This window comes from Callospermophilus lateralis, chromosome 2 (assembly GCF_048772815.1).
Source record: "Callospermophilus lateralis isolate mCalLat2 chromosome 2, mCalLat2.hap1, whole genome shotgun sequence".
NCBI lineage: Eukaryota > Metazoa > Chordata > Mammalia > Rodentia > Sciuridae > Callospermophilus > Callospermophilus lateralis.
This window is the reverse complement of record NC_135306.1, coordinates 156022777-156094865: the sequence shown is the minus strand read 5'-3', so window position 1 is coordinate 156094865 and position 72089 is coordinate 156022777. Positions and strand designations below refer to the sequence as shown.

At 37.4% G+C, this 72089-nt stretch overlaps 4 protein-coding genes and 1 non-coding gene across 5 annotated transcripts; 3 read left to right on the top strand and 2 right to left on the bottom strand.

Annotated features, from left to right (window-relative positions):
• The first annotated feature begins 18751 nt into the window (after nucleotides 1-18751).
• LOC143391463 (olfactory receptor 2D3-like) lies at nucleotides 18752-19675 on the top strand. The gene has a single exon (XM_076844164.2). The coding sequence runs from the start codon at nucleotides 18752-18754 to the stop codon at nucleotides 19673-19675; it is 924 nt and encodes a 307-aa protein (XP_076700279.2).
• A 10876-nt stretch (nucleotides 19676-30551) lies between these two features.
• LOC143391462 (olfactory receptor 2AG1-like) lies at nucleotides 30552-31502 on the bottom strand. Its single transcript, XM_076844162.2, has one exon. The coding sequence runs from the start codon at nucleotides 31500-31502 to the stop codon at nucleotides 30552-30554; it is 951 nt and encodes a 316-aa protein (XP_076700277.2).
• Nucleotides 31503-40532: 9030 nt separating this feature from the next.
• Nucleotides 40533-41486, top strand: LOC143389278 (olfactory receptor 2AG2-like). The gene has a single exon (XM_076842441.2). The coding sequence runs from the start codon at nucleotides 40533-40535 to the stop codon at nucleotides 41484-41486; it is 954 nt and encodes a 317-aa protein (XP_076698556.2).
• Nucleotides 41487-47064: 5578 nt separating this feature from the next.
• Nucleotides 47065-47988, bottom strand: LOC143391461 (olfactory receptor 2D3-like). Its single transcript, XM_076844161.2, has one exon. It carries the CDS (start codon nucleotides 47986-47988, stop codon nucleotides 47065-47067), a length of 924 nt encoding a protein of 307 aa, XP_076700276.2.
• Nucleotides 47989-48032: 44 nt separating this feature from the next.
• LOC143393327 (U6 spliceosomal RNA) lies at nucleotides 48033-48139 on the top strand. Its single transcript, XR_013090613.1, has one exon. It is a non-coding gene; the product is annotated as a U6 spliceosomal RNA (small nuclear RNA).
• Nucleotides 48140-72089: the final 23950 nt, after the last annotated feature.

Below are 72089 nucleotides of genomic sequence, written 5' to 3'. Positions count from 1 at the left end.
AATGGCTCTTAAATCTTGCAATAATCTCCATTTACCAGATTTCTTTTTAATGACAAAAATGGGAGTATTATGGGGAGATATGGAAGGTTGTATATGTCCTTCCACTAATTGTTGTTTGACCAGATCATGGGCTACTTGTATCTTTTCTTTAGTCAGGGGTCACTGAGGAACCCACACTGGTCTTTCTGATTTCCAAGTAATTTTGATTGTCTCAGTGGCCCTTTCTGAAAATCCAACCCATGTCTGTCTGTTCCTTGATCTATTTGAATTGGTGCTGCTATACCTTGTCCTTGTTTTCCTAATCTTTTTTCTTTCCTAAAACCTTGTCTAGCCCTAGTAGTGGGCGCATTAGGATTGATGTTATTTGTTAACGTCAAACCTAATTGATCTAGGACATCTCGTCCCCATAAATTTATAGGAAGATGATCCAATACATATGGCTGTATAGTTCCCTCACAACCTTCAGGATCCTTCCAATCTAATATCATTGCACTTCTATGGGGATTAGTCGCCACTCCTAGGCCTCGAAGCGTTTGAGTGGCTTGTTGTAATGGCCAATGTTTTGGCCATTCCTTACTAGATATGATGCTAAGGTCTGCACCTGTGTCCAGCAGCCCATTAAAGTCATGTCCTTGAATATTTAGTTTTAACATTGGGCGAGAATCTAAATTTAAAGACAGCATAGCCCAATCTACACCTGTGGAGCCTAATCCCCTGGAACCTCTTTTTACACTATGACTAGGAAATTTATTATGTAGGCTGGGTATTATTAACAACTGTGCTATTCAATCTCCAGGTGAAATTACTGATATACCTCTTGGAGAACTAGCTATAATTTTTATTTCACCTACATAATCGGGATCAATTACCCCGGGACTTATCATAAGTCCTTTTAATGTAGATGAACTACGTCCCAATAATAAGCCTACTGTCCCTTGGGGAAGAGGTCCTTTTATTCCTGTGGGAATAATTTGAACTCCCATCTCTGGAGTTAGTACTGCTCTGGCAGAGGCGCAGATGTCCAACCCTGCGCTCCCTCGGGTTTGTCTGATGAGGGATTTAATGGACAATGTGTCCTGGGCACTACTCTGATGGTGTTGCTGGGTTCCTCCACTGCCCCGTATATTTGTGGTTGTGGGCCCCGGAGCATTGGGCGCGGCTGTCCGTTTTTTGGCAATGGAGCCTGATGCCTTTCTCCACGATATCGTGGGTAAATACCTGGTCCTTGTCCGTTTTTTGATAAGGGAGTACCCTCTATGGTGGTTTGAGAACGGCATTCATTAGCCCAATGTCTCCCTCTACGGCATCGTGGGCAAATACCCGGTATTCTATTTCTTTGATACCTAGTTTTGTTAAATCCTCCTCCTATGGGGCAACTCCTTTTAAAATGTCCTGTTTGTTCACAATCATAGCATGTTTTTTGCCTGGCATCTAAAGCCTGTTGTACTGCAGCTGCCAAGACTTGCCCTTGTTCATTAATATCTCTACATAATTTAATATATGTGTTTAAATCTTCATGTCACCATGGTCTAATAACCTCTCTGCAGCAATGATTAGCTTGGTCATAAGCCAGTTGTTTTATTAATGGCATTGCTTGTTCCGTATCCCCAAAAATTTTGGCAGCCGTTTGAATTAGCCTATCTACAAAGTCAGCGTAAGGTTCATTAGCTCTCTGTATTACCTTAGATAGCTGACCTTGTAAATCTCCATGTCCTTGTAAAGTCTTCCATGCCCTAACTGCGTCTGCAGCAATTTGTGCATATATAGCAGGATCATATTCAATTTGTTGCCGTTGACCCTCATAAGGTCCTTTCCCTAGCAGCATTTCTAGATTTCTTTGAGGGTAACCGGCTGCTGCATTTCGCCTAGCTGTCTCTGCACAAAATTCCTCATTGGCAACCTTCCATAACAAATATTGTCCTCCATTTAGCACAGATTTACACATGCTAGCCCAATCTGCTGGCGTCATGTCCAAGTTAGTAATGGACTCGACCATGCTCACCGTGAAGGGAGCTTGGGGACCATAGGTTGTTACAGCCTCCTTTAACTGCTTCACTGTTTTAAAATCTAAAGCACGGTGAATTCGCTGCCCTCCTACCTGTTCAAGTACAGGGCATGCTAATCTTTGAGGTCCTGTCTCAGGATTCCATTTATCAACTACGGGGTTTGAGGGCCACTCAGCTGTCTCTATCGGTGGGGCTGTTGGTTGAATTAAACCCTCTTGTGATAAAACGGAGTTAGTAACAGCCTCCTGTTGTGGCCTTTTTCCTAACAACCCCTTTTCCTTTAAATTTTCTTCCTCTGTCTGACTAGCTCGAGAGACCTTCTCTTTTGCTTGATCTAAAATGTCTTTCACCATGTTCTGAACCTCTAACAATTTACTTAACATCTTTTCAGTTTGTTTTAATCTACTATAAAGATAACGCAACCCAATAAGATAACACAAAACAAAACCGAAACTGAATGAAGCAAAAACAGAATAAAAAATCGTTGTATCAATTTTCTCTTCCTCAGGGCCGACAAACTTCAAACCTTTAGTCAACCATTTTTTTCCAGTTTGCCTGAGAAATTTCTAGGGATAGGCAGCTTGAAAGAAAAACAAAATAAATCAAAAGAAGAACACATTGTTTTTTGAAATGGTCACCCATTCTCTCGCCTTCCCTCAGGGGCGAGCAATTTTACTTACCTTGTCTTCAGATGTTCCCCGTATGGGCCACCAGATGCCGCAGTCTCTGGCTGGGCACAAATCACGAGTCTCCACACAGCTTGTAGATTCAAACAGCAATTCTTTATTCCCGAACTCACACCGGCCGTCTACAAACACGCTCTGGGGGAATCCACGTTTTCTGCCCAAAATCCACTCTCTCCCAAATTCCCTCCGCATGGGCTTCTGTCTCCCAAAATATACTGTCTGACCCTAAGCACTCAAGAGGAACTCAGCAGCAGGATACGCCCTATTCTAAAGGGGGAACACCCTAATCTCCTATTATGCTAAACTGGCCTATTCTAAAGGGGGAACACCCTAATCTCCTATTATGCTAAACCACCCTATTCTAAAGGGGGAACACCCTAAACACGGATCCTGCCCTGGTCCTTGAGCAAGGTCACCTTTCAGAAGTCCTTCCACTAGACAGCATGGGAGTAAGCTGGCAAGGAATTTGTCATACCTACTTGGCTGATGGCTCCCAGCACATATCGTTCAATTTTAACTCAAACGAGCATTTTGTTTTTAATTCTCGTTCCTGCCTTTTTCTGCACTTTCCTGTTAACAGGCCTAAATCCAGTCAGTAATCACCTTTTGGCTATTCTATCAGAGACATTTTCCAATTAATTTTTCCCCCTTTGTGGCAGACAGTGTACTGATGAAATAAGCAGTTGAGAATCCTCCCATATTCTATTATCTTCAAGTTTCACAAGGGATGATTGACTATTATTTCTGACCCATAAAGTCTCAGAAACAGGACTTGTATCATTTCCAGTCAGAAATGAATGGGAGCAACCTCAATGTCTCTGCATTCTCCAATCCCTTTGGTGGCAACTGTGGAGCTGCAGGCTGAGAGCAGAGAATCAGAGTGACATTAGGAAAAGTTCTTTTTTAAATTGTTCTTATTAGTACATTATAGTTATACATAGCAGTGGGGTTCATTTTGACATACTCATACATGCATGGAGCATAATTTGCTGCATTCCAGTCCCCTGTTCTTCCTCTTTTCCTCTCCTCCTCCCTCCCCTGTTCTTCTTCTGGTCTTCCTACAAAGTAGAAGTTTTTGAATCTCCCAATCACTATGTGGAAAATGCTCCCCTGAATAGTCACCTGAGAATTCAACTTTGTTGAATTAAATTAGTAAAAAATGTAGGCAATTTGTTATGCAGAATAGTTTAATTTAATTAAATTTAATTCCAACACAATCTCATTATCCTAATAGGCATCAAAATGATTTTTTAAAAAAATATGTTTCATCCCACCATTTTCATATTTAATTTTTAATGCCTTGTTACTATTTAAGTGATGGAGTAAAAATAATCTTTATACATTACATGTTCTTAATGTAGCCTATCTTTATGTTTTATGTAATTCTTTCAAGAAAACATCTATTCTAGCTATACTAAAGGACAGGGCCCTCATTCATTCTGCATGTGTGGCTCCACCTGTCAGAGATATACTTTTCTCCCCATCTCCTGTCTAACCATGGTGTTTATTATTCAATAAGACTCCTCTTTAATGTTGGTATCATCAACTTCTCACAATTGACAGTTCAATCAGAGCGCCCAATTCTTTCTTTGTTTTGCCACAATTGCTAGTTCAATTGTGAAAACATTATTCACACTTCCTTGTGATTGGAATTTTTCAGTACCTACTATGCTGTCAGACACATACCTTATAATCTCTTAGTTTAAGTATTTAAATATTCAGAACAAAGAGAATTATAACTTATTATAATGCTTAAATAGGGGTAATTGCAATACTAAGAATAACAATAACAAGCCTCCAAGTACCGTCATTTGCCACATAATGGCATTCCAGTCTATGATGAACTGTAATACATGATGAAGGTCATATCAGTATGTACTGCATAATGATGTCATAGTCACTATAGTTTGCCTCCTATGCTGTATGTTGCTTCTACAGTGAGAAAATCACTTATAACCCATTGCTCGAATGAACCCCTGTCATTATGCTGTTCCTGATGATTTGAATACAGGTAGTTCAGGAAATGTTTGCTAATTGAGAAAATAAGAAAGGGGACTAGAATGTTAGAAAGATACTGAAATGATAAGATTCCTCTTCAGCAAAAATGAAAGTATTAGGTTAAAATTCTCTTAATATAGTGAACATCTCAGACTGGTTGGCATTTATCATAATATCAAGCACACAAATTCTTTGAAGAATTTTTGATTCTGTGAACATAAAAAATGACAATTTTCCATTCAATTATACGCTTTCTAAAACGAAGCTCCTAATGTAAAATTCTGATCAACATCTCTCAAGTCTGCCTGTAGGGTGAATTGGTTACTCTGGAGCATCAGGACCTCTGTAGAATATGATAAAACTCATTAGTCTTGTGAGAAGTCCTTGTGTCTTTGTTCATTTATGCTGCTACAACCAAGTATTATAGACTTATTAATTTGTAAGGAGAAAAAATTCATTTCTTCTAGTTTCAGGGCTTAGAAGTTAAGATCAAGGAGCCAGCAGGATCAGAGTTTAGTAAAGGCTGTTCCAAGCTGGCAACTTGTGGCTGCATCCTGCAGAGGGAATGACCACTGTCCTCACATTGCAGAGGGTGGAAGGAAAAGTGAGCTGTACACTGTGGATCCAGCTTATAAGGGCCTCAATGCTGTTAGTGTGGGGAGAACCTCATTATTAGTTCTTCATGAGATGCACCTTTTAATATTATTATCTTGTCATTAAATTTCAACCTGGATTTTGGAGGGGACATAGTCAAAGCATAGCATTCTACCCCTGCTCCCCCCAATCCATGTCCTCACATGAAAATACATTCATTGCATGTCTGAAATTTAGAGTCATTTATAAGACTTAAGACTGAGACACATTGCTCTCCAGCCATTAACCTGTGAGATCAAACAAGTTATGTACTTTAAAACTTCAGTGATGGAATAGCCGGATCAAGTGGTAGTTCCATTGAAAGTTTTCTGAGGAATCTCCATACTGCTTTCCATAATGGTTATACCAATTTGCAGTCCCACCAGCAATGTATAAGTGTATCTTTCCCTCCACATCCTCACCAACACTTATTGTTGCTTGCATTCTTGATAATTGCCATTCTGACTGGAGTGAGATGAATCTCAGTGTAGTTTTAATTTGCATTTTTCTAATTGCTAGAGATGTTGTACATTCTTTTTATATAGTTGTTGATCTATTGTATTTCTTCTTCTATGAAGTATCTGTTTAGTTCCTTAGCCTATTTATTGATTGGGTAATTTTTTTTGGTGATAAGTTTTTTGAGTTATTTATATACCCTAGAGATTAATGCTGTATCACATGTGTATATGGTAAAGATTTTCTCCCTTTCTGTAGGGCCTCTCTTCATGTTAGTGATTCTTTCTATTGTGAGAAGAAGCTTTTTATTTGAATCCACTTCCCCACTCCTCGGTTTATTACCCAAAGGACTTAAAATCAACATATTACAGTGATGCAATCACATCAATGTTTAAAGCAGCTTAATTCATAATAGCCTAATTATGGAACCAACCTAGATGCCTTTCAATAGATGAATGGATTAAGAAAATTGGTATGTATGTGTGTGTGTGTATATCACACACACACGTATATACATACACACACAATGAAATATTACTTAGCCCTAAAGAAGAAGAATGAAATTATGGCTTTTGCAGGTAAATAGATGGTGCTGGAGAATATTATGCTAAGTAAAATAAGCCAATCCTAACAAACCAAAGACTAAATGTTTTCTCTGATACACAGATGCTAATTTACAATAAGGTAGCGGGTAGGCTAGGGAAAAATAGAGGTACTTTGGATTAGGCAGAAGGGGGTGAGGGAGGGGAGGGGATGTGGGAGGAGGAAGGATAGTAGAATGAATCAGACATTATTACCCTATGAACATATATAAGACTGGTGAGATTCTACACCATGTACAACCAGAAGAATGAGAAGTTATACTCCATTTATATATGATGTGTTAAAATGCATACTACTGTCATGTATGACTAATTAGAACAAATAAAAAATTCAAGGATGGGAAAAGCAGACGCTAGATATCCCCTGTTGAAAAGGGAACAGTGGGATAGAAAGGAGGAGTAACAGGTCACAAGTAAGTCTGAAACCCAACAAGGGAATTGACACTAAAATATGAGTCTTGAGAATAATCTTTGACTCCATATCATACCTCTGGTCGCACTGGGACAAGATTTGGACCCCAATACTTCTGGCAATCCTCTCCTGTGTCTATGCTGGTTGTGGCCCGTGCTGCAGCTCTCGAGGATTGGGTTTGTGTGCCTGCACGTTTCCCAAGCTGGTATTACACACTGGTGGCCTACAGTACTGAAGTCTCAGGGTCAGCCCCAACCTCAACATTTGCTATGGAAACCTCACTTTTGGAGAAAAGTTTAGTTGGCCTCCAAGACTGTCTGAAGCATCATTTGAAATTTAGGTGGAGGTAGCTGTGACTTCACAGCTCAAGCACTCTTTGTGCCTGCAAAATTAGCACCATATGGCTACTAATAAGGCTCACCACTTATACCCATGGGAGTACTAGTCCAAACTGTGCCTTCATATGCCTGATCCACAGGTAGGGTACCTAAGGAACACTGCACCAGAATGGGGGAAAGCAGAGACTTGAGGAAAACATAGGATAGCCTGTTGTGAGATTTCTCAGCTGACAGAGGTTGTATGTTTTGCATTTAGTAATGCATAATATTGATTTCAATTGCACAGTGTAAGTTCATTTATTCAGTGAATATGTAACTCATATATTCACTACATATTTATCATATACTCTCCAGATGTTGAATACATAGTATTGAATGATGTTCACAATTCCTATCTCCATAGAACTTGAATCTCAGAAAAGGGTGATAAAGCATAAAAATCAACACATAAATGTCTGACATCAAGGAGTGTTATAAAAAGAAATAAACCCAGGGAAGGAAGGTTGCAATTCTTAATGAGTGATCAGGGAAGGCTATATTACAGTTAAAGAACTTTTCACATCTCTCAGAATTTAGCACTTGTACTGTGGCCAAAATGTTGAGAAGAAAACAACAACCAAGGAGAAACTTGGGAGAAGAAGGTCCAGACAGAGAAACAGGGAGACTAATGGCTTGAACAGGAACAGGAATATGATGATTGAGACTCAGAAGTGTTTGGGGACTAATGAGTGAACAGAGAGTGATAATGAAGGGTATCATAGAAAGAGGTAGAATTACATCAATAGGGAGTTTGTATTGATTTCTTGGGGCCTGTCTCAACAAATTATCATAAAATTTGTGACTTAAAAAACTAAACAACAACAAAAACAAAACAAAACAAACAAAAAACCAAATAAACCACCACCAACAACAAAACAGAAAAATATTCCCTATTAGTTCTGGAGACCAGAAGTCCCAAATCAAAGTGTCAGTAGACCAAGCTTCCTTTCAAGTTTCTAGATGAGGGGCCTTCCTTCTTCTTCTAGCTTCTGGTGGCTTCTAGCCTTTCCTGTCTTTTTTGTAGCATAAATCCAGTCTCTACTGCTGACTTCACATGACTTTCCCTCCATGTCTGTCTTCCTGTCTTTTTTTTTCTTTAATATTTCTTTTTTAGTTTAGGTGGACACAGTATCTTTATTTTATTATTATAGGTGTTGAAGATTAAACCCAGTGCCTCATGCATACTGGGCAAGCACTCTACCACTGAGCCACAACATCAGCCCGTCTTTCTCTCTTTTAATAAGGGTACTTCATTATATTTGGGTCCCACCTTACTCCAGAATGACCTCATCTCTATCTGCAAAAACTATCTGCAAAGTTGTTGTTGTTTTAATAACACATTCAGAGCTTTCACATGGATATACCTTGTTGGATGTCAAAATTCAACCCTTTAACAGTTTTGAAATCATGAAAATGTGACTGAGTTTATTTTACTTTCAATAGAAAACCATCATGATATTGTGTTTTGAAAATCACTTTGAGAATTATATGGAGAATGAATTATATGAGAATTATATGGAGAATAGAATAGCACGGAAGTAAGAAAGTCGATCCATGAGTAAGAGTTCTAGCCCAGATAAGAGATGGGGAGGGTCTGAGCTACTGTTGTACCAATAGTGAGGCCAAGGAGATGGCAAGACAGCTGGATAGGTAGGACATATCGTTGATAAAAGAGAAGTCTGAAATCTTTGCTGATCTTCGGCCTGAGAATTCAGTGGATGGTGGGGAGACTCAAAAGTAGGAAGTTGGGAGGGGAAATCAAGAATTCTACTGTTGGACTTTGTGATATGGTCCTGTGTTGTGTGCTGACTTTGCCCATACTACTCTTCTGTACTTCAATAGCTATAGGAAAGCCTTAATTTATACAATATGGACATCATGATCTGTGCCTGTACCTCTAGTAGTAGTTGTTGTTTTTGTGTGTATGGTTTTATTTTTCTTTAGCAGAAGAAAATTTGAACATTTTGAGTAGAAATGTAAAGGTTCTGAACTACCCTGGCAATTCTTAGTTTGGGAGGTGTCATCCAGATGATGCATGATATGTTTATGCCAGCTGCCTTTCACTTTATCATTAAGAACTCTATTTTACCAGGACCTTGGGGTACATACCTGTAATCGCAGAAGATTGCAAGGCTGAGGCAACTTGAGGAGGACCTCAAGTTCAAAGCCAGCCTCAGCAATTTAGCAAGGCCCTAACCAATTCAATAAGACACTGCCTCTAAATAAAATACAAAAAGAGCTAGGATCTGGTTCAGTGATTAAGTCTCCCTGGTATCAATCCCCAGTACCTCCTCCCCACAAAAAGATCTCTATTTTAAAATTTTGACAAGAAATATGGCAACCCCAGAAAGCCACAGAGTGGGTATAAAAATCTCATTGTAGTAACCAATATCAGATGAGACTTGAGCTTGTGATTCTAATTTTAAAATGCTCTAGGGATCTCTTAGTGTAGAAAGGTTAAGAAAGTTCACTGCACTGGTTGCTCCAGGGAATTCCCTGAGTATAACAGCTCTCAGGACCTCAGGTTTGAAGACTTCCTTCAGGAAGATCCTCCAGGCTGGATCCTTATGATTTGGGATTGTGTCCTATATTGAAATAGTACTCCTTGCCTTGGGACAGGGTAAGATGATGTCCCAACCTCAGCATATTTGGGAAACTGCAGTGGAGGTTGCCTATTAGGAGAAGAATTAGCAGGCTGCAGAATCTGCACCTTTCTTCATTTGCCAATCCTCTGCATCACTGCACTCACTTCCTGGGCTTACACCTGCCAGTGCCCCAGGTGAGAGTGAGTAGGATGATGGGTGTGGGTGGGGGGAGTTCATCCTTTTAAGCAGTCTGATTCTTGATTCTCTCCATGAAGAGGTGGGCTTTACTTTTCACTCTCCTTTCTTCCCTTCCTAGCTGGTTTCCATAGATAATAGGTGTTCCTCATGAATCCTGTTCTGCAACTCCTCTGAGAATGGTTAAGGTCTTGCAGGACCAGAGCAAGGGCTGAGGACACCCACTGCCTCTCCTTTGTCACTAAAGGCTAATCTGGAGGTTCTCCTCTGCCTCTGGTTGTCTCAGAGCTCGCCCTTCAGGGCTTCCTCCCTCATTCTCTTTAGCCACTTGTGTTTGGGCATTGGGAACTAATAGGACTAGGCTAGAATCTGAGCCTCCAGTCTTAGAGACACAAGCAGGGACTTGTTGAGTTCAGACCTCCCTGGATGTCCACAGCAGGCTGAGTGATGTTTTGAGCAGTATGTGAAAGCAGGCAGCCACCTTCCCTTCCCATAAAAGAAGTGAACTCACCCTCCTCCATGGAGACATGGCTGGTGTTGAGTTCCTGAGCTTGTTAACCTGGTAATGAATTCTGGTGGTTCCTAAGTCAAGACCTTGCCATCCTGAAGCCCGAGCTCAAGGTCTCAGTGGCCCACCCCCCACCCCCCTCTTCTCTCTCATACTTCCCTTGAAGGAGTGAATGTGTTCATGTGAGGGTGTTGGCATTAGCCTATTCATTCATTCATTCATTCATTTAACCTGGTATGTGTGAAGTAATATTGAAATACTGATGATAGAAATAAATACTACAAGGACATTCTTGAAGTAGCAACACACTCTGGTAACATGTTAATGAGTAATTAGAAGACAATGTAACAATGACAAGTATGTAGAAATGTTTTTCTGGATATTGTGAATATAAAGGTTAACTCTGTCTCATCCAGTGAGTAAAGAACTTTAGAGAGTGGTTCCATTAAAGGCAACTGTAGGTAATTAATGGGGAGTTCAAGTTAAAGGAACCAGAATAACTTTGTGAAAGACTTTCAGGTTTAGAACTGTTTTTTACTAAATCCCAAATAATAAGGTATGGGAAGAGGTGAAATATGGCTGCATAGTCATCCCCACTTGTATGTAAGTTCATTCTCCAGGGTTTCAGTTACCTTGGTAAATTACTGTGAGAAGAATGTTGAGTATAGAACAGAAAGATATTTAGAGAGAAAAACAACATTCGAGTAACTCTTATTACAAGATATTGTGAAGGGTTGTATTTTATAATTTGTTATTGTTGTCAGTCTCTCCCTGTGTCTAATTTATAAATTTAATTTTATCATAAGATTCTACATTCAGAAAAAGCATTATATATAGGCTTCAGTGTTATCCACAGTGTCCTATATCTGCTGATGATTCTGGAAGGTATCTCCTGAGGGAGACAGGACAACTATAATTGAACACTGTTTGTCCTTGAGAAAGTAATCATGTTGCTGCAAAACATGGATAAATTTAGAGGTTATTATGTCGAGTGGCATAAAGGAGGCACAGAAAGACAAATTCTAAAAGATTCTCATATGTGAAAAGCAGAGACAACAAAAAATTAAATATCAGAAAGGCAGCTAGTATCTGAGTTAGCGTACAACAAAATGAAAGGGGGCTTGATTTCACTCTTCCTCTGCTCTACCACTAATTGTTATTTCAACTACCATGTTTTGAAAAAAGAGGTAAAGACTCTTTTGTAATGATTAAGAGTCTGCAGCCAGGATGGAGAGATCTTGGATCCAGTCTCAGCTGTGGAACAGTGGGAAATTAATTTCAATCACTGTAAGGCTCAGTTTCATTATCTATGTAAAATCATCAGATAATACTACCAAAGCAAAATGTCTTACTGAAGATTAAATGAGATAATTCCTACAAAGAGCTTAATGCTGGGCCTCTTAATGAACTTTAAAAAAGGATGTCTAAAATGTTCTAGTATGTAAATTAAGAGATAGGAAAGAGAAAAGAAATAATAGAGAAGATGTAGGTATTATTTGTTTTCTGGTTGCTGACCAATGTAGTTTAATTACAGAATATTTAGATACCACAGAAAAACAGATGAAAAGAAAAACCTACTCTAGCACCATTACTCAGAAAAACACAAACATGTCCACTTTGGGGAGACAAATATTAAAATGAGAATTATAATGTAAAGTGTATTTTATAAATTTTTTTTCTTGCAATACTTGGGATTGAGCCCTGGAATGCTCTACCACTGAACTGTATCCCCAGCCCGTTTTAAGTTTTTATTTTGAGACAGGGGCTTACTGAGTTTGCCAAGCTGGTCTCAAATGAGCTTGTGATCCTCCTGCCTCAGCCTCCTGAGGAGCTGGGATTATAGGAATGGATCAATGTGCCCAGTCTTGCAAACATTTTTGATGTCATAAAATATTTTGCTTTTTCTCTAGTGTCCGCATATCTCATTGTGTCCTGCACAATGAGGAAGCAGTTAACCCAATGGAGGTTGTGATCCAGCTGAGAAAATAAAGGTCTGAAGTAATAATAAGAAATAAAGAGAAAAGACATGAAAAATCATTTAACAACAGGGCGGCGTGGTTACACCTGATGGATCTGATACCTAACAAAGAGAAAAAGCCCACAAAATTTTAATATATAGCTAAACACATCAATGGGATTTATTGTAAGAAAAGATTCTTCAAGATAAACAAGAAGGCAGTGAGACTCTGTCTGTAAATAAAATACAAAATAGTGCTAGCGAAGTGGCTCAGTGGTTGAATACTCCTGAGTTCAATCCAAAGTACCAACAACAACAACAACAAAAGATAAAGAAGCAGGAAGAGGTTGTGAGGAATTGGCCTGATTGGAGCCCACAGCAATTCTCCTCTAGGCATCTGGGACCTCCAGGCTATGAGAGCCACCAAGATCTTGTCCAACCCCAGGGAGATTGAATCTAGGGCTTTTTGAACCAACAAATTCCATGGAATCTCAGAATTTTCTTTGAGCAGGACAAGAGAGCTCTCTCAAATTGGTGAGATAAACTCCAAGAATTCTCCCAAAGGGCATCACCTCCGCCTAGACATAGCTCAGACAAGCCCACAGTTCATTTGTGGCCACTCACATGCATAGTATTTCATTATTTGGGCATTCTACCTTCATGTCTGGATGCACTAGTATCCACAGAGGATATGTTCTAAGACACCTGGTAGATATCTGAAACTACACATAGTACCAAATTCTATATATGACTTTTACTGCAAATTTAATGCATTTTCATCTTAACTAAGCACTTAGCCTGCACTGTAGCCGTAACTTGCACTTTTAGGTGTCAAAGCAAAACTAGCACAAATTTCTTACCTTCACAGTTTCAAACAGCCACGTTATAACTATAGATCTTCTCTTTGGGATATATAAATTGTCAATATCACTATTCTTGTACTTAGGGGTATTATTAAGTAAAATAAGGTATCAAAAGGACTGCGATAACTCCAGTCTATATGATATTCTAAATGGCTGTTAAGCAACTTATGTGTAGGTGGCTTATACAGTGTAGATACACTGGACAAAGGGATGACTCACATCCTGAGTGAAACACAGTGGGACAACATGCAATTGCATTCTGAATATTTTACAGTTTTACACCTGTGAATTGTTTATTCCTGGAATTTTCCACCTTATACTTTCAGATTATAGTTGACCACAAGTAACTGACAGCACAGAAAACAAAATCACAGGTAAGGTGGCACTAGTGTTTGTCTTTTTTTAAAAAAACTTTATTATAGTTAATATTTCACAAATATTCTTACTGATTCACTTTCCAAATTATTTTGATATAGTTTTGTTCTTTATTTATTATAAAATAATATTATATTTATATTCATGCGTTTTTATTTTAACTAATTTAAATTTATTTGATAAGCATCTGATTCAGTTTGTCTTTTTAAAATTTCCAGGGATAAAAATTTATTACAAATTGACAATTCACACTTATACTTTTTTATTGGAGTATTTATCATTTATTACCTTATTAATTTATTATATTGTCTGCCTATGCTAAGGATATTAATTATTAATCTGCTTTGTATGTTATGGTCATTTTCCTAATTTTTACTTTCAATTTTTATTTTGTAAATGTGCATTGATTTAAGATATTTTTGCAAATAAATGTTTCAATGGTTTTTCTTTATACTTTATCCCTTAGTTGTCAGGGTCTACCTCGAAAGATCAATGTAAATTCTCCTTATTGTTAAATATTTAAGGTTACTTATATATGTGTGTCTGTATGAATTGCACAAACACACAACCTGAATTCTTCTCAATTCAGGTTATGACAAATTATGTGGACATGATAACATCATTTGCTTGTCAACTAGTATGTCACTTGCCCTAGCATAAGTTTAGAATGAGGTGCAAGTTTCTGGCTCATTGAAAGTGGTAACTTTATTATATGCTTAATTTTTAGGCATCCTCTACTGATTCTGGTTTCTATTCACACCCATAATTTCTCTTTCTGTTCTTCCACTACTCTATCATGGCTTTCCCTGCTACTACTTAGATTGCCTATATTTCTATTAAAATTCATGTTTTATTTAAAATAATTTGAATTTTTTTTTACTTAGAAAATGCAAGTTAATTTGTAAAATACAGCAAAAGATACACAAAGGCATAAAAACAACAAAGATGAAGGTTTCCCTCAGCCATTGGTCTTATTCCCAATAGAACCCCTCTTCCCAAGGGCCATCCCTATTAGTAGACTTTTTTCCTGTGGGTTGACTATTCATGAGTACAAGCTATTCTGATATGGCACGATAATCATTTCCCTAAGAGTCTTCATGTATGGTTATTTTTATATTTAAAATGTTGAACAGTTGGGGAAGATTGATTTCTAATTTCAGACTTATATGACAATGTTAAATTTATTTTGCAGAGTTTCATTAATAGAGAAGTTTTAACCTAATTTTAAGTATTTTGTTATTTTTGTGGTACTGGGAATTGAACCAGGGTCTCCTGCATGCTATGTAAGTGCTCCAACACTGAACTCCCTCCCTCAGATTTTTTTTTTTTTTTTTAGTTCTCAGCTTCGGGTCTCCCAGAACAGGGTGGGAGACAAATTGTGCATTCCTAAAGTGGGAGTGATGCAAAGTTCTAAATTGGAAGCTCCAATAGTTAGGTTTTAGTCTTGGCTGGACTTTGTTCCTATTGCTCGGGTGATGCCAGGCTCTGCAGGACATCTGGATCTCTAGGGCCTTTGGTAAAATCCACTTTTAAGGAATAGGAACTAAACCTCCACAGTTTTCACCTTTACGGCTATGAATATAAATTCCCTGGTGTCTGCCCTAGAGTACACATGCTCCTGTGCGGCTCCTAAAGTTGTGTCTTCTCAATAGCCCTTAGGGGGCGCCAGCCAAAAGAGCTTTCTCCCTTGGTATCTAGAGCCTGTCTGGTACAGGGGCAGTTTTCTTTGTGCCTATTTCAGTCACTCCGGATGCACGCACACTCTGGGAACCATAACATGCAACTCTGGCAACTTCCTTTATGAGTTCTCCATAAATCTCCTGTCTCTGCTCGCTGCTGCGCAGAACCTGCAGATGGTTCCCGTACCATGCTGTTTCTGAGCCCTGAAGCATTTTTCTGTGCTTGCTGGAAGTTTTCCATGCCAGGGATCCTGGTTCCACCAAACTATCAGCCCCTATATGGGGTTGGCTTTCACTAAGCTGCTTTCCCCACCAACTCTGTGTCCACTAAATTCAGCTGTCCTGGCTAATCCACTAGTTTCCCCAAGCTGTTTATTTTTTCATTTATTTTTGCCACTACTGGCAGTCTTCTCACTTTCTGCCTGTCTCTCCCAGCCCCCTCAGCTGCTATGACTTTGGGAATAGGAAATTAGTTCCTATTCCCAAATTCATAGCTGCTGTTGGCCAAGCTGGCGCATCTCTAAAATATTATTTTCTTGTATTATACTAAAAGTTTTGGACTTTCCATGTCTGTGTGGTTTCTTTCACAGTCCAGTGTTAAGTTGCTGCGAATTCCCTTGGTTACCTACCTCACTGAGGAGCAGTCTTCCTGCTTTGTAAGTCAGGTGCTAAGGAAATGCTGAGAAATGCCTCCTTCCTCTAATTTCCCATCTTCTCTCTCCTCCCTCAGCCCTTTTAAATTTTTTTTTGACAGAGTCTCACCAAAATGTCTAGGTTGGCCTTGAACTTATGTCCCTCCTACCTCAGTCTCCGAGTAACTGGGATTAGAATATGCACCACTGTACCAGACTATTTTTTTCAAAGTAAATATTTTTGGTTGTAGATGGACACAATACCTTTATTTTGTTTATTTAGTTTTTTTATGTGGTGCTGGGGATCGAACCCAGTGCCTTAGGAGTGCTAGGCAAGTGCTCTACCACTGAGCTACAACCCCAGCCTCCTTATTTTTTGATACGTATTTAGGAAAGCTTTTATAACCCAAAGATTGGATAGATGGATGGATGGCAGACAAATGTATAGACTATGTAATTTCACATGAAACTTAAATGACTTAAATAATAAATTATTACTGCTTCTACAGAGACCTGTATACATAATTTTCTAAAGAAAATAAGCAATTCTCTCATACTTTTGTTAAGTAGCACACATATGTAAGATGATACTTTTATCATAAATTTTCATCTATACTAAGGTCTTTGTGGTTCTAAAACATATATATTGGTTGGATGCTTTATATCTACTCAGTATACACTATATTAAAGAAGAGAAATATATAGTATAATTTATAATTTGCACAAGGTTTCATGAATTCCCTCATTTTAAAAATTTTATTTATTTTTACTTTAATTAACACATAATAATCATATATGTCTATGGGATTCACTGTGATATTTTGTTACACATAAAGCTAACAAATTTATCACCTCAAACATTATATCTTTTTTGGGGGAACATTCCAAATTCTCTCTTCTAACTCTTTTGAAATATACAATAAATCATCATTAACGATAGGCACCCTACTCTGCTATGGAGCACTAGAACTTTATCTTCTTGTCTAACTATATTTTTATACCTGTTAGCCAACTGTTCTCCATGGCTGTCCCAACCTCTGGTGACCACCATTTTACTCTATACTTCTATGAGAGCAAATCTGTAGCTTCCACAATTGAATGTGAATATGATTGTTTTTCTGCTCCTGGCTTTTTTCTCCTAATATAAAGTTGTCCAGTTACATTCATCTTGTTGCAAATGAAAATATTTCATTACCTTTTTAAAAAATATTACAATACTCATATATGCCACATTTTCTTTAACTATTTATCAGCTGAAGAATATCTTGTTTATCTCCCATATCTTGGCTATTATGAATAGTGCTGCAACAAACATGACATTTTCCCTTTCTATACAGCATTTTCTATCTTAAATCTATTTATCAAGATAAAATTTAGAATAAAATTGATAATTTCCTTACCACAATCTTCTGTGAACCTGGTTAGAAAATCTATGAATTTATAGAGTAATTCAGAGAAATTAACATGTTCATAAAACTGAAGATAATGTATTTCATAATTTTCTTCAATACATTTTAAACGCTTCTGAAGTGTTCACCTTGTTCAGCATTGTTCTTACTGCAAATGATATCTCCCCCCAACCCAATTTTACTTGGTTATTTTGGTGTATAATAACACTGTAATGTTCAGTTATTCATCTATGTCCTGCCACACTTCTTTAGCTGTTAAAGGCTTGAATCAGGTCTTTAAATTTATCTTTATATATGCCATCAGATTATCTCAAAATATTAATTTCATTAGTCCTTGAATTCTTTTAGTTGTCCTTTGAGCAAGACCCCAAAATTTTGAAAATAAGTTTTTAAGCATGCTGTTTGTACTTTCAAGATACTTATATTGCTACCATTAATTTTACATAATTAGTTCTAATACCTTTAAAATAGAAAATCTTGGGGACTTAAATTCAAGGAATAGATGTGAAGGATAATTGGGCCTTCTGTACAACCAGTGTTTGAGAAAGAAAGACTGGTTTAGTGGCAATGAATTCCCTCTTGTTTTGCTTGTATGGAAATGACATTATTTCTTCTTCATTTCTGAAGGATAATTATGGTAGGCATAGTCTTCTTAGATTTTGTTTTTTACTTTAGTATTCTTAGTATATCACCTTAGTATCTCATAGCATGCAAGTTGTCTGCAGAGAAATCTGCTCTAGATCAAATGGAGATTCCATTATATGTGTGATTTGATGTTTTCTCACTGTTTTTAAGGATTCTATGTTTGGCTTTTGACAACTTCTTTCTAATGAACTTTGGAGGGATCTCTTTAGGTTGAATCCATCTGGGGTTCTGTGAACTTCATGGCTTTAAATGTTCATATCATCTTCAAGACTTGGGGAAATTTTGACCTGTCTTCTCATTAAATATGCTTCCTGGGGCTTTTCCATCTCCTCTCTCTCCTCTATTGTTCCCATCTGCAAATATTTGTTTGATTAATGGTATACCATAGTTTTAAATGATTAAAGAGATGAAAATATTTACTTTCCTGATTCAGTAATACACCTTATATATATGAACAACATCACCATAATATAACCATAAAAATGTACAAGTTTAAAAAATTTAGACTATATAAATAAAAAATTCAGGTTGAGAAAAGTAGAAATGGCTTTTCATTTGTTAAAGTTGAATAAAAAAGAATACTTAGTCTTTTGCATATGGGAACTATGTATATGACAGAAATCAAGAACCAACTTTGGATGTTGATTTAAAAATATCTAAGGTATGCAGGTTTTCTGAAATAACTAATGCACTTCTTATCTTGATGCTATTCTATAAACAGGAACAGACACTCATGGGAGAGGAGAACCAAACTTCTGTGACAGAGTTTGTCTTCCTGGGCCTCTCACAGGACCCACACACCCAAGTCCTGCTCTTCCTCCTTTTCCTCATCATCTACCTGCTGACCTTGCTGGGAAACCTGCTGATGGTGGTGCTCATTCACATGGACTCCAGACTCCACACTCCCATGTACTTCTTCCTTAGAAACCTGTCCTTTGCTGATCTCTGTTTCTCTACTACCACTGTGCCCCAGGTGCTTGTCCACTTCCTGGTGAGGAGGAAAACCATTTCCTTTGCTGGGTGCTCAGTGCAGATCATTGTTCTGCTTCTGGTTGGGTGTACAGAGTGTGCTCTTCTGGCGGTGATGTCCTATGATCGGTATGTGGCTGTGTGCAAGCCCCTGCACTACTCCACCATCATGACCTATTGGGCATGCATCAGGCTGGCTGTGGGGTCCTGGGCCAGTGGAGCATTTGTGTCCCTGGTGGACACCACATTCACCTTGCGTCTTCCCTACCGAGGAAACAATATCATTAACCACTTTTTCTGTGAGCCTCCTGCCCTCCTGAAGCTGGCCTCAGCAGACACTTACAGCACAGAAATGGCAATCTTTGCCATGGGCGTGGTGATCCTCCTGGCTCCTGTCTCCCTCATCCTGGTCTCCTACTGGAACATCATCTGCACTGTGATCCAGATGCATTCTGGAGAGGGGAGGCTCAAGGTCTTCTCTACCTGTGGCTCCCATCTCATGGTTGTTGTTCTCTTCTATGGTTCAGCAATATTTGCCTACATGAGGCCAAACTCCAAGCTAATGAATGAGAGGGATAAAATGATCTCTGTATTCTACTCAGCAGTAACACCTATGTTGAACCCCATTATTTATAGCCTGAGAAACAAGGATGTCAAAGGGGCTCTCCGGAGAGTAACTGCAAAATAATTGTTTGGAGGTGGAGATCTGGATTATGATGACCATTTTAGGGATGTGGAGAGAAGAGAGATTTTTCTTGAAAAGTTTTCCAACTTTCATCCCATTCTTTTACTTTTTTCCCTTCTATTTTCCAATATCTCTTCTCAGATAAATTCAACAAAGTGTCTATTTAAAATACATGAACATTATTTGTTAACTAAAAATTAAAAAGATATAAAACAAAGCAGGGAATCATGACAACCATGGGAATGAATTTAAAAGGAAAGTAAAATAAAGTGCAATAGAGAGGAAAATAGGGAGGGGGAAAGATAGAAATATAGAGGGAGACATAAGATAACTAGGGAAGCAAACAGATTAACTACTTTTGAGTCCACACAATCTAAAAAGGACACTGAAAGAAGGAGATGCATAACTATATATCAAAAATTAAACAAACAACCATATAAAATAATTACACTAATATTAAAATATGTGATGGTAAATGGTTTAATTTCCTTTATTCCTACATGTAATTACTAAATATTTCTTGAATGTGTTCAATATGTCCCAGGGACCATTCTAGGAGTTAAGGATATAGACACAAAATATAAAGTCTTTATGGTGCTATATTTCTAACATGGCCTTTAATTCTAAATTTAACAGTTTCTGATACTGAAAAGAGAGAATGTTTAAGTAATAACAAATTTTAAATTTTCTAAAGTTACATATATAGGAACATAGTGAAATTGAAGGTTTGAGAAGATAAAAAGTCTACATTGAAAAGTGCCTTGAATTCAATACTAAAAAATCTGACCAACATGTATTTTGGGGGAAAAAATTGCTGAAGATTGGAGGAATTATGGTGACAGTAGTAGAAACTGAGAATGAGGTAAGAAAAGGAGGTCTAGGAAACTGATTGTCTATTACCACTGCTATTGCTGTTTCTCAAGGAATACTCTCTTGAAGTATTGAAAAGAAGTTTAGGAAAGAGTTACTTCCTAGAAAAATATTTAAATGGGCTGGGCATGGTGGTACACACATGTAATTCCAGGGGCTCCGAGGGTAAGGCAGGAGGATCTCCAGTTCAAAGCCAGCCTTAACAAAGATAAGGCACTAAGTAACCCAGTGTGATTCTGGCTTTAAATAAAATGCAAAATAAGGCTGGGGATGTGGCTCAGTGGTCAAGTGCCCCTGAGTTCAATTCCCAGTAATTACCCATAAAAAATTTAGATGGTAGCTTTAAATAAATAAATGCAATTTGAGTTTGAAATACCTAAGGATATATGCCCAAAGTATTAACCAGGAAACCAAGTGATAAGGTGGTTTTGTTAAAATACAGGTAGTAGGTTCTATACCAGATCATGTGAGTGGTGAAGATGGACGAGATATATATTGTACATTGTGTCAAAACTCCAAAGTAATTCTTTAATGCAATCCTGGATGAGACTTGAGGTTTTCAAAAATAGTGGATAAAAATTCAGGACAGAACCACAGAGTATCAACAATTCAAGAGGGACCAAGGGTAGTCAGTCAAGTCTGACACAAGAAGCCACAGACTTAGAAGCAGGACCTGAATGTGTAGGAAAAGTTTCTATATCAGAGTTTTGTTATATAAATTTGTCAGTTACAACATTATTAATCTTGGCAAATGCACTTCAACAAAATAAAAGAACCACATAATTACAGATTTTAAGGAAAGGAACAGAAAGAACTTCTGAAAAAGTACTTTAAGTTGAGAATTGAAATATGAAAGAGTTAATTAGGCAAAAGTTGTGGTAGAAGTGAGTGATAGGGCATAACAGTATGGAGGAACATCTAGATTTTATTTTTTAAAAGGCACTATCCTTACCCCTAATGTATTAAAATTTTTCTCCTATGTCATCATTGAATTCTAGTTTGAACTTTTTTAATTTTTTTTTTTTAACTAAGGTAGTTGTACTGCTGAAACAGAGGGATTAGTAACCTTTTACTATGAAGGGCTGGATAGTGAATATTTCAATCTTGTGGGTCACACATCTCCATACCAATACTCAAATCTACTGTGATAGAAGGAAAGCATTCATGGACAAAACAAACACAAATGTGTCCGAAGAAAACTTGCTTTGCAAAAGCAGGGAGGTTGGATCTGGCCTCAGTGCCATAGTTAGCTACCCAGCTGTCACCAGCACTCAGACCAATAAACCTTAATCTCAATGGTTGAACAGGTAAAAGATATTTTCACATATATAAATGCTAGGTGAGGGATCAATTAGCTGGTTTGTGGACCCAAAGTGACAAATCAGCCCTTCAGAAGATTCAAGAGTTTCCTGCTTATTAATATTCAGAAACTGAAATTAAGATGGTTGTTCACAGGTAGGTTTTGTGGCTTCGAAGGAGAACAAATCCTACATGGGCATATTGTATTCATTGGAACGCAATCATATAGTCCCAGGTAAATGCAGACAGGTTCTGGGAAACATGAAGAGTGTGACTCTGATGTGGACAGGCTGACATAGAACATTTATTATAATCATTTTGTCTCTAAAGAATCTGGAATTCATTTTAGGAGAATTTATACTTGTTAGTTAGTATGGTAGTTTTTCTCTAGTTATTTTGTAGTGGTTCATCTACTACCCTCCTACCATGGCTAGTCATTCCTTATCATTAATTTCAAATTCTACGATAATATATGCTTAATTTTTTCATGCATGCTGGTGTATATGTCAATTATTTCACTTATCTCATTACATTTTGTTTCTTTAGATAGATTTTTATTTCATAATTTTTTGATTATTTTTATTCTTTCTACTTCAGAATTTCCTCATCTACATTTGAAAGTGCCGTGTGAATATTGAATTTATAGGTTCTTTAACAACAACAACAACATCAAAAAATAAAAATAGATAATTAGTATTGTTAAGTAAGAGTGTTAATTGTTTTTCCACTAGAAACTTGGCACATTTCTCTATTACTTCAGTGAATATATATGTACATACACATATTTTTCATATTCAATTGTAGATATTGTACCACACGTGTTCTTGGAATTTATGGGAAAGCAGTTATACACATACAGCATAGTTTATGCTTCTAGATCATATTCTGGAGGGTATAGTCAAAGAATAATGGAGTTAAATCAGGATATTAAAGGAAATTTTGAAGAATGAACAAGGGGGCTGGGTTGTGGCTTAGTGGTAGAGCATTTGCCTGGCATGTGTGAAGCACTGGGTTTAATCCTCAGCCCCACATAAAAATAAATAAACAAAGTTAAGCTATTCTGTTCACCCACAACTAAAAAAGAAGAAAAAGAAAAGAATAGAAGAAGCATGGTAACATTTTGGTTTGGGTGCATGTTAGTAAGATTGGTAAATTCTTTGACAAGTTAACATTTAAAGTGAGATTAAATCATGAGAATTTGTAAAACCGGAAGATTTGAATATCACAGGTTATAAGAATAGTTAACTGGTTCTAAAGCCAGAACAATTACAGACTGTGTGATGGCCAGGAAAGAGGCCAATGCAGTGAGGTTCGAGTGAGGGCAGGGGATAGATTCTCTGACATGGATTAAAAGTAAGTAGAAACAAGATCACACGCACTCACGTTAAAAGTAACATGATCTGATTAATGGTTTTGGTACCAAAGCAGGCTTGAAGACCAATGAAATAGAAACAGAGATAAACCTACCTAAATACACTTATCTTATATTAGACAAAGGTGCCAAAAACTACACGTTGGATAAAAGATAGCCTCTTCAACAAATGGTGCTAGGAAAACTGGAAGCCCATATGTAGCCCATATGTAATCGACTCACCCTGCACAAAACTCAATTCAAAGTGGACCAAAGTCCTAGGAATTAGACTAGAAATCCTGCACCTACTATAAGAAAATGTAGGCCCCACTATCTATCATGTCAACTTAGGAAGTGACTTCCTCAATAAGACTCCTAAAGCACAAGAAGTAAAATAAAAATCAATAAATTGAGTGACATCAAACTGAAAATCTGTTTTACAGCAAAGAAAAGAATCAAGAAAGTGAAGAGCCTATAGAATTGGAGAAACTCTTTGCCACTCAGATAATGCATTAATTTCCAGTATATATATAAAGAACTAAAAAAGCTTAGCACCAAAAAAATCCCACAAATAATCCCATCAATAAATGGGCAAAGGAATAGTCAACAAATATATGAAAAAAAGTTCAACATCTCTTGCAATTAGAGAAATGCAAATTAAAATTACACTGAGATTTCATCTCCAGTCAGAATTACAATTATCAAGAATATAAGCCACACTAAATGTTGGTGAGGATGTGGGGAAAGGATACACTCATACATTATTGGTGGGACTGTAAATGGGTACAACATATGGAAAGCATATGCAAATTCCTTATCATGGAGTGCTTGCAGATCTTAATGACAATAAAATCTCAAAATGTTAAAAAAAAAAAAAACCTAGGGCTAGAACTACCATTTAACACAGTTATCCCTTTCCTAAGTACATATTCAAAGGATTTAAAATCAGCATACTAGGGCTGGGGTAGAGCACTTGCCTAGCATGTGCAAGGTGCTGTGTTTGATCCTCAGCACCACCTAAAAATAAATAAATAAAAGGTATTGTGTCTAACTGCAACTAAAAAATAAATATTAAAAACTAAGCATACTATAGTGAAGAGATCATATCAATGTTTATAGTTGCACAGTTCACAACAGCTAAACCATAGAGCCAAACTAGATGACCATCAATAGATGAAGGATAAAGAAATTATGGTGTGTATATACACAATGGATTATTACTGGGCCATAAATAAGAATGACTTTATAACTTTGGCTGGTAAATGGATGGATCTGGAGAAGATCATGATAAGTGAAATAACCCAATTCCTCCAAAAAACCAAAGGGCAAATGTTTTTTTTTTTTTTTCTGTGATGTGGAAACTAAACCACAATAAGGTATGGGGAGAATAGAAGTTCAGTGGATTAGACAAGGAGAAATGAAGGGAGGGAGAAGGGATAGGATTAGGAAAGTCAGTGAAATGAATCTGACATAACTTCCCAATACAAATATATGAATATACCACAGTGAATTCCACCATGTGTGCATCCATAAGATGGGGCCCTAATTAGAATAAGATATATTCCATACATGCATAATATTATCAAAATCGGATCTACCTTAATGTATAACTAAAAGGAATCAATACAAATATATAAATAATATGTTTTTAAAAAATATTTTTTAGTTGTCAATGGACCTTTATTTTATTTATTTATATGTGGTGCTGAGGGGAATCAAGTGCCTCACATATGCTAGGTAAGCGCTCTACCACTGGTCCACAACCCCAGCCCCTATAAATAATATTTTAAAAATTAACATGATCTGATTTATATTTATGAAGGTGAATCTCTACATTGGAGAAAACTCATTATAGCAGGGCAAGCCAGGGAAGAGAAAGACTCAATTAGGAAGGTACTGTTGAGCAACAGATAATGGATCATGATGACCAGCTGAGGCACAAGTGTAGGGGAGAACAAGAGGGGCACACATATGTAGCATTTATTGTACAGATGAAGCTGACAGGATTTACTTTTTGAGGAAGTAAGGCAAAGGAGGAAACAAGGTTAATACTTTAGATTTTAGTTTGATCAGTTTCAAGGATGGTGATGTTTCTGGTGGAAAAATTTTAGTAATGAAAAAATGAGGGAGGAACAGCAGGAAGATGAATCAAAAGTGTATTTTTGGGTTATGTTTGAAATCCCTATTAGACATGGAAAGTCATCAATCAATTATACAATCCTGTGGTGTATGCAAGTGGTTAGGTCTTTGGGTGTCAAGAGCAGGCAGATGGCATTTAAACCTATGCAGTCAGATCAAATTACTCAGGAGGAGTTCTTGAGAGAGGGAAAAAGGGAGGTTAAGATGAGTACTATGGGAAGCCAGGCATAGTGGCACACACCTGTAAAGCCAGAGGCTCAGGAGGCTAAAGTAGTAGGATTGCAAGTTCAAATCCAGCCTCAGCAAGTTAGCTAGGCTCTAAGCAACTCACTGAGACTCTGCCTCTAAATAAAATATTAAAGAGGACTGGGGATGTGATTCACTGCTTAAGTGTTCCTAGGATCAACACTGTTACACCCCCGGTGCCCCTAAAATAGTAATGGGGAACTTCCACATTCCTAAAGATAAAGGAATCCAGGAGCTGGGGTTGTGGCTTAGTGGTAGAGCACTTGCCTACCTTGTGTGAATCACTGGGTTCGATTCTTAGCATGCATGTAAATAAATGAACAAAATAAAGGCCCAGTAACATCCAAAAATACATTTAAAAAAAGATAAAGGGACCCAAAAAAGTAAAAGAGAGTGGAAAGAAGAAGAAGCCAAACCAGTAGTGTGTGGGGTATGGAAGCCAAGAGAAAAAAAAAAATGGTTCAAGAGAAAGAGAGTGGTCACCTGCGTCAGTGTCATTGAGAGGTTGAAGGAGGAGGATCAAAAGTGACCCTTCTATTGAGTACATCAATGATGACTCTCTCAAGGAACAGATCCATGGAAAGAGAACAGAGCTTGATTGGGACTGAGGTAAAATGTGAATAGAGAATCAATAGAAGAGAAGGTGGACATAGAAACTCCTTTAATATATTTTTTAATACTATTATTTTATTATTTTATTTGTTTTAATTAGTTACAGTACAATGACCTTGACATATCATACATTTGAATCAGATGGAATATAATATCTCATTTTTCTGAGTATATAGGCTGCAGAATCACATTTGTCATGCATTCACATATATACACACAGTAATAATAATGTCTGTTTCATTCTACTTTAATATTTTTTATTGTTATTGTTTGTTTTTCTGTAAGATAAACTAAAAAATGTGATATTAATGGAAATAAATTGATGGTGGAAAGGGTCCTTAATAATGGAGTTATAAGAATGTATTTGTAATTTTTTTTGTATTTGTAGATGGACAGGATGCCTTTATTTTATTTTTTAATTTCTATGTGTTGCTGAGGATCGAACCCAGTGCCTCACACAAGCAAGGCAAGCACTTTGCCACTGAGCTACAGCCCCAGCCCTGTATTTGTAATTTTATGGTTAAGATCCAGGATAACAGAAAGAAGAGTGGCAGTAGAAATAGATTCTGTAGAAGCAAAATGAGGGGGAGGTCAGTGAGGTTCAGACCCAGGGTTCCAGTTAAGCATTTGTCAGACAACTGTAGTGAGGGGAAAGAGTGTAAGTGCAGATGCCTGTGGGTGGGTAGCAGACCCCAAGAAGTCCAAGGAGTTTGGGTTGAATGCTCTGTCCTAAATGATGTCTGGAATAAGATCATTGGATGATGTGATGTGTGAAATAGTCATTTCAGAAAAGGGAACAATATTGGTTTGGGAAAGGGAGTAGTATATCAGGTTTTGAAAGGTGAGGTTGAGTATTGTAAAAATGTCCAAATTACAAATCAATCTGAATGTGAAATATACTCACAATCATATTGCCAGTGGACTTTTAAGATGTAGAGAATGGAATCAAATGTCTTCAGAAAAAGTGAAGAAGAGAAAAATGCTAGAATTGAGGAGATATTCAAAGTGTATCTTCATATAATCCAAACAGTGGTGGAGGAAGCAGAGCAAATTAATGGGGAATGGAAAGATTATATACAAATATTCCAGGGGTTAGGGATATAGCTCAGTTGGTAGAGTGATTGCCTTGCATGCACAAGGCCCTGGGTTTAATCCCCAGCATCAAACAAAACAAAATAAAACAAAACAAAATTCAGGATCATGTCCACTTTAAAGACTCACCATATTTTATATGTCAACATAAATTATGAATTTATTTTAAAGCTTAACATAAATTAAATTAAATGTAAATTACAAAAGAATGAGAAAAAGTTACAAAACATCCAAGGTTTACCTCAAGAGAGAAAGGAAAATTATATCCTAGCAGTAAAATCATCAGAAGGAAAACTGGATATCTTAACATGTGTAAGTCTTTTAAATTTAAAATTCCCTTTTATAAAGATATTAATCAAGTAACAAGTAACAAATTAGAAGTTAGTACCATAAACAAACTATGTGTAATTGATGTTGAAGTTGTAAAGAATTAAAAAAATTAAAGTATGCAAAATAATTTGATAGATCTAAATATTATACCTTATAAATCAGTAAAGATTCTATAAACAATGCAAAATTTTGAAATCTTTAAAAATTCAATTTTTCATTTAATATAAAGAATTTTAAAGAGTCAAAACATACTCTATAATCATACATATCTCAAAAGAGCTAATAAAAATTTAAAAAAGAATTTAAATTGGTTTTAACCTTAATTTAAGTAATTTCACTTGTAAGAAATTTTATAAAGTAAAAATTCACATACCCAAGAGATTGACATCATTGATTTAATAAACACAGTTGCACACAAAACATTAAATATTTAACATGATGAAATCGTTACATAACAAAACACACATATGATTTAATATTTTACCACTACTTAGCATTTTCATGACAATTTAATCATGTATTACTTAAGATTCATGAGGTAATCATTCTATGCCAGCTGATTCACTAAATGTCTTATGTTTATATTTAGTAACTTAATCATCACAAGAACATTATGAAATAGGTCTTCTATTACTGTCAATTTATAATTTACATAACTGCAGAATTAGGTTCAAAAAGGCTAAGTAGTGTGTTCAAAGTTTTACAACTAAGTGGAGAGTATTGATTCTAAACTCTATACTCTTCACACTGCCAATCAACATAAGGAAAACATCACTATTTGCTAATAGGTAAAAATTGTTCTCCATGGAACATATCAACTCAGTTTAATTGCATTATAAATGACAGGAAATTCACCTAAATATGTATAGAGTTTATCTCTGGGTTAAAGAAATTTTACACGAGTTTTACCTATTTATACTATTCTTTCTTTCTTTCTTTCTTTCTTTCTTTCTTTCTTTCTTTCTTTCTTTCTTTCTTTCTTTCTTTCTTCCTTTCTTTTTAATTTATGTGGTGTTGAGAATTGAACCCAGTGCCTCATGCCTGTGAGGCAAGCACTCTACCATTGAGCTTATAGTATACTTCTTTTATTAATTTTTAAAACAACTTCTTTTTCATATAGTTTAAGTGGTTTATAAAACACAAAAACCTGTATATTTTGGTGGGGTTCCATGTTATGATTTCATATATGTATACATTGCATAATATTTGTTAGGTTAAGCATGCTTGAACCTTTAACATTTACCATTTCTTTATGTTGAAAACTTTCAAAATCCTTTTGTCTAGTTCCTTAAATAGTACTGTATCATTATCTGTAGTCATCCTACTGTGAAACACCACACCAGAACTTCTTGCTCATATCTAACAGTAACTTAGTATTCATCCCTTCCCTCCACTCAACCTTTCTCTGGCCTTAGGTAACGACTGTTCTATTTTCAACTTCTATGAGATCAATTTTAAAAAATTTTCTTTCAAGGCTATAAATAAAGCAGTTATAGTGTGTGATTTTATTTTTGAAAAAACAAACAAGAAAAGAATAGCCAATTTCTACAAATAGAAGAACCATCCAAAATAGTGTCACAAAGGATTTATTATTTTTAATCTTCAAAATTCAACTCAAATCTTTTGTTCATAGCCTGTGTTCTAAATATTTCCAGACTTATAAACAAACTAATAGCAGTGTAGAATATTTAAATTAGCAAGAAAATGAATTACATTGTCTCTTCCTTGTTTTCTTAAAATTTGAAATTATTTTAATTAATATATAAGAACAGAAAAAGTGTACCTATTTATAGAGGTACATGTGAAATTTTGATACACATATAACGTTGAACACAGGTACACATGTCTCACATATGGGAATAATGTTCCAATAGTTGAAATATTTTAAGACAGGATTAGAAAAATAGAAAGGAAAAGTTTTGCTCTGTTTGCTTTTATTATTTACAAAACAGAAATGCTCATGGAAAGCCCTTACTTTGCAATTTAATCATTTCTTTAATATTTGAACTTTAAGCACTGCTAAATATACTCATGTCAAATGCAAACAATTACGCAGTACATACACACAACAACACGCAAAGACACTTATGGGAACATCCAAATTGGCCAATGCTTGGAAAGAGGAAAAGATTGAACATGATGCAAGTACATGCAAACTACTACCAACAGGGACATTAGACCGAACTATAACTGTATGATCTTTAATCAAGATCAGTTGGTTTTAAATTTGTGCAAACCTCAAGACTCCTACCCCATTCTTATCTGAACCTTGTTTAGAGCACACATTAGAAACCATTTTCTCTGACTCTAAAGTTGATCCAGTATGGGCTAAATAGCTCAGGGGTCATGTCCAAGTTCATTCCCTACAGAATCTCTTTAAAAAAAAAAAAAAAAAAATATATATATATATATATATATATATATATATATTTCTTTTAAATCTTTTTTTTTTAAGAGAGAGTGGAGAGAGAGAGAGAGAGAGAGAGAGAGAGAGCGAGAGAATTTTTTTTTAATATTTATTTTTTAGTTTTTCGGCAGGCACAACATCTTTGTTTGTATGTGGTGCTGAGGATGGAACCCGGGCCGCACGCATGCCAGGCGAGCGCGCTACCGCTTGAGCCACATCTCCAGCCCCATATATATATTTCTTGATGGACACGCAATGTTTTTATTTATTTTTATGTGGTGCTGAGGATCGAACCCAGTGCTTCACACATGCAAAGCAAGTGCTTTACCATTAGCAATTTTAAAGGGTATGGCTGAAAATACCTCATGGGGAGATTTAGGGAGAATTTGAAAGTACTGTATGTACATACGTCAACTTCTCTGTCATAAGATATATTCTTCACTATATTGGCTTTTCCATAAACATGTGATTCTTAATAGAAACCCTCTGACTTTGAGGAGGAATGAATTTTAGAAACCAGCTACCAGACCAACCTAAAAGGCTGAGTGTGTTGGCAACAAGTGTTTTCCAAGGACCCTCCTCAAGGCCCCCATGACCTCCTTATTCCTCAGGCTATAGATGAGAGGGTTCAGGGCGGGAGTGACAATTGTGTAGAAAACAGAGATGATGTTGTCTTGTTTGGGACTGTGGAAGGAACTGGGCAGGACATACATGAATGTGGCAGCCCCATAGAACATCCCAACCACAGTCAGATGGGAAGAGCAGGTAAGGAGAGCTTTCTTTTTCCCCTCATTGGAGGGCATGTGGAGCACAGTGAACAGAATTAGTGTGTAGGAAGCCAAGATGGCAGCAAGAGGGGGGATTAGGAAGGTTACGCCCATCACATAAACCATAAGCTCATATCTGGAGGTATCTGTACAGGTCAACTTCAGCAAGGGTGGAATTTCACAGAGCAGATGCTTGATCTGGGCTTTGCAGTAGGGATAGTGCATGGTATATACAGTATATCCTAGGGCACTTAGGGAGGCCAGGATCCAGGATGTGGCCACCATGAGCCAGCAGACCCTTGGCCTCATGAAGATCATGTAGTTCAGAGGATGACAAATGGCCACATACCTGTCATAAGCCATGAAGGCCAGGAGGAGGTCCTCTGCACCACCCAGGGTCAGTGCTAGGAACATCTGAAGGGCACAGCCTCCAAAGGAGATACTGTTTTCTCTGCGAAGATAATCCAGGAGGGTTTTGGGAGTGACAACCGATGTGAACAGGAGGTCCATGAGAGAGAGCTGCCTGAGCAGGAGGTACATGGGCACATGGAGCCGGACGTCCATTGTGATGACCAGAAGCAGCAGTCCGTTGCTTGCGAGGGCCAAAATGTACAGGAAAGTGATCATGGCACAGAGCAGATCAGGAGCCCCACTGTCATTCAGAATCCCCACCAAGATGAAGCTGCTTCCCCAGGTGGAGGAGTTCCAGAGCTCCATTATGCGTGATTGCTTTAGTTACTTAGAACCAGATGTATTCTCAGTGAGGTTTTGCCAAGATGAACCCTAGACTCATAATGTCTCAAGCCCCTGGGAGAACTAGAAATACAACAGCGGAAGCCCTCCCCTGGAAGATGAGGGTTGAATGTTGTAATTAGGCCCACTAGTCTCTGCCCTCTCCTGCTATTGACCCTGACATTCACTCTCCCTTCTGAAAATCCAGAGCATTTGCACTGGATAGAAGGGGCACAGGGACAGTGAGGAAGAGCTCCCTTTCTGAAACCTGTCTTTCATACATGGAATCCACTCCCACGGAGAAACCAATAGAGGCCTTAGATTGACAGGTGTCAGTTCTGTGCCCATGGAATGGAATAGAGAAAACCAAGATTTGAAGTTAAAGATTTGAAAGTGAACCAACCTTCTGTCAATCATTTAACTGAATCATGGCATATATGTGGTAAAATTCATTATTTGCCCAGATATTTTCAGGAGCTCTTAATAGTTAAAAGATATGAGAACATCCAACAAGATTATCATCCCTTGTTTGCTGGCCCTTTGTGGAGGCATGCATCCTCTGATACATGCAAAAAATGGCCAGAGGCCAGCAACAACCACAGGGTCTAAAGACAGGTTTGATAATCCTACCAGGAAGCACATACTCACATACCTGGGCTAGAGCACAGAGTAGCAATCCTAACTAGTTCTCTATTCATGTTCAGGAAATCAATAATTCAGAGATTGGATGGGCAATGAAGCCCAAAGCATGAGGGAATCTGGCAGACAGAGTAATTTACATTCTTAGGGTTTGCTTTCAACTCTCTTTTTTGACTCAAAGTACTTAGGAGCTACATATATATACATATTTCTCTGAAAGTGAGAATAAGTCTTTACCTCCAGCTGTGAGAAACCTCCCTGCCTAACCTCCCAAACTCTACTGGGATTGTTTAAGGGTGATAAGATGCCAGTAGAAATGGGGAGGTAGGATGTGACTTTCTTCAGCAATGTTTGTTGGTTGAAATTTTGCTGAGTTGGTTAAGTATCTTTGATATCTATTCCAGATCAGGTGTCAGGATGCTTCTGTCTCTTCCTCTCATCCGCAGATCTGTGAAGATGACAGTGGATACAGTGGCAGCTAACGCAGTCTTGGAGTAGTTTCCTGTGGCTTTCCTGCTTTCACACCTGAAAAGAATTAGTAGAAACTCCTCCTGTCATACAGGTTTCTGGGGAGGGAGGCCCTCTACCTGGTGGCAATGGTCAGACTGAGTTCTTGGTTCCAGATCGCCAGACCCTTCTTTCTTCCTCTTGGCATCTGGGAGTGAAGATGGAAGCTGTGGGGCTGTGGAGGAGCAGATAATGGAAGAGCTGCCCAAAGGAGACCTTGCCATGCCAATTTCACTGTTCCTTGGGCCAGCAGTGAGCCAGGGCCATGTTCTAGAAGAGGCTGATTTTATTTTCCTCCCTTTACTCTGTCTTACATCGATCTTCAGAGGGACTTCACCTGTCAGCTGAAATGACCTCCCCCGAAAATGCTGATCCTGGAAATAGACTGTTAACGAATCCTCTTGGGTATATTTCTTGAACTGGTGTTCTGCATTCTCCCCTCATTAAATGAGCTCTGAGGCTCTAAGTTTCTGCTCAACCCTAAGGGAGACACTGAGGATCCACTTCTAAATTTCTTCCTGATTAAACCAGGAAGCAAAGGCTCCTTGTGTGGCCAGAGCTTTGCCTCAGAGAGTAAGGCATTTTCCTGCCTCTGTGGGATGCTGGTTCCCTTCCTTATGGCCCTCTTCACCTGGACTACTTCCCTTCCCATATGACTGCTCTGTGTGGAGAGTGTAGACATGAAATCTTCTCTTCATTGACCTCTCCAACCCCATAGATCTTTCCTGTGTCCACATATCTTGGTGTTACAGTTACTTGTCTGTCACCAATGACGTGAGAAGAGAGAGCTCAATTTTCCAAGTATTGAACATAAAATAAAGAGAAGTACATAGAGTACTGAAGTTGTAAAGGTCAATATTTCTTAAAGTCTTTTAAATGCTCTCAGAGATAAAAGACTACCCATTAATCAAATATATTTAGATGACAGTAAACTATGAATAGTGTTAATAGGATAAGAAATAGAATTTAAAATGCTGAGGAAATATAACTTTACAGATAGAATTCCATGTGAAATGGAACCATCATTAATAAATGAGGACGAATTAAAAACAACAACAAAAATAATTTTCCTTCAAGGATCCCCCCCAAAATAATTTTGGCAGTTGGCATAGTAACATCAAAGGAATATATGCATGCAGGAAGCAATGGTGAGCTCAAAAATTGATTTAGTATTAAGTTAGGAAGCTTAATTCTTGAATAATGATAAATACATTTGTGAGTTTTCAAAAGGTGAAATGAAATTTTTTTCCACAAGAACAATAAAATGGGAGTGGGATTTTTCCCCCATGTTTGTTCAATAAAAGCTAAAGAGGCAGAATATTAACAGCCATAAATTCATTCATTTGAAATTATCATTATTATTTTTTATTTTTAAATAAAGTACAATTTAAATACAGTAAGATCAATCTTTATTTAAATGTTTTTGTTTAATTCATGACAATTATACATAATAGTGGATTTGATTTTGACATAGTCATGCATACATGGAGTACAATTTGCTCTATTTCAGCCTGGATATTAAACCCCTGTTGGAGAAGTAGCTAACAGATTTTCTCCCATTCTGTAGGCTCTCTCCTGATGCTTTTGTTTCCTTTGCAGGGAAGAAGCTTTTTAATTTGATGCCATCCCACTTATTCATTCTTGATCTTATTTCTTGAGTTTTAGGAGTCTTGTTAAGGAAGTTGGTATCTGTGCCAATATTTTGGAATATTCAGCTTTTATTGTCTTTTAGCTGTTGCAAAATTTGTGGTCTAATTTCTAGTACTTTGATTTGTTTTATGCAGGATGAGAGACAGAGATCTAGTTTTATTCTTCTATAAATGAATATCCAGGTTTCCCATTTGTGAAAAAGGATATTTTTCAACCTATATATTGGCACCATTGAACAGCAAGTACCAACTACATCATCCATCATATTGGTCACCAAAAAAAGAATGGTGAGGGATGAGACTATATAAATAAATAGTTCTAATGGGCAGTAAAATTATAGTTCCTTAAGTGAAGAGAAAATAGGGAATTGCAAGAGAAACTTGAAATATTTAAAAAGTGAACAGAGGGGAAGCGGGAGAGAAGAGCTGATGGCTATAAAGATGATTAAAAAATAACTAAAAATAATAAGTTGAGGAAGAGGGAAAAAGGTAATTTGGGTTGTTAGAGGAGGTAAAAAGTGAATAAGAAGTAAAAAGAGTAACAAAAACAAAGGTAAGAACAATTAAATGAATAAAATTTCAAATTAAAACAATTCCTGAAATTTCTAACCCTCACCCTCAAGGGGGGAAAAAACTAGGATAAATACATGGGTGAAGAAAAATTGATTACAAAGAGAAAAATTACACACAACCATGAACACACAAATTCATGAACCTAACAGTGCAGCAAGAAGATAGAAAGAGACTAGAGACAAAAATAGTTTAAAAAATTTAAAAAGGTATAATAAGCACATCAAATAGAGCACTAATTTCTAAGATATATAAAGCACTCAAAAACATTAACACCAAAAAATAACCTAATCAATAAATGGGCCATAGACCTGAACAGACACTTCTCAGAAGAGGATATACAATCAATCAATAAATATATGAAAAAATGTTCAACATTTCTAGCAATTAGAGAAATGCAAATCAAAACTACTCTGAGATTTCATCTCACTCCAGTCAGAATGGCAGCTATCAAGAATATAAACAACAATAAATGTTCGTAAGGATTTGGGGAAAAAGTTACACTCATATATCGCTGGCAGGACTGCAAATCGGTGTAACCAATCTGGAAAGCAGTATGGAGAATCCTTGGAAAACTGGGAATGGAACCACCATTGACCCAGCTATCCCACTCCTTGTTCTATACCCAAAGGACATTAAAACAGCATACTACAGAAACACAGCCACATCAATGTTTATAACAGCACAATTCACAATAGCTGAATTGTGGAACCAATTCAGATGCCCTTCAGTAGATGAATGGATAGGGAAACTTTGGTATATATACACAATGGAACAGTACTCAACATTAAAAGTGAATAAAATCATGACATTTTCAGGTAAATGGATGGAGTTGGGGAATATAATGCTATCTAAAGCAAGCCAATCCCAAAAAACCAAAGGCCAAATGTTTTCTTTGATATGAGGATGTAGACTCATAATGGTGATGAGTGGCAGGGAAGCATGGGAGGAATGGAGGAACTTTAGATAGGACAAAGGGGAAGGAGGGGAAGGAAGGACCAAGTGGGTAGGAATGATGGTGAAATGAGTTGGACATCATTACTCTAAGTACATATATGAAGACCCGAATGGTGTGAAAATACTTTGTGTACAATCAGTGACTTAAAAAATTGTGCTTTATATGTATAATATGAAATGAATTGCATTCTGCCATCATGTGTAACAAACTGGAATAAATAATTTAATTAAAAATATACTTAAATAAAAGTAAAAAAATAAACGTGTTAAAAAAAGGCAGGGATTTAGGCCTTCTGGTTCTTTTACTTTGATTTCTGTATACTACCTCTTAGTGTTAATATTGACCTATTCCTCTGTTGGTGGGCAGAAGTGTTGTTTTCATTTTTGTTCTATAATGAAAAGTCCTGCTCTATTTTACCTGTGAAAAACTTCCTCCAATAGTTTTGATATAAAATGTTCCCCTAATTCCATGTGTTAAGTGTTTGGTCCTTCAGTCCTACCCTTAAGATGTAGGCCCTACTGGGTGTGCCTTAGGTCATTGTTAGTGTGCTCTTGAGGGAGATTTTGGCCTCTTTCTCACTATTCTTTACTTCCTGGCCAGAACATGAGCAGTTTTTCCCTATTGCACACATCCCTCTATTGCTATTCAGCATGCCCAACAGAGCCCCAAAGCAAGAATCAGCCCAGACCTGGACTGGAACTCCAAAATAAAACTTTTCCCTTTGTAACTTATTTTTTTTAGTTATTTCATCATTGAGGTGAGATGCTAACTAATATGTCTCCTTGTGAGTGTGTTACTTTTATACTGGTGAAAATAAATACGTGCTATATTTCTTTTGTTGTGCAATAGTTTTCTAGGGTTTATTCTTTTCATACTGAAAAAATAAATATTTGATTTTAACTTTCTTGAAATTGAAAGTAAAAGGAGTGAAAACTCTAGCAGTCTTTCCCAATATTACCAGTGAAATGAGTGACTAAGGAATAAAAACTGAGGAGGATGAAGCAAAGGTTTGGGTGAGAGATGAGAAATGCCTGAACCAAAACCACGATGGAGGAGCCCAGTGCTGGGCAGAGAACACATAGGCACATGCTCGTGTGCACATGCATGAGAGAGGGTGGAAATGAGAAAGAAATAGAAAAGCATATGAAGATCCAATGAATCACTGTAGGATGCTAACTAAGGTCAGTAAAGGAAGATCTGATGTTAGTATTGTTAACTCTCTCCAGCTGGTAATAGCCCATACAAGAGCTTCATAGAGGGAGATGGAGAGGGTAGCCCTTCCAGAAGCCAGGGGATACACTCTATGATTTGGACAGAAGAAAGAATAGGGGTTGCTTGCTTCTTAGACCAGTTCTGGACACCATCTACTCAGTCAGGCACAGCCTCAGCAAGACCTCACGGGGCAGAACAAATCCTCGGCTTAAGAGCTCATAATCAGTGAAATGTTGGGTGAAGAGACAAGCCCAAGAGGATTCATTAAAATCCAGTTTCCTGGAGTGGCATTTTCAGGGGAGGACATGTCACTTGAGAGGAAGAGACTCTACTATGTCCCCCAGGACAGGCCAGAGCTCACAATTGCCCAAGGAAGAGTGGGGCTAGCCAATAGTGGGTCTCTTTTGAGTAGCTCCTCCCATATCTCCCCACTCCCCCCAGCTCCTCTGGTGCTTAACATTTTCATTAATCCCAACAAGAGAGGAACATATGAAGATATGAGGACAGGGACTCAAGAATTCAGCCCAAATCACTCCATGACTGTGAAGCACTTTCTCACAAGGAGAGTGGATGGGAGCCTTCCTAAGGGATTCAGTTCCTCACTTCCCCAGGATCCTGCCCAAGGTTCTCAGCTGCCCGTCTGCATCTGTCTCTTTATCCAGGAAAGAGAGTCAATGACAGTGACCAGAAGAGATTTTGACCCCTGGTTCCAGTCACGTTCATACACATACCTATATCCCACCCTGCCAGAAGAACCACCTCCTCTTTCTTCAGTATCTGAACCTTCTGGACCCACAAGTGAATCCCAGGATACTTGCTGAGGTCTAGCAGTGGTATTTTTCCCCAACTGAGGTAAGGACTCTCCCTCTGTTTCTAGGCAGCAGACCCTCTAAGTCTTGAGAAATAGAATCAAGATGGTACATACTCTGCAGCTCAGATTCTCTAGTGTCTTAGGCTTTACAGCTCATTCACTCTTTTCTGTTCAAGGTGACTGTAGGCACTTTGAACATGTGGGAACTTTTGCAATCATTTAGTGCCACTGGCCAGTACAGAGTCTCTAGAATTCCTGATGCTGGCTTCCCAGTAATATTCTCAGTACTTACCCTTGGTGCACCTGATTTTCCTGGACTCTAGTAGTCTGATGAGGTCCCCCAAAGGAAAGTACCTTCAAAGAGGAATACCTAATATCAGCTGAAGTTTCTCTTGAACATGCCACAGAAATCCAACTAAAGTCAGTAAAAATGTTTAAATATACTGATCAATGACAGAGAAAAAACTTATAAAAATAAGCTTCTAAGATTTAGCATTATCTGAATGGACTGACCATCTACAATGGTCCTCTATTCATCTCAACCTCTGCTGACTGACTGCTCTTGGTTTGAGGTACCCATACATTTCCAGCAATTTTCCAGAGATGAGTCCTTCCTTTGTTGGTCCAGTTGGTGCTCCCTGGCCTTTCTCCTTAGAGATCTATAGAAATGAGAAACCAGTGAATGGAAAAGGAGAGAAAGCAAGAGTCCTGAAACAGAGAGAGGTGGCATGTAGGTAGGAATCTGGAGACCTGGTGACACCTCCTTAACAAAACTCTGTTTTTTTTCCTCCTCTTTGAAATCTCTCCCTATATTGGCCCAGAGATCTGGAGAAATGTGCCCAATTATTTCTTTCCCTTTGTTTCTCTATCCTTTCATCATTTTATTCAAGAAAATTAAGAGCATTTCAAGTCTCATAATTACTAGCAACCGTGCCCAGAATTGTCCTTAAATATCTTTTTTTTTTGGTTGCTGTTTATAGGCAGTATTCCAATCAATGTTTTCCAGGTAGTCGTGTAGTTTTGGTTTCATGAAGCAGCAGGAATATCATACACTCCAATGGAGGGTGAGGCTTCACTTTAAGGAGTGTGTTTCTCTGAAGGTCTCCTTGCTTAGCGATCCTTATGGCAAAATTGCAGGAAGGACATCACTGTACTGTATGTCAGTGTCCTGACTTTTACAGCACTATCTGCTCTCTTTTTGTTATGTCCTGTTTTTGACCTTGCCAGTTTCTATTCATTCTCAACCTGTAGCTTGTACCCATTTTATTGGGGAATCCTTTTGTGAAACCTCCCTTATTTGTTGTGAAGTATGTCATATTTCCCTTCACATATTGGTCATTGCCACTGGGTGAGGTAGGTGTTTTTGTGATTAGTTTTCACATCTATGCTACCACCCTAGCATCAAATGTGGAACTGGATACATCAGAGTTCCTTAGCAAATATCCACTTGTGTAAATGAAAGGGACTGGATCATATGGGTCTCCTGATATCAAGTTTTTATGATCCCAACTCTGAGATACTGAGAGTGGTGACATAAAGAAAGATAGGAGCTGGGGGAGATATTACAAGGGAGAGATGATGAACTTTTTGTTAAAATTTTCTCTTCTCTTCCAGAGTGTCTTCTATATACTCCACCTAACTGTGAAAGATCTGCATTCATAAAGTGCATGCGGAGTGGATACCATCAGCCCTATTCAAAACATTCCTCCTCAGTCCCTTCCATTGATAGTATCATATGGATTCAGTACTCAGCAAGACCAGCATCCTTCCATATGCTCCTAAGATTTGTGAAGCAGAGGAAGGTATTTTTTATGGTCAGAATGTTGCTTTGACTCCCAGGTAAAAGAACAGTTTTGGTCATTTTCTATAAGGCTTCCTCTTTTGTAACTCACTCCTTTTATCATATTCCATAAATACCAACAACTTTTATGTCTCTGTGGATCCCATAATTTTATTTTTCTTGTCTCCTTCCAAGTAAATAGCTCATCACTTCCTTCCAATAGGCAAGTGTTCTTTTTCCACTGTTCCTACTAATTTGCGTCAAAAACCTACATCAGGCTGACCATTCAAATAAGCCCAGAATTGTTTTTCTCTAAAGCAGACTCACTGTATCCCCCCCAAGGAGGTGAGGACGGCTTAAGAGTATAAGAATCATGTGACCCAAGATCCCTGAAATCCTGCTAGTGAGGAAGGTGTCAAAAACAATGAGGGCAGAACATAAAGGCAGACATCAGGTTAAGCAAGAAGATGGCAAACAAGTTTTATGAATAAAATTTAAAAGTAGAATTGTGTACCAAAGTCAACTTTAAGTAGAAAAACAGACAGCTTTTAAACACTGCCCGGTGTATTGGTTTATTATGAAGTGAGAGATGTTTTCATCTATGTAGAAAGATCTTTGGGCTTATTCTTTCCCATATCTTATGTAAAGATAATTCTTCATAATTAGCATCATCAAACATGCCTATTTTACATTTACATGGGAGCAAATCAAAATTCAATATAAGTTGTTAGAAATTCAGAATCCAGAGGGGAAATTTAGCTGAGAGAAGGAAAGGACATTTCATGGGATTTTTACTGACCACTGCATACTGTCCTGGGATGGACCAAAAAGGTAGGTTAATGCCTCTGAATATCTATCTTGTTTTAGGCAACTGAAAGAACTAAACAGAATGGAGCTCTGGAACTCCTCCACCTGGGGAAGCAGCTTCATCTTGGTGGGGATTCTGAATGACAGCAGGGCTCCTGATCTGCTCTGTGCCATGATCACTTTCCTGTACATGTTGGCCCTCGCAAGCAATGGACTGCTGCTTCTGGTCATCACAACAGATGTCCGGCTCCATGTGCCCATGTACCTCCTGCTCAGGCAGCTCTCTCTCATGGACCTCCTGTTCACATCGGTTGTCACTCCCAAAACCCTCCTGGATTATCTTCGCAGAGAAAACAGCATCTCCTTTGGAGGCTGTGCCCTTCAGATGTTCCTAGCACTGATGCTGGGTAGTGCAGAGGACCTCCTCCTGGCCTTCATGGCTTATGACAGGTATGTGGCCATTTGTCATCCTCTGAACTACATGATTTTCATGAGGCCAAGGGTCTGCTGGCTCACGGTGGCCACATCCTGGATCCTGGCATGCTTGACTGCTTTAGGACACACCATGTATACAATGCATTTCCCTTTCTGCATGTCCTTGGAAATCAGACATTTGCTCTGTGAGATCCCACCTTTGCTGAAGTTGGCCTGTGCAGATACCTCCAGATATTTGCTCCTGGTTTATGTGACAGGTGTGACTTTCCTCTTGCTGCCCCTTTCTGCCATTGTTGCCTCCTACACACTAATTCTGTTCACTGTGCTCCACATGCCCTCCAATGAGGGGAAGAAGAAAGCCCTTGTCACTTGCTCTTCCCATCTGACTGTGGTTGGGATGTTCTATGGGGCTGCCACATTCATGTATGTCCTGCCCAGTTCCTTCCACAGTCCCAAACAAGACAACGTCATCTCTGTTTTCTACACAATTGTCACTCCCGCCCTGAACCCTCTCATCTATAGCCTGAGGAATAAGGAGGTCATGGGGGCCTTGAGGAGGGTTCTGGGAAAATATGTGCTGCCAGTACAGCCCACCCATTAAGGAGGGCTCTTGGCTTGCCTCTTATTATTCCTTTTCAAAGTGAAATTGCTATGTTCCTTCATTCTTTAATATTATCCTCTGAGATGATACTTATACTTTTGAAAATCCCACCCTATTTTCTTCTATGTAGCTCTAGTATAAACAGACTTTAATGTAAACTCACTTGGCACATATCAGTGACCTGTGAAGCCCACATAAAAAAGGGACTAGGACAAGAAAAAGCTTTGAATGAATGTTTTTGACTCACTCTTGTGAGGCATCATTGTGACACATACCAAGTAGCCATGGTAGGAGACTAACTGTCTATTTTAACATTGTGTAGCAGTAGGGACTTGGGATTGCTTTCGGACTGAGCAAACTCCAATGGCCTGTTAGCACTGAAGGACTGTTCCTTTGAACTGGATTCTTAAATCTTTAGTAAATAAAAGGTCCACAGATGATATATTAGACTTGCTGTTTATTAAGATGTTAGCTACTAATGGGGAAGAGTAATAGAGATGTGACTGCATTTGCATTCCAGCCCCGAGGAGTCAGTCATACTGACTTCATAAATAAAGGCATAAACCTGAGTTGGTGTAGTGATTGTGGCTAAGAAAAAAGGATCCTTGCATTTCAATTTGAAAATTGTCAGAGTCTTTTTGATGTTGGGGGCATTTTTACAGTGCCTAAGATTAAAATTAAAGAAATAGAATTGAAAGCGCCCAAGTTTAAACAGAAAAGTATACAATAACAGCGATATAAGCTATGGTATATATTTTCTTTGAATTTTGTTAAATGCAGATACACATATGTGTTTTGGAGCATTGAAATAGCTGCAAGGAGATGAAATCCTTGAGGTGAATGTATGTGATGTCTCTGTCCACTGGACAGGAGGCATAAATATATATAACTCACTCTCTAGCTAACCTAAACATGCTTTCTTTTATCATATTTAGTGTCATGGCAAGATTTATAAGAAAATGTAGGAACTTGAATTTGTTGCATGCAGAAGCTCTAAAATACCTCACCTATGTAAAGGTTATTATGGTTGGGAACAGTGTTTGTGAAAGCTTGGAAGTTCTTGTTTTCTTTCTAAAAATAATTGTAAATATTTAATCTATTTAGATAAGTCATAATATAACACCTAAAACTGATTGATGTGAGTTCTTTATAATGAAAAAATTCAGAAATTTAGACAGAAGCAAAAATCACCTGTATAATTGTTCTGTTGTGTTTTTATTATGCATACTGTATTTGACTGAATTTATATGTAACTGACAATTCCTTTTGTCATTTAAAGCTTAGTGAATTTTCTTCCTTTGTATGAAGTTTAGAGTAATGACAGAGAGGAAGGGGAACAGAGCACCTCAGTTTGAATCCCTGGCTCCCTTTTTATCCTCAGTGCACAATAGGAAACTGAATTAAACCCTTTGTATCTCCATGTACTCAACTTAAAAGTGGTGATAAATACAGGCCTGCTGTCTTAATGTTATTGGGTAAATGGAATAAGATAATAAATGCCAGACATTTAGACCTTAGCCTGGTTAAATCATGTTTAAACTGTGTTGGCTATTATGGATGAATAAACAGTCTCCAAAAAATTTAATCTCACTTTATTGTATTTTTTTAAAAAGTAAACACTTGCACATTTTATTTATTTTTATTTTTATCAGCAAAAGTTTTATCTATTTTTGGTGTCCAATATAGTGTCTTGATATTTGAATACATTGTGAAATTGCTAAATCAAGCTAATATGTGTTTTACCTCATATATTTGCACTATTGTGATAAGAACAGTTAAAATATACTTCCTCGTCAATTTTCAACTACACATATATTTCTGTTGTCGCTACTATAATCACCATGATGTGCAACAGATTTCATGAACTTCCCCTTGTGTCTAACTTGAAGTTTGTATTCTGTGATCAGCATCTCCCTGGTAACCAGCATTTTGCCTTCCCTTTTTGTGTTTGACTATGTTAAATTTCACATGAAAGTGAGTCCACACAGTGTTGTTTTTTATCTTACTTAACGTCTTCCAGGTTCATCCAGGTGATGGTAAAGGACAAAATTTCATTCTTTCCTAAGGTTGTCATTGTTTATTTACACCATATTTTCTTGATTTAGTTATCCATTGATGAACATTTATGTTGTTTTCATATCTGGGCAACTGTGAATAATGCTGTAATGAATCTGGGAGTGTGGGATTTCTCTTTGCTATAATGATTTCATATCCTCTGGATATGTCTCCATCATGAAATTGCCAGATTATATGGGAATTCTATTTTCAATTTTCTGAGGAGATTCCATGCTGCTTTCCACAGTGTCTGTACTAATTTGCATTTCCATCAGCAATGTGCAAAATTTCCTTTCCCTACATTCTTGTTACATTCTTGATATAGCACTTGTTATCTTTCATATTTTTGAAATAGCTGTGCTAAAAGGTGGGAGGTGATACCTCATTGGGTTATTTGTATTTTCTTGGTGATTACTGATGTTCAACATTTTTAATAGACCTGTTGGCCATTTGAATATCATCTTTGTATAAATGTCTCCTCAGGTTCTTTGGGCACGTTTTACTTGGGTTGTTTACTTGTTACTGAGTTCTTAGGATATTTTGGATATTAGCTCTTTTTAGATATATGGTTGGCAAATACTTTTATCTAGTCTGTATATAAATTCATGTTATCTGCAGAGACAAGTTTACTTGTTCCTTTCTGATTTGGGTGCATTTCATTTCTTTCTCTTGCATGGTACTGTGGCTACGACTTCCAGTATTAGGTTGAATAGAAATCTCAAAACAAGGCATCCCCGTCTTTTTTCTCATTGTAAAATAATTTCTTTGAACTTTCCTCATGGATAATGATGTTAATTAAATGCTTATCTCATTTAGCCTTTATTGTGTTAAGGTATGTTCTTTCTAGACCTAATTCACTAGACTATTTATCAGGAAGATATATTGAATATTTTTCAATGATTCTTACATGTCTATTGAGACCATCAGCTAGTTTTTGTCTTTCATCCTTTAAATTTTGCTTATCACACTTACTAATTTGTATGTGTAGAACCATCATTGCATTTTTGAGATAAATGCTGCTTAATAATGGTGAATGACCTTTTTCATGTTTTGCTCAATTTGATTTGCTATTATTTTTTGAGAATTTTCGCATCTATGTTCATCACATTGGCCTGTAATTTTGTTTTCTTGCAGTCTCTCGTATGGCTCAGATACCTCTTCTTTAGTGACTGGCCTGTGTTTACAGGCTATGGGATTCAGCCTGACTCTGAGCCTTATCATGGAGAGACTAATCTCAGACTCCTAGGCAGTAACTGGTACCCACACCCCTTTCTTCCCCAAGTGGAAAATTCTGTCTATATTATTCTTCCAAATGTTGGGGGACATATGAAATGGACAGTCCCATGGCAACCAATTCCACAATGCTGGGTCATACCTGGAGCTCATAGATTGCCAAATTCAGTCCAGCATCAAAGCAAGATCAAGGTCCATGCCTGCCTGCTGCTACAGGACACCCAAGGCCTGAGACCTCTGCAATCAGCATCAGGTGAAGCCCGGTCTTAATTCCCTTTCTATCTCCCAAGCGGGACACATCTCTCTACATAGTGTTGTTGTAGTTGAAGGGAAATCTCTTTTCTGTATCTTTTCTTATTATTATGTTAAAATGAGGTACTGTGCTGTAGTGAAAGTAGTTTGGTGCATGAACAGCTATGCAAATTGATGTTTCTGTGGAGAAAAAAACCCTGGAGAATCATACCAGGGTCTTGCTCTTCCTCCACAATCTTTTCATGCACATTTGTAAAGTGGATTCCTGGGATCAGAACTGCTTAATCAAATTATATGATATTGATTCTTTAAAAAAGTAACATGCTTATGTTTATTTAATTAAATTAACAAATAAAATCATAGACATTCATCATGTATACTATGATGTTTTAAAATATGTGCACATTATACAATGGTTAAATCAAGTTAAGTGATACATACCTTTCCTCACAGTGTTGTAATTTTTGTTTATTGGTCTTTGCTCAAAGAAAGCTTCTTGTGCTATGCTAAAGAACTCTTTATTCCATGCCTCATTTACCCAACACATTTTCTCCACCTGTCTGAGGTATGCTTTTCTCTCCCAGTCCTATCTACCTAGTCTATTATTTGACCTGATTCTTCTTACTGGTGTCACCATCAGCCCCTCACAATGACAATTTAGAAGAATTAATCCACTTTTGGTGTGTTCTGACACTTTTCTTAATATATCTGTTCGTGCCTTTTTTTTTTTTTTTTTTTTTAGTGTTATCAGGGATTGAATTCAGTGGCATTTGACCACTGAGCCACATCCCCAGCCCTATTTAGTATTTTGTTTAGAGAAAGGGTCTCACTGAGTTGCTTAGTGCCTTGCCATTGCCGAGGCTGGCTTTGAACTTGTGATCCTCCTGTCTCAGCCTCCTAAGCTGCTGGTATGACAGGTCTGCATCACTGTGCCTGGCCAGAAAATTCTACTCTTTAAGACTGAGCTATTCATGCTTAATTGACATCACAGTTTTTTAGTGCCTATGATACTGTCAGATAGCTATTAAAATGTTTCCACAGACAAAGTTACAAATTATCAGAATGCACAAGTAGTAATTAAATACAAGCAATAATGAAATACTACCAACTTCCTAGGCATTTCAGTACAGGAAGCTCAGTAAATATGTGTTGGTTGAGAGAATTACTGATTAAAGCAGAATATGATTGGATATTTTTAACAATAAGATTCCCTTCATAATTGAAATTAAAAGAAAGACAAGATAAATATTATTTCAGATATTAAATATCATAGACTCATAACCTCTGAGATAATATCTAGACTATAAATCTTTTGACTAACTTTGGTACTGTGATCACACAAACTGCCAAGCATAATATTCCACTCTGTTACTGTCTTTCAGAATGAAGCTCCTAAGCAAAGGCATAACCAGGTCATTTCTATAGGGCAAGACTTCCTATAGGGCAAAGGTTTATCATGTGCATAAAACCCTCAACAGAATAATATAAAGCTAGCTAATCCTGTGACAATATCATTACTAAGCTTTATTTCTTGACATATTCCTGATTTTAATGTGCCCTCTCTGACCATCTTTGTTTTTGTTCATGATATAGTGTCTCTTAGGTATCTTTTCTGACCATTGACACTTGTTGATATTGTATATCCTACTAATAAATCAATTTCATTTCAGTAGAGACATCTACATAAAGTATTTCTGATCTTCAAATAAGCTATTGCCTTCACTTTGGGTCTACACAGTGTTTTTTTTTAACCTTATCTAAAAATAGTTCCTCTCATTGAAATTTTAAAATGGTTATCTCTATGTTTATGATCTCGTTAGTGGATTGCCACATCTTTTGAGGAAAACACTGAGTTTTACTCATCTCGTGGATGTAGGCACAGTGCTTGCATAGAGAAGTCACTTAATGAATATAGAAGCAAATAAGCTGAGAAATGAAGCAAGGGAAGGAAAGGATGAGGATGTCAGAACCATGTTGTCAATCAAAATGTTCAAATATTTTTTTCAGATTTCAGAACTCACTGCCTCTGAGGCATATACTATCTTCCAGCCAGCTTCCTGAGAGCCCCCTTAACATCCTTGTTCCTAAGGCTGTAAATGATGGGGTTCAACATGGAGGTCATGACTGAATAGAACACAGAGATGACCTTATCCTTTTCATTCATCACCTTGGAATTCGGTCTCATGTAGGCAAATATTCCAGAGCCATAGTAGAGAACCACAACGGTGAGGTGGGAGCCACAGGTGGAGAAGACCTTGAGCCTCCCCTCCCCAGACTGCATCCGGATCACAGTGGAGATGATATGCCAGTAGGAGATGAGGATGAGGGAGACAGGAGCTAGGAGGATAATCACCCCCATTGAAAAGAGAGCTATCTTAGCATTGTAGGTATCCCCAGATGCCAGCTTTAGGAGAGCAGGTGGTTCACAGAAGTAGTGATTAATGACATTCCGTCCCTGGTAGGGGAGATACAGTGTAAACGCACTGTCCACTGAACATACAACTGCCCCACTTATCCAGGACACTGTGGCCAGCTGGACACAAGCCCTCTGGGTCATAATGGTGGAATAGTGCAGGGGCTTGCAGACAGCCACATACCTGTCATAGGACATCACTGCCAGCAGTGCACACTCTGTACACCCTGCAAGGAGGAAGACCACTATCTGTATTGAGCATCCAGTAAAGGAAATGGTTTTCTTTTTCACAAGGAAGTGAACCAACATCTGGGGTACGATGCTTGTAGAGAAACAGAGGTCAGCAAAAGATAAGTTTTTGAGAAAAAAGTACATGGGTGTGTGAAGTTGAGAGTCAACTTGGATGAGGAGTATTATCAGCAGGTTTCCAAATATGGAAAGAAGGTAGATGGTCAGGAAAACACAGAACAACAAGATTTGGATCTGTGGATCCTGTGACAGTCCCAACAAGACAAATTCAAACACAGAAGTTTGGTTTCCTTCTCCCATTGATTCTTATTCTTATGTACCTGTCATCAGAAAGAGAACAGAGGGTGCTCGCTTCGGCAGCACATATACCAAAATTGGAACGATACAGAGAAGATTAGCATGGCCCCTGCACAAGGATGACACACAAATTCGTGAAGCATTCCATATTTTTTTTCAGGAGTTACTGGATTTGGTATTTATGAAAGCTTTGAGTACTACATTACAGTATAGTTTAAAAACTGTAATTTAATAACACTGGAATTCATCAGAGTTGTTGACAGATTCTTTGGTGCTTTTCACTTGTTTTGTTAAGAAAGGATTTTTCTGTTACTGATAAACAATATTTCCCCTAAACTGTGAGAAACAATAAAATGCTTTGTAAGTATTGTAAAGAGAGAGAGAGAGAGAGAGAGAGAGAGAGAGAGAGAGAGAGAGAACAGAGGCATTCTGAATGTTATCTTTTGTTGCTTTATAAATATGTATAATGCTAACAAGTACAAGTTTTGACTATCAGATTTCATCTGCCTCCTACAAGGGGTCAGTTAGCCTTAAGGTTCATATTTCTGTTTCCTGCAGTGCATACAGATTTCAAACACATTTTCCTTTGCTTAATAAACTTGCAAGTATGAGTATCACACACTGGCATCTTCACTAATCCAGATGTGTATATACTTAGGTATTAATAAATTACTATGTAGATATTAAGAGAATTATTTTGATTAAATTTCATTTTTATTTTTTGAAAAATACTTTGAAAACACTAAAATTAGATGTAAGAAAATTCAGTGAACTGATCTAAATAATAAAATGTTTTTACTTTTAGATTTCAAAATATCTATTAGCTCATAAATCACAGATTATCAATGGAAAAATTTGTTCACAGTATAGTAGGAAGTCAAAATATGGTTTGGAGATCAAACAGATAAGTTGCATATATTAGTTTTTGCTCTTTTCCATAGTTATTTAAAATAAAACCACTCTTAAATAGTAGTCAAAATCCAGGTAGGACAGCTAGACTGATTTAAGGAGGTCATCAGGTCATGCCAGGTCTGCTAGGAGAGCCAGCAGGGAGCCAAAAAGTGAGTTTAAATCTGGTATTTTGATGTCTACCTAATTTTTGTAAATTTACTTTTAACACTGAGATTTATGGATTTCATTCACAATGCAGAAGATATGGGAGACACAGGAGCTGACCCTCATGTCTAGCACTTTGTGTCCTAGGCAGCAGAACACAGAACTGTTAACACTAGTAATAATACTCACTGTCATCATTATAACAACAACTAAAAAACTCACTTTATTTAGCACTGTGGTATCTCAGGAACTCTTAAAAGAAGAATTTCAAGATTTGAACCCTACTGATCACCTCACTTTATAGATAAAGATTCTGAGGCCTCCTGATGATTTAAAAGAACTTTCAAACCCACAGAGTTGCAAATTATTAAATCAGCATTTAGTCCCAGCAGGCTGGTCTCTGATTTTAGACACGATATTTTTGCACTAAAAAAAAGAATATAGATGCTATTTATAAAGATTTATGCACTCTGGTATTGGGCTTTTTCTAAAGGCATAGAAAGAGTCATAAATAGAATGTACCTTCAAATTAGGATTTGAGACAGTATAAGGCAGAAGTTAATGGTATACACTGAAAAGAAAAACACCTTCTCTCTTTCAATGGTTTGAATGCAGATGGAAAAGAAATTAGGCAGCATTAGTGTAAATATCTGCACCAATCAGGGAGAATTCTATAGCACCCTCTAAATATGCCTTCTGCCTATCCTTCTTTTACTGTGTGTTATTCTTTGGAAATCTTACTTAAATCTGTTGCCTCAAATATTACACAACAGAATGTCTCAAATACTATCTGATGGATGACCACTAACTTAAATTTAAAGAGTTAATGCTACCATTTAACCTAAGAAGGACTTTTTAGACTTGGAAGTGAGAAAGAGTAAGTGCCTTGCGTCCCTTATTAACCTATTTGATTTAGTATTTTGCTAACTGGTCTTTCAGTACTCTACTTAGAACACAATTTTATTATTATTAGAATGTGTCATTGGTGGGAAAAAGAAAAGGCTACTCAAAGGGTTCAATTTTAAAGTGTGAATTTATAGATTTGAATTACCTAAAATCCAAAGTAAGGCTGGCTTAAGGTTATGTTCAACATGTTCCTTTATGTCCTCCCTGGTAGTCTTCATCACTGTCAATGTCATCTCAGTAGGTATGAGGACTACATGCTTTCTTTCTCACATCTAGACATAAAAATAAAGTTTCTTGCAATGGCATCTAACAGCACTAGATAAAGTCCATTGTTGTATAAGAACCAATTCTCTGAAAAAAAAATGAGTCCCCAAAAGACATATCCAAAAAATTGAAGCAAAAAAAATAAAATGTCTATTGAAAAGATAATGGAACATATCTTCTTTAGCTATGTTATTCCAAGTTAGTTCATTTTAGTTTATAATATATACCAGACTCTAATGTGAAAACCTAACACAAAGCACACACAAGGATACAAGTTTCACATTTGATTAATAATGCAAATATTATAGATGATATACTAGCAAATGTATATATATATATATATATATATATATATATATATATATATATAATATACATATTGACAAATATCTGATGACTAAGTAGGATTTTGCCAAGGAACGTAAATAGTGTTGAACATTAGGGTAAGAGTCACATGATAACATCAGAACAGACATACCAATACACATAAGCAGATTCCCAATTCTAGTAATTGTGGGATCCATGGTTTTCAACCAACCTTTCCACTGAAAACAGCTATGAAGCCTGTAAAGTCTCAAGGTACAAAGACCATGGAGAAAGAAGCAGCACAGTGTAGTGAGACTGGCAGCAGCATTCCCTGTCCCCAAAGGAAGGTTGTGGATTCTAAAGAAGCAACTGGGAGGGGCTGGGGATGTGGCTCAAGCGGTAGCGAGCTCGCCTGGCATGCGTGCGGCCCAGGTTCGATCCTCAGCACCACATACAAACAAAGTTGTGTCCGCCGAAAATTAAAAAAAAAATAAATAATAAATTTAAAAAAAAACCCAAAAACAAGAAGCAACTGAGAGTCTGATAAGCTTAACAACAAAAAGTGGGGCATGAGAGGTGGAAAAGTTGAAGATATTTCCAGCAGTCTTAAAATAGTAGGAGACAAGGGATAAAAGTTGGACTTTAAGGCTTACCAATATACGTGATATTGACAAATACTCTAGGCTTTGTTTGGGATATCTTTGGAATAAAGAATAAAATGAAAACATAGAAATGATTCATGTTAAATCAAGACAATCTCTATTTTTCATAGGACAATATGATCTTTTCTTAAGTCTCTGCCCAAACCTAAAAAAATCCTCTATTTAGAGCCTCAAACAGGTTTTATAGTATTGCATGCACAATGCCCTACATTCAACATAACGAAATTACAAGGCACACCATAAAATAGAAACAAGAACAACAGAGAGGGAGAGGTAAATAGAGAGGGAGAGGGAGAACAGCAAACAAATGAAAATAGGCCATCTCAATTTTAGAGTTATGAGACACAGCCTTTAAAATACTGTGAAATAATGATGTTAGACAACAGGTTAGAGAATTTAATCAGAGAACACAAGTTTAAGGAAAGCCTCAACAACTTAGAAAGGCCATAGGTAACTTAGTGAGAACCTGCCTCAAAATTAAAATATAAAGAGGTGGGCTTGTGGCTCAGTGGTTAAATGCCCCTGGGTTCAATCCTCAGTACCAAAACAAACAAGCAAACAAATAAACAAAAATCTGAGTGCAGTAAAGAAACTAGATGAAAGAGCTCAATATCACTAGAAAGACAAAATCCTCCTAATGTGTAAAAACACTGGAAAAGAATCTGAGCTATATGGATGAATATATAGTTATCTTCAATTAGTCATTTAAATTATATCTTGGCGTCTATATTTATAAAATGAGAATATTAGTATCTATTTTTTTTCATTTTTTTTCAAAAATAAACTGATAATTTATATAAGCTTTAAGTTAGTATTTGACTCTCAAGTTTTAGTTATCTAGAATATTAATAAGCATGTATTCTTTATTGTACATGGATAGATAAGTATTACATGCATCTTCACATTTAGCATTTAGCTTCAAATTGAAAATAATAAAACTTGAAGCTATGACATTTTCCCTACAATTTGTGTTATTCAAAAATACTCCTGGTGATATATAGATGAAATAGATATGTGCAGCTACACTAACTCTCACACTGTAAGTAGAAGTTATTTTTCCTTCCTTTATTTTCCCACCTACTGAAGAATTTAACCAGTTATAAGATTTAATTCAGATTTCAAATCTCTTTCCTTTCTCTCTGCCTGGAATTATTTTCCAACCCAGTAGCTTCTGTTTATTTTAGCTCTATTATCTCTCTGCCTCTTATATTGTTCCATTTAACCTATTTAAATATAATAGAATAATCTTTTGAGAATGCTAATTTTATCATTTTTCCATTCCCTAGTTTGATGATTCTCAATTGTGTATAGGCTTAAATCCGAACAAATGTTCTAGGTCTAGAGCATCTCTGACTGGCTGCAGATGTCTGCAAATAAATATCTCCCTACTTCCTTATTCTTAAGCAATGTCCTGTCATGCTCAAAGGCACATGAGCCTATGCCTTTGCTCATCCTGTGCCCTATGTGGAAGTTCACTTCTTGCTTTACCTGCTAGGTAAATTCCTAGTCATCCTCCAGTGATTACCTCTGCTGTCACATTTTTGTCCAAGCTTTCACCACCTCCATTAAGTGAAGTTAATTTTTTTTAACATCTTCTTGCTTCTCTGGGTTTTATACTTATACTAATACATCTTTATATGATACAATATATATATTTAATATCAAGGTACTTTTCCTGCCTATTTTATGAATCCTCCAAAGTAGAGACTGCTAGAGATTTTACCCCCATCATTTGATTCAGTTGAATTTGAAACTAATTATCTGTTGAGCAATTCACAAAACATCTATCCCATGCACAAATCACCACACATAGAAACTTAGACCTATTTTCACTCATATATTCAAATCAAGATAATTATACAACAAAAAGGGAAAGAAGTATAAAGGACACAGTAGCCATTGGACCACTAGAATGTCCCCAGAAATGACCAGCAGGACAATTGGATCATGATTACCTGGACATCTACCAAGATTTGATGAAGGAAATAATAAATTGCACAAATCATTATCTTCCATCTGAAACTAGGGCGAAGCACTTACACTGTGGCAGAGGTGATAGAACAAGGTAGTGATTCTGACAGTAACAAAGTCTTTCAGATAGCCATCACATCCAAGACTGTGACCACATATCACTTTCTAGATCCAGGGATTTTCAAGATCAAAAGACCAGAATTCCCTGTAGTCTACTGTCCACCAGAGGTGGAAAAGACAATAGAGGAAGGGAACACTTCAAGAGAGGGCTGTGGAGGGTCTGGTAGGGTTACAGCTATTGGGAAATGAAGTCCACATGGGAGGCTCTTAATCTAGATATTTCGGGAATCTTTTGTGTAGGATCTGATCCCTGCAGATGTCCTGGAGAAGGATTTCTGTACTGAGTCCTCTAGGAGGAGGAGAAAAAGTGGCAAAGAAGGAAGGAAGGAAGGTGATGGTGGAGAGGAGAGGAAGGGCCCATTCTTCAAAAACCCCACAGAATCTCCTGAAGAGATGCAGCCACACCATAGTCCTGCTCTCACCTGGTGGACCAAGCTGAGCTGAGCTGAGCTCACAGCAGTGGGGGTCACAGGTGAAAAGGCTGAGGGAGAGGGCAGGTGTTGAGACCTATGGGCTGAACACCAAAGTCCCACTAGGCTGTGTCACTGCATTTTTATTCCTGGGTACTCAGAGTGTTTTTCCATCTTGAACCTTTGTCAGCCACTTTTCTCAAGGTCACAAGCCTAAATTCTCCTAGGACTTGAACAGTGCATTTTCCTAAGAGGGACTTATTAAAAATGAGGTCCTGAGAACTGATGTAAATAACACAGTCCCATGAGTTCGCAATTCATAAGATACCCTGCAGCCTTTCTATTATGCTTGTTAACACTACAGCAATTTCTGAATCTCCCCTGATTTGGAACTCCATTAAAAAGAGAGAAAAATTTAAATTGTCAATTTTTCCACATGATGAGATCAGATTCTCTCTTGCTCTGTGACTAACTTTGTTAATCTCATAAACAAAGAAAGGTATATCCTACTCAGGGTTTATTAAGGAAATCTAGATTATTATATTGGTTGCCTCTTAGTCATGCTGATTAATATGATTAGATTGTAAAGAAAAAATGTAAAAGCATTTCTAAAATCTAAGATAAGTGCAATCTTTGGTTACTAAAAACCTTTGTGGCACCTTAACTGAATTAGCAACAAATTTAGATATTGTTTCCATAATCAAGTGGTGCTGAGGTTGCCAGAGCAACTACTACTACTACTACTACTACTACTACTACTACTTTTAAAAGCTTTTGCTTATTTTTATTTGGATTTTTAAGATTTATTTTTTTTTTTGTTTTTTTTAGATATACGTGACAGTAGGGTGTATTTCTACATATATGGGCTGCAATCGATTACAGTTTTTTTTTCTTGTTGTTGAACATAATTTGGAGTTACACTGGTCATATATTCATAGATGAATATAGAAAAGTTATATCATATTCATTCTACTGTCTTTCCTATTCTCATTTTCCCCTCCCTTACCTTCATTTCCCTTTGTCTAATCCAATGAACTTCTATAATTCCTTTCTCTACCCTCCTTTGTTATTTGTTAACACCCACATATCAGAGAAAAGGTTTGGCCTTTGGATTTTGGGGGTCAGCTTATTTTGCTTAGATTATGCCAATTCTCCAGCTCCATTTATTTACTGGTAACTGCCATCATTTTATTCTTCTTTATGGCTGAGTTATATTCCATTGTGTAAATATACTGTATTTTCTTTATTTATCTGTTGAAAGGCGCCTAGGTTGGTTTCATAGATTGACTATTGAGAATTGAGTTGCTATAAGTATTGGTTTGGCTGTGTCACTATAGTTTGCTGATTTGAATTCCTCTGGGTATAAGCCCAGGAGTGGGATATAACTGGGTTAAATGGTGGTTCCATTCCAAGTTTTGTAAAGAACCTCCATGCTGCTTTCCAGAGTGGATACACCAATTGCAGTCCCACCAACAATGTATAAGAAGACCTTTTTCCCCACATCCTCACCAACATTTACTGTTACTTATATTCTTAATAATTGACATTCTGACTAGAGTGAAATGGAATCTCAGTGTAGTTTTAAGTTGCATTTCTCTAATTGCTAGAGATGTTGAACACTTTTTTCATATATTTTTTGACAATTTGTAATTCTTCTGTGAGGTGTTTGTTCAGTTGGGTTATTTGTTTTCTTGGTGTGAAGTTTTTTGAGTTCTTTGTATATCCTGGAGATTAATGCTCTCTCTGAGGTGCAGGTGGTAAAGATTTTCTCCCATTCTCTAGGCTCACTCTTCATGTTTTTGATTGTTTCCTTTACTATGAAGAAGCTTTTAGTTTGATGCCTTTCCATTTATAAATTTTTGCTTTTAATTCTTGTGCTATAGGAGTCTTGTTAAGGAATTCAGTTCCTAAGCTGACATGATGTAGATTTTGGGCCTACTTTTTATTCTGTGAGGCTCAGGATCTCTGAAATATAAATGATCCAAACTAATTAAAAGACACAGATTGTCAGATTGGATAGGAAATCAATACCAAACTATATACTGGTCACAGAAATTCATTTTAAATGTAAAGATATAGTTAGGTTAAAAGTAAACTGATGTAAAGATGCAACATGAAGATATCATTATAAGAAATCTAGAAAGATTATATTAACATTAAAGTTGAATTGAAAACAGGAAATAGTACCAAGGATAAAGAGATACCTTATAGGAGCTGTGGCTGTGGCTCAGTGGTAGTGCACTTGCCTGGTATGTGTGAGGCACTGGGTTCGATTCTCAGCACCACGTATAAATAAATAAAAAATAAAGATCTATCAACAACTAAAAAAAAAAAATTAAAAACAAAGAGACACCTTACCAAATGGTAAAGGGTCATATCACCTAGAAGCCATAGTAATCCCAAATGTGTATGTACAAAATGACAGAGCATCCAAGTACCTGGAGAAAAGTTGATGAAACTGATAACAAACTAAGCCAAGGGCAGCAGCACATACATGTAATCCCAGCCACTTGTGAGGCAGAGATAGGAGACTCGCTAGTTCAAACCAGCCTCAGCTACTTAGTGAGGCCCTAAGCACTAGTGAAAGTTTGTGTAAAAATAAAATATTAAAAAAAGAAGACAGTTGGGGATGTGGCCCAGTGGTAAAATGTCCCTGAATTCAGTCCCCAGTACCACAAAAAAAGGGCTAGAGTTGTAGATCAGTGGTAGAGTGCTTGCCTAGCATGTGTGAGGCACTGGGATCAATTCTCAGTTATATATATATATATATATATATACACACACACACACAAAATGAAGGTCTATCAACAACTAAAAATGTATTTTGAAAAACCCACTAAACAAAACAAAAACCTAAACTATAATGAGGTAGATCACTATTCCTTTAAAAATAATCAATAAAACAATGAGACAGAAAATAAGTAAAGATATAGACAGTGTTAAAAACTAGAAATGTCTTCACCTAATTGAATTTTATATAACATTTCATTCAAAAACAGGAAAATACAAATTCTTTCAAGTGTCCATTGAAGAATCTCCAAAACAGATCACAATCTAGGTCATAAAATAAGCCCCTAAAGTTTAAAATCATTGAATCATGCTTCCTATGTTCTAGCAAACCTGTGTGCAGTTGTCTCACCACCACTACAGCTCACCACATATCCCAAAGGTCTGGCTACCAGTGGATCCTGCACCTGCAACAGCTCCTAAAAATGCAAAGAATGCAAACACACCCTCTGCAAGAAGAGTTGCTGCTCCTCCTGCACCATGGCTCTGCCAATGCACCCACAGAAGCATCTGCAAAGCACAGGGAATAAACACAGCTGCAGGCCTAATGTCAGCAGGGCCCTGCACTGGGATGAAAGTAGACAGAAACAATCAAAACATTTTTTTTTTCTTTTTTACTGCAACCTTGGCCCATTCCCTATCATCCCTTTTTTTTTAATGAAATATGTGAAGGATAGTAAAAGGATGATAATAAAAGTTGTTGACTTGAAAAAAAATTGAAGAGAATTAAAATTCCACAAAGGGTTATCTTTATTCACAATGGAATTAAAGTAGAAATATTTCAGAAAGATATCTGGAAAAATTCTCAAATATTTGTAAAGTAAGCAACATAATTATAAATACCCATAGTATATACACAGGAGCAAAAGATAAATCAAAAGGGAAATAAAAATATTAAGGTGAAATAAAAATCAATATACAATATATCATGGTTAAGTGCTCCTAGGTTCAATCCCTGGTACAAACAAACAAACTAACAAAACAAACAAACAAAACAAAACACACATATGGAATTTTGTAGGATGCCTCTGTAGGAAAGTGTAGAATTAAGTTTATAGAACCAAATGCCTAGAATTTTTGAACACAGGTACAGCCTCAAATCAATAATCTTGGCATCCAACATTAAAAAAACAGAGCTAGAAGAACAAATTAAACTGAAAGTAAGTATAAGAATACAAATAATAAAGACACTATACACTCAGAGAAGTCAGGAAAAAATAGAGAACTCATAAATTACCAGTATCAGAAATAAGGGAGAAATATCAATTCAGATTCTGTAGACATGAAGTCTATTATGAAAATCTTATGAAAACTTTATATCAATAAATTCAATATTACATGATATAGAAAAATTTATGGAAAGACCCAAAATATTAGCACTCTAACAAGAAGAAATAGACAACTTTAAAAGTTTTGTATTGGTTGGCTTTGAAGATGGAAGAAGTTGTATATTGGTTGACAAAGGTTCTAGATAGCTTCTGAAAACTAGGAAAAAAGAATCAGATTTTCTCCTGGAGCCTCCATAATGAATTAGTCCTCTGTCATGTGGACTGTGATGAAACTGATTTTGAACTTCTGTCCATCAGAACTGTAAGAGACTAAGTACTCATTGCTTTAAGCCATCAAGATTGTGGTAAAGTTTTAGAGCAGCCATAGGAACTACAACGTATGTACATGCTACCATTTCTTATGAACTTTGTAATATTCTGTTTCCCTACACACATTTGACATGCGAAAGAGATTCACTACCCATTTATTAAATTAATAGACAAATGGATGGGTTTTTTCATAATTAATAAAGTATCAAATACACAACAATGAAAAAGCAGTGTAAGATACTTGGGTTTTAAAACCATTTCAAAGAGCGAAATAAAATGACTGGGCTTGGGCTGGGGATGTGGCTCAAGTGGTAGCGCGCTCGCCTGGCATGAGTGAGGCATTGGGTTTGATTCTCAGCACCACATAAAAATAAAATAAAGATATTGTGTCTACTTAAAACTAAAAAATAAATATTAAAACAATGATTGGGCTTGTACTTCTGAAATATTTGACTACTACTGAATAGTCAAAGATAGACCTCTATCTACTGAGGCTAGTGCTTGATACAAGGTACAGAGTTGGTGACCCTGGTCAGACTGGTAGCAGTGGAAGTAGGGAGAAGTGGTTGGATTTTGGATATATTTTTAAGAGAAGCCTGATAAGATTTGTTGATGAATTTGGCACATAGTCAACAAGAAAATGAGTCAAGTATGACACTGAACATTTTTTTCTTCCCAAATTTCATAGGCATCCTTTCTTATACCCTTTCCCGTGCCTGTAGCCTGGTGAGTGGAGGCAAGAGAAGAGAGAAAAACAGTCTCATTTGGAAAGGGCACCAGAAGGTCATCTCTCAAATCAGGTAAGGATTTCAGTTTAGGGAAGATGGGGATGTTGTATGGGTAAACACTGAAGCAGGAAGGGAAATTTGTTTTTCTACAGACAGTACCAGAAGAAATTTGTTTTCCCATGAATCTTGGATGATGTATTTGTTGTCACTTTTCTTCAACACTTTCCTATTCTTAAGATTAGTTAAGCTGCTCATTCTATTGCCTAATACATTCTCTAGTTATTCCTGCCCTTGCACAGGACACCTGAAAACCAACACCATTTGTAGGAAGCACAGTGAGTTAGGAAATTCAAGTCTATAGATAGATTTGAGGTGGAGTCCTGTGCAGCACAGACACTTCCCAGTCCTGTGAACTTGGGTTACTTTTTGTGAACTTGGAAATTATTTTTTCCTGGGTGCTGTTTTATTTTCATGAAAAATATCCATATATATAATGACAACAAACTCATGTGCCTTCCCTTTTCTCCATAGTAGATATACAACAAATGGTATCTACATTATTCTTCTTCTGCCTCTCTATTTAACTATCTTTTCAATTTTAACAATTTCTATATGCTAAATCTGATATTAGACCTTTCTCCTGATTGAACTAAGGGCCATCATTTTCCTCCCAACTCTGCTCCCTAACCATTTTCTTGAATTCACCCACATACCCTGGAAAGGGAGATATTTTTTATCTACAAACACTGTTTGTTTTATTCTTTATCAATATTCTCCCCCAATTTTTACTGAAGTATTGATTAAATTTGTACAGAAATATAGGGAAAGTAGTTCACATTATTAGAAGTGTTAACAATAACAATACAATAACAAAATTCTATCAAATGTGCTTCTGTAGCATATGCAAAGTAATTCACTTGTAAACTTGAATGAATTTTAGGCATGATTTCTATCATTAACTTTTCAGAAATTGCTGGCAATTATTTTCCTATTTTGCTCTAGAACCACTGAAGTTAGTATCTCCTAGCCATAAACCAACCCTTTCCACACTCAGCAGCATTCAAAGCTACCTCTAAAAAGCCCTTCCATCTCCTCTTCAGAACACTTTCCTGCTCTAATTGCCTAAATTCCAAAAATCAGAATTATCTCAGCTCTGAACACAACACTGAAGTAAGTCTGGTCAGGGCACAAGCATTCTATTCTATAATCTGGCACATTGCCAAAAGTACTGAAGTCAGGTTGGGATCAAACCTATCAGACTTTGGCTCACATGGAGCTGTTTCTGGAGTGAAGTCTTGGGGTCTTTTAAACTTTTTATTATAAACTAGTGCTAAATCACTTCTCTCTAATACCATGCCTGTGAAACTTATTTCTAAATTTTCAAGTTTAGTTACATTTAGCCTTTCTAGAGTGAGGGCTTGTGTTCCATGCTGGTGCTCTCACAAGACGGCAGGTACAGTCTGGTCTCAACCTCCAGGCCTTCATGTTGGCTTGCCCTTCTATCCCTTATTTCAATTTTGGCAATAAACGGAGGGAGAAATGGAACAAAAGGGACCTCCAAAGGCCAGAAAATAAGGAACAATAGGAGAGAAGATGAGCTGAGATGATGAAGAGGCAATAAAGACCTGGTAAAGGGGTTTTTGGGACAACACAATAATACTCAGGGGAAAAAATATTCAAGATTTTCTCTGTGAAATGAGCCTATATTGTAAGCAAAAGAGAAAAATTCTCACAGACCCATCTGAGGACACCATCTAATTGTTTATGTTGGGTTTACTGGAACCTCTGAAGTCCTGATTCCAGAACTGAACCTTGCAGGAGCAATGTCGATTTAGCAAGTTCTGAAGATGCAGAATTTTTCAATGAAGAGTTGTACAATGGGGCAGTTAGGAACTGAGTCCACTCCATCCATCTGAGTGTTTGTCAGAATGCTTGGGCATCAAGGCTATGAGATGTGCTCACCCTGATAATTAGAATCTAGAGCCCCCTGGCAACTTGAGAATTCAGAGAGGGTTTGCTGTCTCTCATTCACAAATAGTCAAAGGGACTGTTTTTTTTTTTTTTTTCCTTTGCATTTTTTACCTACCCCCCAAGAGAAGTAAAAGTCAAGAGCTTTGCTTTTCCTCAGCCTAAGCTCAGTCTGATGGAGTGGACCCAGTTCCCAACTGCCTCATTGCAGTCAAATGCATATAATTGTAAAAAACTAACTGAAGAACTGAAGGAAGTACCTTTGAACAGAAGGAGGATGCACAGATGATTGGTGGAATGTAGATGGAATGGTAAGACATGGAATTCCAAAGAACTGTAGTGTCAAATTATGAAAGGTCTCATATTAACAACTTTACTTTGGAGATAATAGAAAACAATTGAAAGAGTTTTAAGCAGGGAACCCTTACAGTTTTGAAAGATCTCTCTGATAAATAAAGGTGGAGTTTCTATGAATTATAGGACAGTGTGATACAGGAGTGGGCAGTTCCACTCAGGAAGGCATGAGTCAAATATTTCTTATTTTTTCTATATTCTACTTAAGTTCTGAATTCAAGCCTTAAGTCTGATAAACTGGAAAAACAAATTTAACTTTGGTGCACACTAGTTGCCACTGTTGATTAATTTTATACAATGCTAATGCATTAGAGGAAAGGTAAAGTATGACTCCACTATCAGTCCCATGGTTTTCCAAAGAGAAATGTCCAGGATTCCAGGGATATTCATTTCTGCTATACTTTCACAATGTGTTCGAATGATGGAAACATTCCTTAGTAAGACTATTTTTGCTCCCCGAATACTGAATAGAGGAATACAAAAGGCTGCAGAACACAGCAGGAAGGAGAGGAGTCCTGCAGGCCAAGGCAGCAATTAAGTTTGTTGGCAGCAAATGAGTTTCCAAGGAGATGGAATTCTCCTCAGGACAGTGAGGCCCTCTTTGCTGGGCAGGCAAAAGCAGCAGCTTCTGGGACGAGGCCCTTTCAGAGCTGTGGGTGGGACAGTGTGTCACCACTCCTTACTGGTCAGAACCTTAGATTTTACACTTTTAGTGATCATCTTTTTTAGTTAATATATGCAGTTAATGATTAGGGTTGTTGGCCTTGGTCTCTTTCTGGTGTCTGCTGCCTAAGGGATCCATGACTACCCAAGGGATGACACAGTCTTTTCTTTTAAGCCTCAGGTAAATGATAGGAAAGATTTTTTTTTTTTTTAATTCTCAAAACCACAGTGACATTATTCCTCTGAATATAATGGGTGCTGCTCTCCTGATAAAATCATTACTCAAAAGGCTAGAATGAACAGTTTAACACAATAGGGAATCCCTTTAGTGAAAAATAATCAGTACCTTTGTTAGGTACTCATTAAGAAACAATCACTATGTTAAATGATTTATATAATAATTTTACTTAATTTTCAAAGCAACCCTAAAGTTCAGCACTGTTATTCTCATTTCAAAATGAGAAGACAGAGAATTTGATAGTTGAGTAATCTAATACAGGTAGCAACTGATCACATTGGAATTTAAATATGAATTCGTGTGAATCCAGTCCATGCTCTTACCCACTAGCTAGATGGGGAAGACATTAAATTCCAACATTGGACTTGAATCAATAGGTAATGAGGGACAACTGACAACATTTTAAAGCAAGGATTAGATAAAACCTCTATGTCCTACCTTCTTATCAGTAGATTGTAAATAACTTTGGGCTGGTAGAATCTGTGAGCTGGTTTTACCCATCTTTCATTTTTCAGTTACACTTATAAAAATTTAGCTTTTTGTTTTTAAATCAATTTACAGAAAAACAAATACATTTCTAGTGTCAAGAACAACTTTCCCTCCCCTAGTGTGACTGAACGAGAAGACCCAGGATTCATTTGGGTGAGTATCCTTTTCCCTCAGGGCCCACAGTGAGGTTAGAACCCCTTCTTCTCCAGAGGTAGAAGGGAAGCTGTGTGCCTGAGAGAGGTCTGGGGCCCAAGGCTTCTTTTTCTTCTATAGTATGCAAGAAGGTCTTTTTGTTCCTGGTCTCTGCTTTTTTTCTCTGATTCTGTATCTTGCCCCTTCCCCTTTTTTCTGTATCCCCTCATCATTCTCCATTGCTCTATTATTCCCTCTCTCTCTCTGCCTTTCCAGGTCTGTCTTCTTTGGTTTTCCATTCAATAAGATTTTCTTTTAAACACAAAATTTTGAGTTATTTGTTCAAATTTAGAAGCTTTTGGAGAATCCTCATCAAGGCCACCAAGGCCGAACTGTCTGTCCCTGGTGATATGAATGGTGTGGGGAGGACAGAAAGACCAAAGTGCAATTGCAGCCAGAACTTAATGGGGAATAGACAATGTGAGTTAGAGGAGGGGGTCTCTGGATGGGCTCAGAGCCTAGGCCTGAATCCTGGTTCAGTCACTAGTATGTGTAAAACAGGCTGATCCCAGCCTGCTCCCAGATTTCTAGTCTCTAAAATGTGGGTAGACTAGACAGTTTGTAATCTGATTTTCCATCTTTTTAGAATATTCTAAAAACTTCAAAAGTGTACTTGCTCACAAACTTGCTTGAGCCTATGCCCATTTTGGCTATCACTGTTAACAGAGCGAGGCAAAATGCTACTGCTCTAAGTGTGTTATGCTGTGTCCTTACTAAATCCATCTTCATCTTAAAATACTTGCATGAGTTAGGTTCTGTGTCCATGTCTTCCAACAGACACTGAGCACTTTCTTAGCCTTTGGATCATACCTGACACATGTAATATAAAACAAAATTTGCAAGCGAGGTTAAAATAAAAATCAAAGATAGTTTTTTTTTTTTTTTTTCAGAACGTACTTGCAAACTGGGATATATGAGTTCAAGTTCAAAACACTAGCCAGACATGGGCAGGATTGACAGAATGATAGCTCTTTCTAGATTCCATGGGTAGTGATTCATGGATGTTCTTGGTGGAACAATATGTCTCACTAATTCTGGCAGCAATCAAGACTCTGATGTATTAACTTGTCATGCAATTCCTGAGCAGGTGGTGTCTCCAACATCTTAGAAGAAAGTGGCATTGAGCCATCCAAGATAGAGCAAAAACAGGTCTCTGATGCCTTTATAGTTCTATTTTTGTTAGTTTGGAAATATGGCCATGATTAAGAGGAGTGTCAAGGACCATTCTCATTGCTCTACCAGAAGTGAAATTGTTAGATCAGTACCAGAACAATCAGAGTGACAGCACTCAGTAAATATTTTTGTTAATCAGGAACAAAAGTTGGAGGTTTTGAGATGACCAGACATGCCCTGGTTTCAACAGTAAACTATGCTTGATAATTTTACTTCATATATTTTCAGTTTTATTGTCTTCAAATGTTTCATTTGTTGTCTTTCTAACTTCTGTAAACATGTGAAAAAAACATCTGTCAATATTATACTTGTCCAAGGATTTACATTGAGTGCTTATGATTTTTCAGAACATGTTGAAGCTAAATTGCTGTTTTTGAACTTAGGCCATTTTGTGTTTCTGTTACGATGCATGAAACTGCTTAAACCAAAAAGCCATACCTCTGGATCAAGCTTGTTCCCATCAGCTTGTGACTTTTTGTTGCTCCAATTCAGCCCTATGTCTCTCAAAGACCTTTCTCTGCATACCTCTTAGGATCACTGGGTATTTCCCTCCATGCTGGGACATGGCTTCCTGGGAACGAACCATTACAGCACCTCGGGATTTCCCTTGAGCAATGGAGAGCACTGACTCCTGACCTACATTCATGAGTATGTTCTTCACTAAAGCTATTAGATGAAAAGGAGGAACGGACAGAATAAATAATTTCCCACTGGTATCAAAATACTACTAAATTTTCTCTTGATCATCTACCAATGAGGTAGAGAAAATTACTGAAACTATATAGAGAGCAAAAATATGTCTTGGATCCTCAAGAAACAGCAAGTCCTCTAGACATAGGCTCCAGTGATCCATTCTGGGTCTCATTCTCTGACTCCTCTTCCCTAGATGCTTCTGTTTAGTCTCCTTTACTTTCCCCTAAATGTTGTTATGCCACTCACTGCTGGGTTCTATTTTCATTCTCCAGTCAGACTTTCTTCCCTAGTAATGTTACCAGTTACCTACTTTCAAATGCTACCTTCAAATACTGATGACTCTCTAAAAAATACCTCCAAATGGGACCCATTCCTTAAAAGGTATGTCCCGTGTAAGCCTAATTACCATCTTTACCTGTCTTCATATGGGTATTTCAAATTCAATAAGACCCCAATCTGCTCATGTAACAAACCACGACTATCTCAAGCATGGCACCATCATCAATCTGTTTGCTTGGATCAACATTCAAAAAATTATCGGTATTCGTTTTCATTCATGGTATAATAGTTTCCAAACAACATAGTGACTTAAAATAATAATTAATTAATTATTATTTTTTTTTTTTGCAATTTCCATGGTTCAGGAGTCTGTGTTTGGATTACCTTGGTCCTCTAATTAAGCTTTTTTTTTTTTTTAAAGGTTGCATCAAAGTGGTGGGCATACTATAGTTCTAATCTGTAGGTTACAGAATTCAGTTTCTTGTGCCTATAGGACTGAAAGTGATTATAGCAGTGATATCTGGTCATATTTACAGGTTAGCTCATACTAAAGAGAAAAGGATTATACAGAATGTGTACACTCCAGGGTTAGAATCAGACATGAATATTATAAGGAAGAGAAAATAAAACCAAAATGACTCACAAGATGCAAAAATTATAAATAATACATTAGCAAATTAAATACAACTATGCATGAAGTGGAAATGACACGAACTTATTCTCAAGTTCATTCTCAAGTTCATGATCCAGAGGTAAGTGGCAACAGATTGTGAGAGTAAGTGACATGGAAGTTATGAAGTGGAAGAATTAGTCAAAGTAGAGAGAATATAACTGGTTAGTCATGAAAGAATCATTATAGGGAGGCTGCTTTTGAACAGACCTTGGAGAGATGAGATGGGCAATTAGCAGTTCTTTTCTCAGTATAAACTATTACATGGGGTACATTCCTCAACTCTGCACATGCCATTTTTGAAATTCATTATTTACTTGCATATCAGTTTCCTCACCTCTGCCCTAGAAAATGTGGTTAGTGTGAGCTATAGTAAATTTATTTGTCATATATTTCCTGTGACTTCAGCATAGAACATCACACTTAGTAGATGTCAAGTGAAGATCTGCTGAAGTCTTTAGAAATGAGAGCTATTTATGCTGATGATCCCCTCTCTGTGTAGAAGTGTCCTTTGAAGAGAAAACAGAAAGCAAAGAAACAAGAGGATGCTGGAACAAGGAGGATTGGAAAACTCAAGTTATCTCAGCATTTAAGGCCTGGAGACAGAGACAAAATGGTCCTGAGATGGGATGAATGTCCAGGAAGTGAAAAGAGAAAAACAGAAGGAATAACTTTAGGGGAAGTGAAAGTTGACTTTAACAAACCTGATCTTCACCTCTGCCTCTAGAGAACATGGCTATAGCATTCCCTTCTCCTTTCTTGTCCAGATGACTAGTCTGAGAAGCTGGGGGAAAGACATGGGGGGAGATGGGAAAGACCTGTCCTGAGGAGAGGCAATCTGGTCACTGAACTCTAAGACTTTGTGGGTTTTTCATTTCTAAACTGCACCCCAAAGTCATCATCATCCAATAACATAACAAGTTGCACAGAAAAAAATTCAAAGCTCTTTCAAGTAGGGGTAAGCTATAGCCCAATGTTGCCTATGCAAAGACCAATCTAGACATGAAGTTGACATAAAAGGAAAATATTGAGCAGCAATAATGCAAATGCAAGTGAGTCGATGTTGAATTTTCTATGGTGTAGACAGAAGGAAAAGATTGGAGAGATATGGGGTGGCAAAGGTTTTAGATGTCTGAACCTGAATGATGAAGCTTACTGTGTGTCAAAAATACTGTCTTTTATCGATCAGGAAATAATTGTCTCAGGCAATGGCGACACCAGCAGTTGCTAAGTGTCACAAATAACCTTGTTCATGTTTCTTGGGTGCATGTTATACCTGGACATTTTTTTTTTCTCTGACTCAAGTTTAGTTTTGCAAACAGCACAGGAGGACACCAGCTCCATGAGAAGGCAGCACAGTGGTCACACCAGTCCTTTGTCCTCACATTGGCAGACAGAGGCCTTTACTGTGGAGCCTTCTGAGAACCTGAGCACCACTGGGAACCTGAACCAGAGGTTAAGGTGAACTGGAGCTGAATCTGGAGTGGCAGCCTTGGCCTGGGTTTTGCTTGAGTCTTGGCCATTTGCTGGCAGGGCCAGAGACCCTTGGCAATGCTGGCATGAGCAAGCTTCCCAGCTTAGGGTGGGCAGGCAGGTCAAATGATCTTTTGGGTGATACTTTTGGAGATCTTGGACTTTATCTTGGTCAGATCTTCTGAGATCATGGAAAGTGCACCCTAAAGAATCCACACATGGAGTTCTTGTTTATAAGCATAAGCCAAGGAGCCTGGAATGCTACATGTGGCAGAACAGCAGGAACCCCTCACATTGTGCTAATCTTGTGAGACACGATGACCTTGTTTAAGGAGAAAAATAAGGCTCCAACTTGACCACCTGCAACATACTTTAGGTGTATATTTCCTGGCATGTTATGAGAACATGTCCTGTTTTGTCACTAGGGAAAATGTTTTTCTTAGTACAAAAAAGCAATTCAATTGCTTCAATATGTTAACTCACAGTAACTAAACTATGAAACCTAGGTGTCCTTCAACAGATGAATGTATAACAAAAAGTGGCATATATATATATATATATATATATATATATATATATATATATATATATATATATTAGCCTTAAAGAAGAAAATTAGCCTTAAAGAAGAATGAAATGCTGGCATTTGCAGGTAAATGGATGAAGCTGCAGAATATCATGCTAGGCAAAATAAGCAAATCCCAAAAAACCAACGGTGGAATATTTTCTCTGATATGTGGATGTTAATTCACAATTAGGGTGGGGGGCTAGGGAAGAATAGAGTTACTTTGAATCAGGCAGAGGGGAGTTAAGGGAGGGGAGGGGGATGAGGGGAGGAAAGATAGTAGAATTAATTGGACATTATTACCCTTTGGACATGTATGACTGCCTGACTGATGTGATTCTACATCATGTACAACCAGAAAAATGAAAATTTATACACCATTTAAATATGATATGTCAAAGTGCATTGTATTGTCATGTATAACTAGTTAGAACAAGTAAAAGAAAAAAAAGATTTAACCTCGCACTGCCCTATAAAAGATGTGCTGTGCAAGAGCAAAGCAGTCTACAGCTTTGCGGGCTCCCCAGCTCCCTACAACAAATGAATGTCATCTTAAGACTCAAAGTCGTTGTGCATAACTGCAGCACAAAATGCTCAGTAGTAGCTCATTTGAAGCAGGACTTAATCCCCATTAGCTTTACCAGAGCCTTTATAACACATGCACTGATGGCCTTGACATTGTGTGTCTGCTTTTTCTTAGACCCTTTTTGTGCTTCTTGACAAAACACATGTTCCACAAGAACTTGTGGCCTACTGCTATTAAGAGGTTCACATCTTTGTAATAGGGATCCCTTGATGCCATTTCTCTTTTTTAAATTTTTTTTTAAAATTTTTAATTTATTTTTATTTTTTAAAATTTGATACCATTTCTCTATTGCATGGTTTCTGAAGAGCACCTGGGACTGGAAGAGGTGGCTCTGACCACCAGTCATCTTCACTATCTTTCACACATTCCCATGTGTAGCCTAAGGGGCAGGCTAGACAGCCAAACTAACTCAGAGATATCTTTTGTCCTTACAATTCTCTTATCCTTTTGAATGCTTCAGAAATCCTTGTGAATAGAAGTGATTATGAGCTTCATGTTTGCCAGCCCTCTCAGATTTATTTCTGGAACAGACTCAAGGTGCTGACACTAAACCTGTGTTCTTTCTAGTTTAATGCATTGACTGTGGGTTGGGAAGGAAGAAGGACACAGGAATTAAGCACTATAATGTGGAAATCTAATTTCATATTAATTTTTATATTTGACTGCTAATAAGTTTTTTTCACCTCTCTTTCCCTTGTCCCTCACATCCAGGAAAACTTATGAGAAATACCTGCTGCTTCTTCCCTTGAAAATAACAGGAAATTCAAACCACACAGTCTTCTGCTCTTTGACAGGAACTCCCACCAGCCCCACTCCTAACCATAATGAAAACCCAGCCTTGTCTCCTTTCTTGACCTCTTTAGACATTTCAGACCTTTTTAAGAAGCAAGGTCTCCATGGAAGATTAAAGTTTACCTTAAAGTAAATATGGATATCTGTCTACAGAGAGGGGTGGCTCTAATATCTCTAGCAGCTCTACCCTGATTTTTTAATAACATATATAAATTGTAAATATTGATGATGCTCAGTATGGTATTTCCATACATGCACACAGAGTGCACTGATCAAATCCAATCTCTCTCTTTCAATCTTCCCTATCAGTGAATCCCTAATAATCACTATTCTACCTTCAGGAGAACTTTGGTTAGTTTCCACATATGAGAGAGGAAATGAAGTACTTAGTTTTGTGTGTCTGGCTTATTTTTCTTAACATGATGCCCTCCAGTTCCATCAATTTTCCTGCAAATGACAGGATTTCATTCTTCTTTATTCCTGAATAATATTGTTGTGAATATTATACCGTACCTATTTATGCATTGATCTGTTTAGTTATTATGAATAGAGCCAAGGACACTTCTCAGAAGAGGATATACAATCAATCAACAAATATATGAAAAATGCAATCAGAGAAATGCAAATCAAAACTACTCTAAGATACCATCTCACCCAAGTAAGAATGGCAGCCATTATGAAGACAAACAACAAATGTTGGCGAGAATGCGAGAAAGGAGTACACTCATACACTGCTGGTGGGACTACAAATTAGTGCAGCCAATTTGGAAAGCATTATGGAGATTCCTTGGAAAGCTGGGAATGGAACCACCATTTGACCCAGCTATTCCTCTTCTTGGAGTATACCCAAAGGACCTAAAAACAGCATACTACAAGGACCCAGCTACATCAATGTTTATAGCAGCACAATTCACAATAGCTAAACTGTGGAGCCAACCTAGATGCCCTTCAGTGGATGAATGGATAAAAAAAATGTGGCATTTATACACAATGGAATATTACTCAGACTAAAAAACAATAAGATCATGGCATTTGCAGGGAAATGGATGGCATTAGAGCAGATTATGCTAAGTGAAGTTAGCCAATCCAAGAGATAAAAACAAATGCCAAATGTTTTCTCTGATATAAGGGAGGTAACTCAAGGTGGGTTAGGGAGGGAGAGCATGGGAGGAAAATTACCACTAGATAAGGAATAGGGATGGGAGGGAAAAGGAGGGAGAAGGGGAATAGCTAGGATGGTGGAAGGAGAGGGTCATCATTATACAAAATACATGTATGAAGATGTGAATTTGGTGTCAACATACCTTGCTGAGAGCCATAGCCAAGTAGGAATGATGCATGGCAATTTCTTTGTCAGGCTACCCAATGTTGCTTAGAGGGAGGATTCTCCATTGTGGAAATGGGCTTGCCTTGGACCCAGGCCATTTGCAGTGACATTGCATGAATGTTTGAGAAAGGTGACCCTGCTCAAGGACCAGGGCAGATTCGGGTTTAGGGCGGTTCCAGATTTAGGGTGTATCCTGCTGGGAATAGAGCGTATCCTGCTGCCTCAGGCGCCCGCCCGCTCCTTGAGTTCCCATTGAGTTCTCGCAGGATTCAGAGAGTATTTGGGATGCAGAGCCTGGTGGAGGTGTGGATTTTCCCCAGAATGTGCGTGTAGAGTGCTGGTGACAGTTCGAGAATAAAGAGTTGCTGTTTGGATCTACAAGATGTGTGGTGGCTTGGTTATTTTGTGTCCAGCCAGACTGCGGCAATACCGTATATACAAACAGAGATATGATAAATGGTGGTATAAAGGTGTATTAAGAATTGTATGCAAAAAAATAAGAGATCTCATGTATAATGGCATAATTTGGTGTGAATACTTTATATACAGCGTTACAAAAAAATTGTGCTGTGAATGGATAATTATGAATGTAATGCACTCCACTATTGTCATGTAAGAAATAAACAAACTAAAAATAAATAAATTAAAAAAGAAAGAAAAAAATGAATACAGCCACAATAAAACTGGTCATATTGGTATCTCCTATGCTGACTTTATCTCCTCTAAACCCAGAAATGGGATGGTTGGGTCATATGGTAATTCTATTTCATTAATTGTGGGGCATTTATTATTTATATTTATTTATTTATTTACTGGTACTGGGGATTGAACCCAGAGGCATTATATCACTGAGCTACATCCTTGGTTTATTTTATTTTTTATTTTGAGACAGGTTCTCACTATGTTGCTTAAGTCCTTACCAAGCTGCTGAAACTTTCCTCAAACTTGCAATCCCCCTGCTCAGCCTCCTGAGTTGCTGGGATTACAAGCATCTGCCCCTGTATCTGGATATTTTTAGTTTTTAAGGAACCTCCATATTGTTCTCCATAATGGCTGTGCTAATTTACATTCCCACCAGCAATGTATGAGAGTTTCTCCTTCTTTATATCCTCTCTTAACATCTTATTATTGTTTGCTTTGTAAGGATCCGGCGAAGCGTCGGAGGAAGAGACCACAAGAGACCAGCTTCATGCAGTATGCAGGGGGAAGTTTTATTGAACCAGCATGCTGGGGCTCCGTGCCCACTCAAGAAAGGAGAGCAGCCCAGAGCCCAGAGCCCAGAGCATTGGTTAGGCAGAGCTTAAGTACACTTTTTGGAGAGGGCGGGGGGCTTTGCATACATCAGAACAAATCATCATGAGGCGCGGGAAAATTGAACAACAACTCTGAGACCTGATTAGTACATTCATTGGCGGGAACAGATTGGGCAGGGGTGATTGGTCACTTCTAAGCGGGGTACACATTCAAACTGATTGTTTTTAGGTCCTGCGATGCCTACGTGCCATTCTACACAGAGTCCCAAGTTATTAGACAACCAGAGGAGTCAGTGAGAATATTTACTGGGCAGCTCGGGTATTGTCCTAACAGCTACCGGGATTACAGGTTTTGGTGGTAGCAGGGGAACTTAACAATACTTGGTCTTTTACTTTTTAACCCAAGCCCTGCAGTTTAGAAACTTTACAATTTCCAGTCTTTTACACTTTAACTCAGGCTCTGCGACTTAGAATCAGCTTAGAAATTTTTACCTTTACAGCTTATTTATTTTTTATATTAACAATGTTAACTGGAGTGAGAGTGTAACTCATTGTGTTTTTTTCCTGTATTCATCACATTC

What these genes read in the sequence shown, in the direction of transcription:
- LOC143389278 (XM_076842441.2), top strand. Translation starts at nt 40,533, where the DNA reads ATGGAGCTCTGGAACTCCTCCACCTGGGGAAGCAGCTTCATCTTGGTG.
- LOC143391461 (XM_076844161.2), bottom strand. Translation starts at nt 47,988, where the DNA reads ATGGGAGAAGGAAACCAAACTTCTGTGTTTGAATTTGTCTTGTTGGGA.
- LOC143391463 (XM_076844164.2), top strand. Translation starts at nt 18,752, where the DNA reads ATGGGAGAGGAGAACCAAACTTCTGTGACAGAGTTTGTCTTCCTGGGC.
- LOC143391462 (XM_076844162.2), bottom strand. Translation starts at nt 31,502, where the DNA reads ATGGAGCTCTGGAACTCCTCCACCTGGGGAAGCAGCTTCATCTTGGTG.